Genomic DNA, 72,089 nt, shown 5'->3' with positions numbered 1-72,089 from the left:
GAAGATCCTGGATCCAACCCATAATGGGCCTTCTGAGCAAGCCCTCCAAATGTGCTGGATTTCTTTTCCATGTTTTTTCACCCTCACTCATGAACATATTGTGCTTAATACTAGATACCATTCTGGCTGATTGGTTGTTCAATTTAGATCTGGCTTCCCATTACCTGGTTGCACATTAACTGCCTTTACTTGATTGAACATCCAAAGAAATGCTTTGGTGTTGCTTTGTCAGCATTCCTCCCACCCATCACCCACTTTGCACTCATAATCTTGAAGTCATTTATGTCAGTTTCCCTTTTACTGTACATTGGGGTTGCTGCTATAGCAGAAAAATGTGGTTCCAAAGGAGTGCTTTAGTGTTGTTGCGTGATCAGATTTCCCCCACTGCTTTGCACTTATGTTCTTAAAGTCACTTGCCTCCGTTTCCTTTTTCTGGGCAATGAGGTTGCTGTTGTGGATTCAAAAGACTGCTTTTGTGTGTTGCTGTGTATGTCCCCCCTCCCCCAACTCTCTGCTTTGAAGACATGAACTGAAAAGTTTATTTGCCTCTGTTTCTCATTCCTGTGCAGTGGATTGTTGCTGTGGATAACTCTGACCACTTTGGCTGTGATTAAGATGCTGAACTGCAGACCGGAAGGTCAGCAGGACAGCAGTTCGGGACAAGAGTGGTGCGTGACGGACTGAGCTCCCATCTTCAGTCCCAGCTCCTGCCAACCTAGCAGTTCGAAAGCAAGAAATTGCAAGTAGATAAATAGACACCGCTTCGGTGGGAAAGGTAACAGCGTTCCGTGCACCTCGGTGTTCAGTCATGCTGGCCACATGACCACGGAAGCGTCTTCAGACAGCACTGGCTCTTTGGATTAGAAATGGAGATGAGCACCACACCCTAGAGTCGGACACGACTGGTTGGGGACACCTTTTGTTGTTGTTCAGTCGTGTCCGACTCTTCGTGACCCCATGGACCATAGCACGCCAGGCCTTCCTGTCCTGCACTCTCTCCCGGAGCGTGCTCAAGTTCATATTCATTGCATTGGTGATGCTATCTAGCCATCTCATCCTCTGCCGTCCCCTTCTCCTTTTGCCTTCAGTCTTTCCCAGCATCAGGGTCTTTTCCAGAGAGTTTTCTCTTCGCATTAGGTGGCCAAAATATTTCAGCTTCAGCTTCAGTATCTGTCCTTCCAATGAGCACTCAGGGTTGATTTCCTTTAGGATTGACAGATTTGACCTCATTGCAGTCCAGGGGACTCGTAAGAGTCTTCTCCAGCACCACAGTTCGAAAGCATCAATTCTTCGGCGCTCAGCCTTCCTTATAGTCCAGCTCTCACAGCCATACATTACTACTGGGAAAACCACAGCTTTGATTAGACGGACCTTTGTCGGCAAGGTGATGTCTCTGCTTCTTACTATGATGTCTAGGTTGGCCATAGCTGCATACTTACTTGGGAGTAAATGCAGCTGAACTCCAATGTTTTGAGTAAATATACATAGAATCAGTCGAATAGTTTCCACATATAGGGTCCTATATGTTTCCTTTTGAATTTAGAATTATACTGAATTGTCATCTTATTGGAGGCATACCATATTACTACAAATGTATAGGGCTAACATCCTGGCTCAAATCCAGTGTTGTGTGAGGGCATCTCTACACCTCCAGTTTATTGCACGTTCATGACCGACTACTCATTGAATTGTGTAAATCCATTACATGATGTCATAATTGTCCAGTCATTATCCCACCATTTCCGCCCACCTACCCCAAGTTTTCCTCAAACAGAAAAAATGTGGTATTTTCACAAATATGCGCAAATGGGGCGCCATGACCTCCCCGTGTATTTCTCCCCTAGCATGAAACAACCACTGTGTGTTGGCGGCTGTGGGCGGTTGTTTTGGGTTGTTGGGGGTGCAGTCATGATGGCGAAAACAGTGATGATGGGCTGTGGGATATGTCGCATTCTCACGCCTGTGCCATTTTGGGTCCTCACCATTTTTGGCCTGCAGCATTCTGAACAAGGCGGCAGAGAAGCAGGTTGGCAGAGCGGCATGCCGGCCTTCTGACCTGGGATGCCCCCTGATGTGCATTCCCAGTGAGTAAATGGCTGAGTAAGCGGCAAAGATTGTGAAAAACACTGAATGCGGAGGTGGGCGGGGGGGGGGGAGATCGTGGGGGGGGCTATCTGCATGTCAGTCCCCATCCACCAGTAACGTGCAAGGGGAGGGAAAGGGGCAGGAACCAGGGAGGAATTATTACTACACCCTGAGCACGTGTAATGCTTCTTTGCGGAAAGGTGGCGATGCCTCTGTGCGGCATCACCACCCCCATGAGAAGGAAAGAAACTAACAATAACACAACGGGGACAGCCTTCTAAAGAGAACGACCCAGTCCTGCAATGATACTGGAAGAGGAAAGAACCGGCATTGATGCAGAATTCTCCACCTGTGTGATGCAGCCCTGAGTGAGACTTCAGCATCCTTCTCCTTCCCCCCTGCAGCCCCCATACACTTCCCAAATCTGCTCTGGAGAGCCCCCCAACCTTCTAGAGTAGATCTGGAGGTGCACGAGGGCTGGGAACCCTTCCACCAGCAATATCATTACACTGGTGGAAGGACACTGTTGGATTCAAGCCTCTGTGAGTAAGGATGGATGGAACCACCACAAAAACCAGTGAATCTTGTCATGCATTTACAGTTGTGATTTCCCATTAAAAAGGTACAGGTGTTTATAAAAAGTAATAATAAAGAAAATAAATAAGACCTCCCCAAACTTTACAGTCCTCTGGCTTTGTAATCCCTTAATCTGATCCTTACAGTATAAACTGAGGTAATGTTGTCCTTTTGATCTGGCACTAGTTCAGATAAAAACAACAGCTGCAGAGTGTGTCTGTTTCTCCCATTCATAAGAGTTACCTTTGAAGCCTTGTTATGGCCACTTATATGATAACACTATATTTACATAAAAACAAGCTAGTTTACTTAGTGGAACAAAACACATCTCTTAAATAAATCCCCCTGTTAAATTTATTTGAAATAACAATGCAAAGAAAGTGAATGCTATTGAACTGTTCTGTCTTAAAATATATACAAGTATTCCAATAAAAATTACTTTCAGTTGAAAGCTCTGAATTTGAATATAACATTTAAGCTACCTTTACAGTGCACTTATATTCATGTCTACCTGACGCAATTTTATACTCACTTTCCTGGGAGTAAGCCCCATTTAACTCAATGGGACTTGCTCCTGAGTTGAGAGACATATGATTTGCCCTTTTGATCAGATGTTTTCTGCTTATCCTTGAAGTTAGCAAATGGGAAACTGAATGTATTTTTATTTCAATTATCTAATATATGCAAATTGGGACTGAACTGGGTTTCCTAACCACCCCCACCACCCCACCCCCAACCCCTTTATAGAAATATTGCCAATCCTGTTTTGCCCTGTCAAAAAAAGAGAGGCATTTAAAATTAAGGTTTAAAAAAATGTCTGGACTGCTCCCTTGAGTAACATGGGTGATTAGTCTCTCTGATTTCATCTCAGAAGAATTACGAATGCAAGGCAAAACTGAAAGAAGTTAGACTAAAGTGATTTAGCAGCTCTTTTACCTAGGGGAGGAGGGGCAGATGTAAAAAGATTTTGAAAAGTTCTGACAAGTCTTAGATTCAACAAGTGGTTAGTTAAAATAAGAGCTTCTAAAATATCTAGGATGACTTACACACTGCTTGACAATAGCCAGTAAAATATGTAATCCCTAAACTTGTTGTTCTATTTTAAAAAGCTAAATTATACTGAAAGGGGGCTAAAAGATTAGATATAGCATTGGGAGCAAAGACTTGCATATATGGCATGCTGTTTTGCTTGAATATTAGATGTCCTTGAATAGACAAGATATCTTAAGTAAACTTTCTGGTCAGGGGAGATCTGACAATCCCTCCTAGTTTTACACCAAGAAGTTAATTAGGGTTATCCTTGAGTCAATAAAGTCCTGAACAAAGTTACTAATGGATTTGCTTACAATCAATCACTTACCAATAATTTGGTAAGATCCTTTTAGGTTTTACATTCTCCAAGAGTGGCTATCCAGTTGATTCCATAAATACCCTCCATGTTTAAAAAAAGAAAAAGAAAAAGTGCAACTTTGGTGTACTTAAGAGACTACAAGCATGATGTATGTGTGCAAAAAAGAACAAAAAACAGAAAAAAAGCCAATTCCATACCATTGTTCATCCTTATTAGTGAGGGATATCTTGACGTCTAAGGCTGTAATCCTATTCATGCTTTTCTGGGAGTAAATCCTATGGACCTTAATGGGACTTGCTTTCATTTAGAGATGCAAATGATCATGGTGTGAGGTAGGGGTCTCCAACCTTTTTGGGCCAGTGGGCACATCTGGAATTTTGAGAGAGTATCATGGGCAACCTCACAAATGACTGCCATGGAGGGAGGCTTGCTCAGTCACAAAATAGCTACAGTGGCCAGTGTGGCCAGCCACAAAAGACCCACTTCCCAGAAGGCAAACTGGGGTGGCTAAAAGACAACTAACTTGCTCAAGAACCTACATACAAGGCAGAAGTGGGGCCTGAGCTCACACATGCAAGCAAGACACCCACCCATACTACATAGCCAATATTCTACTGATATTTGTGTGGTACTAGTGCCATCTACAATAATTTATATGCTTAGTGGTCCACCTGCAACTTAAGAACATAATAAACAAACAAACCCTCCTGCAATTTATCTGGATGGAGGTCTCTTGCCATCCATCTTCCCAGACGTCATCCCCACCCCTCTTCTTCCATCTTCCCCAGACGTCATCCCCACCCCTCTTCTTCCATCGTCCCCAGACGTCATCCCCACCCCACTTCTTCCATTGTCCCCAGATGTCATCCCCACCCCCCTTCTTCCATCGTCTGAGTCTTTCTTATTATGTATTTGCACTACTCCTCCTGTCCACCCATTCACTAATTTCAGTCATATGAAAATTTCACCCAAGCGACACCTGGCTAGTTCATGACCCATCTCATGATGTCTTCAGTCCACGCCCCAGATTCCCTTTTGGACACAATGTGGAGTTCATCAAATATATTCAGGATACATTTTATGGGTACACAAATGTAATTGTAGATATTTGGTATTGTAAAAAACAAATACAAACCTGAACCCACAACACCAAGTGGAGGAATCATATATATATAAGTAATAAATAGAAGTGATAGGACTGCAGACCTGGATGCATGAAGAATGCTAATACATTTGGTGGTTTCTTAACCTAAATTCAAAATTGATTTCTAAATTTGCTACACTCTTAGGGATGCACAAAACTCTAGTGATTGTCAGCTGAACTTAGCTACTTCTGCTTTAGGTTACTTGTGACATAGCAGGCTAGTGAGTTAACCCATTCCTAACGGTTCCAGTGGCTGAACATTTTAGAAATCCTGATTTTAAAATATATATTTTCTCAATATTTAAGAGAACTAATTGACAGTAAAATATCACAAATTTTCATACGTGTAAGCTCAGCATATATGACCATTATTAGACCAATAGTCATGCATGAAAGATAAGCCAAATTTGGGGGGGGGGCCCTTTGGGAGGATATTCTCTGAGGGACTTTGAGTACAACAAACCTGGAATAAATAGTTAATTTGTTAATAAATCTGCTAAGAATCAGTTTATGCGGGCTTACATCTAGTGAAGGAGGGAAGGATTCAGCTCACTTTGGATCCTAGTAACACATACATCACCACAACACATCTTCCTCCCCTTCAGAGATCAAAGCAGAAGGAATGGGAGTTGGAAATAGACTATGAGTAGAAACTGGAAATTAACTGTGCTTCAAGCCTAGGGCTCTCTCAAAGGACTCCTAGAGGTCATTTAATGGCATGCAAGATTTGCATTTTGTAGCATGCAATAACTGACTTCAGTGCTCCCTTCATATGCCGATTCTGGGCCAATTTGGTGAACCATGGAAAATAGCCTAACCATGCAATCTGATGCATGTTTACTGAGAAATAGGCTCCACTGTGCTCAAAGAGGCTTACTCCTAGGTAAGTGCACATAGGATTGCAGCCTATACATCACTTAAGACATAATAAAACATTCACACAAAAGGTCTACACTTTATTTTCAAGAATTCCATTTTGCTGGCTTCAGTGTTCTTAGTGTTTATGAAAGATATGAAGTGCCCCTTTTACTAGCGCCCGTTGTGTAAATAATGACAAAACTAAGACTCAGTCCTCTTAGAAAATATGGTAGCGGTTATAGTGTTTAGACAGAACTAATGGAGGCATAAGTGGCGACTACAACTTTTTCCAGAAGAAGAAACAAAACAAACGCTATTGCTTCAACAGAAACAGAGGCTTTAAAATACAAAAACAGAACAGAAGGTCCTATTTACAGAGCTATATCTAAACATTTGGGACAATTATATATTTTAAAACCGAATAGCAAACCAAATGTCTTGTTACATACTAAATTACCTACATGTTGCAGGCTGCCAGACTTAAAGCAATTATAGTTTTGTTTTTTTAAAAAAATTGCCTTCCCTCTAATTGGTTTAATGATTTTTCTGGTGAAGCGTAGGTTTATAAAGCACATATTGTACTGAAAAAGCAAAATAGAATAGGTATTGATGATATGGGTGTAATGCAAATACAAGTTTGTCTAATGCTGCAATCCTATGCATATTTTTCCTGGGAGTAAGTCTCACTGAATTCAGTGGAACTGACTTCTGAGTAGATGTGTATAGGATTAGAATGTTAGTGTACTATACCTAAGAGCTGATTTCATAAATAAACTTCAATACTGTAAAGCTAACTGTATATCAAAAAATACTGCAAAGACAACTGTATATCAAAAAATACTGTGGACATGAAATATTTTCCAGAGCTTTCAACACATTTTATTATGATGATAACATAACCTTCCTGGAACTGTTCCAGTTCAGAATGCAGCTAGGGGGTTGAATGTTTGAACACTCTCCACAAAGCCAATTTATCTGGGAAAACTATTTTACCCTAACCCTCTCCCTGACATTCTGTGAGAAAGGAGTGTTTTTAAAAACAGTTGGGCATTTAGTTAATAATTTTAGGCATTTATATGCTGCCCAATAATTAAGTTAAGAATGGCCTACTCAGCCATGAATCTCAGTAGATTACTCTGGGCCAGTCACTGACTCGTAAGCCTAACCTACTTCACAGGGTTGTTGTGCGGATAAAAAAAGGAGAGGAGGAGGATCATGCGTACCACCTTGGACTCCTTAGAGGAAAAGGGGGATATAAATGTAACAAATAAATAAACGCAAGTGAAAAATACATACAATAACATAGGTAAACAATAACACATATAAAAACAGTCAGAAAAAAAATAAAACAGGTCAGATTAAAAGGCTTAGCAAAATAAACAGGTTTCCACCAGGCACTGAAATATTGACAGGGTAGGTGCCAAGCAAGCCTCTCTGGGGAAGGCATGTTGCCTGAGAACACTATTCTGCCACTATTTAGGGCATGCCCTTATGAGCACCTTGGCTCAAAAGGTTACATTTTTGTCTGAAAATATGACCTAGTAAGGATCTAGCAAAGCAGAATGAAGTGCACCAAGTTCCTGCCAAAACCCTGTACTGTAACTGACGAGGAAGGGTCCATACTTCCCATACACTGGCCTGGGACCACCTGAAATGGTTAAATGCTGATTCTTCCTCTGGTTCCTAATCCATTCAAATCAACACTAATTCTTATCAGTTGGCTAGGAGAGCCCTGACTGAGATGTTATTATTTATTTATTTATTTATTTATTTCTATACCATCCCATAGCCGAAGCTCTCTGGGCAGTTCACAACAATTCATAAGAAATGCAAAAACATGATTATACAACAATACAGCATTATGATTAAAACATAGTCTAAAAATGTTGAGTGTCTTTTACAAGAAGTACTTTAAACTCCACCTAAAGTCTAGACCTAAAGCCTTTCATCTGTGAATCTGGAAGTCGCCATTCCAGGCCCACCCAAATCTTTTGTGAGTCCTTGTATTCAAAAGCTCTCAGAACCCCTGAATTCAGACAGTCCCTTCTTTTCCTAAGTAATTTTAGAAACAGTCCTGCTGACAGACACTGTGCCTACAGTGACTAGGAGCTTCTGGCAGGGTGCCTATTCTTGTACCTCCAAACCCTGGAAACTCCAGGTAGTTCCAGGAAGAAAAAAAACCCCTTGCTGTAACAAATGTAGCCTGACGTAGTCTCAAACCCCGGCTTTGATTGCTCTTTTTCTGCACTCCCACTTTCAGTGGATTCCATCTGGTAAAAGCCTTGCCTTCAAGTTTTGCAGTATAAAGAAGAAAACATTTGTTCAGGAACCTCTCTCTCTAAGATGCCAGTCTTTGGCCTGGCAAGATGGCTTAGGTTACATCACACAGAGGCCTAGGCATGATGCACCACAGGTTTCAAGCATCCTCCACACAGATAGACATGAAATCCCACTCTAATGGCTCTGTCTACAAGGAGGAGATTAGAAATATCTCCCAATTCTCACCTCTAGCTGTGTCTCCTGTTCCCCAGGGAGGTATAAAAACCCAATGTACATGTTGAACCTGAGTAACTATTTTAATAATGATTTTTAATACTTTGGCATGTAAACTGCTTAGAGATTTTGTTATATCAAGCAATATACAAGTATTATTACTAAATAAATAAACCAAGTATGTCCAGGCTAGTGATGGGAGAACTTACTTTGACTGAGTTCGTTATTTACTCATAAAATAATAAATTCTCCCTCAAAGTGAATTCTCATTCTGTGTAAACAAGCTTTTGCACGTACACAATATCAAAGTGCATCTTGGAAGCTGTAGTATGGAACTGTGTAATGCTTCCTTGGAGCCAGAGCTGCTAAGGAGACTGTAGGATGACTAAAAATGGGGGGGGGGGGTGCCGCCGAGTCCTCCTCCTTCTCGCAGAGCCAGAACGGCAGCAGTGAGGGAAGCAGCACTGGGTTAGGCAAGGAAAGGATTAATCCAACCAATGCATGCACAGAACTGCCAGACAGGGAAAGGACTAATCCAACCAACACAGCGCATGCACAGAAACTGCATTATTTAGATACAGCCTGCACATTCTCAGAAGCTCACGATCAATTCTGAACGTAATAGCAAATTCATAAACCGCCGGTCCAGGCTCATTAAAAAGGTGAGCATTGCAAACAGGCGAGGCTGGACCAGCAAGTGAACTAATCACGGAATTCGGTGGCATCACTAGTCCAGGCCCCCATGGGCATGGCTGAGTAGAGAAATCCAACACCCTCAGCACCCCACACCTATCCTGATCTACAGACTTCTTAAGTCCAATAGTGTAGAATGAAAAATGGTCTTGTTCTAAATGCCCAAGTGAGTATTATGGGAATCTAGATGATGTTTAGAATTATTCCACATTTAGGCTAGTGAAGGCTCAAGCTGTTTTGTTTTCTTTACATGCTATCGGTCTGTTTCACGTAAATTACTCTGTATCCCCAATCTAGTTTTCTAATAGGGGGGGGGGTAAATTGGAATCAGCTAGGATCGTGACTGTTTTCATAAGCCCAAGCATCTTTTTCTCCTTGCAACCTGCTTGCATATATTACCACAAGGGTGGGCAACCTGTAGCCCTTAGCCTAATCTCAAAAGCCCCCTGCACGCAATCAGTTCATGTGATCTGACATTAACCATTTGTCCTTTCCCTGGCAGCCTGCTGGGTAGGAAGGAAGGGAGAGAGGGAGAAAAGGAGGTGGCAAAAAGAGGGAGAAAGGGGGTGACCCACTTGCTTTTGGCTCTGGCCCCACCCACCCCCACACGCCCTCAACAGGTGACCCACAAGGAAATGCAGCCCTCGACAGAAAAAAGTTGCCCACCCCTGCATTACTACAAAGGCCAGTGTGCGGTAATGAAGGTAGCTCAAGAGCTCACCCTACGGAAACAGAGAAGTAAAACTATCTCCCCACTCCTCCTAAGGTTTTCTCCCACCCTTAGGACCTGAGCACCCAAGGGATGGTGTCAGCCTATCTAAGGAGTTAACTGAGTGAGAGCCTGATGTGGTCCAGCAAAAGTCTAACGTTTTCACATGCATTTATCATCTTATTATTCTGGAAGAGTTTGTGGGGGTTACTCCACGGAAACCTTTTTTGCCAGCATGATCCCTTTTTTATGTGAACCTATCCTGAGTATGTCGTAATAAATAAATCACCAAACCACATTTTGTTTAGCAGGTGGGAAGTTTAAATAACATAATTTAAACTAGCAAATCTAAGTCTAAAACCTACGGGCCCGCTATTCCCGATGTATATGAACACGTTGCCACTGACCTTGGGGAGAGAAGACTCACATCAAATGGTTTCCATTGTAAAAGTTCTTTATGTTCATTGTCTGACTTCTGAAGGTCCCATTGATCTCTTTTGTAGCCCTTATCATTGCACTCTCTGGCATTGTGACTTTAACAATGCTCCCCTCCAGATGGGAACTCTCCAAATCAGAAGCTAAAGTACTTTAGGAAATCCCTTTCTAGAGACAAAACATGTTTCCAAAGCAGGATTCTAAGCCCCTTTGTCCTGTTCCAAACAAAGTATTCCTGATTTGCAGCCATGGGGCAAAGACACCACAGTAACTACAACCCATGACATAAAAGTAAACCAAGCATACAGCAACACCAAAAAAGAAAAGAAAAACAAAACACAGGAGTGTGTTGCGATGCCTGCTACTGCCCTTTCATAAAGCATTTGGTCTTTCAAACTCAGCTACAAGCAGGGCAAGTTTTAGAAAACTCTGCTCACTGGAGTACTGATAAGGATTAAGGAGATGTTGTCAGGAGGAATAAATCTTGATGGGTGTAATCCAGCATGCAGCTCTGCATGTTTCAAGCCCATTGATTTATTGTGTTATATTTATTTCAATGGGACTTAAGCATGCACAATTGGTTTAGGAAGAGGTTTTTAAAATTGTTGTTATCACTGTGTATATTTATGACTGCAATCCCATGGACTGCAATTCCCAGTCAGGCTTGGGAATAAGTCTGACTGAACATAGTGGGATTTTCTTCTCAATAAATAAGCACAGGAACAGGCTGTAAACTGGAACCATTTTCTTTCAGTCTTTTCAGAGACTCCTTGAGAAAACAGCATTAACCTAGCACTGATGCTAAACAAGTATAGACTAAAAGGCTTGTCTTCACCAGGATTTTAATGCAAACTATTTTTCATCACACACTTACTTGCAACATCTGCACAGCACACAGTAGCACGACATGATAGCGCACTGTGGGGTATGCAGGGTGTGTGCAGCCGCCATTTTGAACATGCAACTCCCACTCGGGAGTGCAAACCCGGCGAGCATGGGTTATGCAAAGGTTAAACAACTCTTGCATAACTCACTGTCTGTTTTACATATGCAAAACAGTGGCACTGGGTTTGCCTATGCAATGTGGTACCCGTGGGCACCGTAGCTCATTGTGCGTAAATAACCCATGACAAGCTGCAGCATATCATCTGAACCCGCTCAGTGCTGCTGTGCTAAAAACCATCTTGGACTGAAGAGGTGCTAAAAGATACCAATTCAGTTTGACAGCACTGCAAAATATGTGGAGATAAACATTTTGCATTAACCCCAAGATTCACCTATCCTGACTGCTGTATGTGCAGGTTGAGTCAGTGGTGTCATAGTCCCTTGCGCAGCACAAATGGTTTAGCCATAGCAAGAATCTAGTGCTTCCTGAGGCTTGCATGTAGTGTGTGTGTGTGTGTGTGTGTGTAACATGTCATGGTAAGCCAGAACAAACTATGGCTTATGACTCTAGCTTGTTAGGAGATGAAAAAGCCAGAGATCTCAGTTCAGACATCACATTAAGCAAGCCACAGTCAGAGAGTCCTTGGCTTGCTTAGTCACTCCCACTGGTAGGAGGAGCCAAGTGGGAGGGATTGAGCAGCATGCATTAGCATGCACGCTTGTTCACAGTAAGTCAGAATTCAAAGAAATTCTGGCTTACCGTGATGTGAGAACCAGAATATGTGTGTGCAGTGTAGTAGTGAAGCCAGGCTCAATGCGCAGGGACTTTTTGATTAGCAAGGATGATGATGTCATCTGCCAATCCCCTCAGACATCCCTGTTCCCCTCTGACCTTAGATGCAATCCTCATAGTACTTGGGGTGAAAGGGACTTTCCAAGCAATGATATATTCTTGTGAACTATCCCTGTTATAATGCAAAGCATTTTGAGGTGGCTTGGAATAGGCAATTGGGGCACCCATTAGCTTTACAAAAGATCTGTTCCTCAAAGTGAAGAAAACTGCTAGAACTGTGTTGTTGTTTTTAAACTGTAAATTTTAAAACTGTAACTGTAAACAGGGGGGGGGGGAGAGTGGAAATGGTCCCAGGGCACACAGAGGTTTTCTAAAACCCTTTCTTCACGTTCAGTGGTCCTGCTGAAAATACCCATCAACTATTTAGATCATGATAGCAGGTTTGGAGAGAGTTCATATAGGAGAAAGGGGGTTTAAAAACCTGTCCACACATCATGGTTCTCATTGGCCAACCCAGCAGCTGCTATTTACAGTTATAGCCCATGCTAGTCCTACTTAGAGTAGATCCACTGAAATGAATGGGGCCTAAGTTAGACTAGCATTGGATACAACACACGTAGTTTGGGTCCTGGAAGCCAGAGGTCTAGGCTTCAGTGCCCTCCATAGCTCCTTGTCTCTTTCCAGGACTAGTGAAAGCAGAATAATATTATGCAAAATAATAAAATCAGACAAAACTTGTAGAAGTGCTTCTTTTGTCTAATGTTTGTATGTCATACAGTCCAATGTTCCCTGTAGTAGAATGTGGACAACCAAGCTCAGAATTTTGATTATTTTCAAAACGGAGTACATACAGCTTTGCAGGCTACCATCTTTAGCATAAAAAATTCTTCACGAGTGTTTGCTTTAATCATTCTCTCTGCCCTATGCCATTATTGTCACACACACACAAAACAGGTAGTGCTTTATCCTAGGAAGAAATTCATGCAACACAGTTCATCCAACTGTTTAAGACTTCTTTTTTTAAAGCAGCAAGGAAAAACAGTACCTGACGGTGGAAGAACAGAGACAAACAGGATTATGCAACCATCTGTTGCAACCAGCCACCAGATCATATCCTCCCTTTCTCAGTATATGTGTCAAATGCTGGTATGTACTGAATTTGTACCTAATAAGAGTACCTGATCCGCCAACTCCAGCAATTAGTAGTAGAATATCTACTTTCTTACTTTCACATCAGACTGCACACATCAGCTAGTATATTCTGAGTTTTGTAATTAAACCATCTGCAAAACTAGAATAAAATAACACACTGAAAAATGTACTGATTTCTGGTATCACAGTGTAGAAATATATACTGCATGTGTGCATGGTGGGTAAACAGATATTTTGGAAGTACAATTCCCAAAATCTTTCCACAGGGGATACCATTCTCTAGAATTCATGGAAGCAGGGGTTATTTTACACCCTTTGTTCCCTACTTCCTTATAAGGACGTCCTCGTTCACATAATGTGATGACACACATGTTTTACAGGCAGAGTAAATACAGTTCTGCAGGCGATAACATTAGTACCAAAATGGTTGGCATTGGTTCTCATTCATTGTCTCTGGCCTATGCGCCATCATTGTCACAAAAAGACACACATTTCACTTGTGTAAATACTGCAGGGTATGCCAAATGGAAGAATATTGCGAAACATAATAAACATTTAAGATTAGACCCATAATGCCCATTCTGTTTTTATTCTGAGTCTGAGCAGAGGATGAAACACTTTTTTTTGGCTTAAGATACCAAGAAAGCCTGTCTATTAGGTGTAGGTTGGCAATGACTTTTTAGTAAATACATGTGAATTTGCAAGAGATGAAGGAATTAAGGAGGAAGCATTCCAAGTGAGGAAGACAATAATTTGTGGAAAGGTTGTGGCTCAGTGGCAGAACACATGCTTTGCATGCAGAAGGTCCCAAGTTCAATCCCTGGCATCTCCAGGTAGGGCTAGGAAAGAATCCTGCCTGAAGCCCTAGAGAGCTGCTGCTAGTCAGTGTTGACAATACTGGGCTAGATAGACCTAGATGGTCTGACTCAGAATAAGGCAGCTTCCTATGACTTGGACATGAAGGAGATGGGGGCACTCTGGGCATTTTCACAAGTGATGCTGATCACTTGCCAACATTTGTGAATGTTGGCAACGCAGGATAGAAAGAGGAATTACAGGTGCAGGAATACAACGGCTGGTTTAGGCTGCAATCCCAAATACTAGTAAGTATAGGTGAGGGGTGGGGAAAGTGACGCCCTCCAAGTGTTCTTGGACTGCAGCTCCTATCTGCTCCAGCCAGCACAGCTAATGGTGAAGGGTGATGGGTGATGGGAGTTGCAACAGCATCTGGAGGGCCACATGTTCCTCATCCCTGTATTAGTTATTAAATCCCATAGATGGTGGTTAAAAAAAAACCCAAATGGAGCCTCTTTAGAAGTTGGAGTTGATTTCTGAATAAACACGCTTCAGATTCTGCTGCACTTCAACATCTGTGAAAACAGTCCATCTAGGAGCAGAGGAGAGAAAGGGGCTACACACTTGTGGTGACTTAACACTTGTTAATTTATCCCTTAACACCATTAACCTACTCTGTCACACCAATAAAAGCTCATGCATGCAATTGGGTGATGGGGGTCTCTGCACTGAAAGGGGCTGGTGGGTATTGATGCTGGCCCCACCCATGATGTCACCCAGCTCTCCACCCCCGCCCCACCCCCACATTCAATCATTTAGCATGGATGTCTGAAAGGAGAAACCTATGCACATACACCTGTGTGATCAGGGTTCTAGCATGTGTGGAAGTCTATGAGCATAGAAATCTGTACGTAATGTATGGATGTCTGGAGTGCAACATGGAACCCCCCCCCATTCAACACATGAAGCCCCTTCATGTGAGGGGAGTTCAGACAACCTCCACCACATGTTTGGCACATGTGGGAAGGGGTTCTACATGTGAGAGCCCCTTCCCACACATACCAAAAACACAGGACAACAGGGGAGGGCATTTAAGGAGTTCCTTGAACCCTAACCTCCCTGCAATTAACACATGAAGGAGACTAAAGTGAGTACTTAGTGTGGAAAATCTCTGAACTTTTAACCCCTCTCAATACCTGCTTATGGGTAAGGTGCAGATTTTAATCTATATTACTGATTGTACGGAAATAGGAAGTCATAGATAAAGTTGCAAAGTGCTTTCCCACAATAAAAAGTAAAATATATAAATCAACCATTCAATAATACATACAGTATTCCCATTAATAAACTAAGTTCAAGGGCTTGATAGGGAGGGAAGATATTAAGGAAGAACATGGAGAAAGAAGGGAATAGCCTGCCATGGAAGACTTAGAGAACACACCAGTCAGGAACCTAGACAAGAACTTTTTGGCAATAATTTCAGGGGGCAACTTGCAGCTGTGTTAAATCCACTGCAGCAAAACCAACAAAGAGTCTTGTGGCACCTTCAAGACCAACACATTTATTCTGGCATAAGCTTTCAAGTACTTATAGTCCACTTCATCAGAAGCACCGAGTATTGTGGATTTTCAGGTTTATATAAAGTACATGGGGAGAGGGGAAGGAAGAATTGTAGACAATAAGGTCAGAAGGAAAAGAAATGCAGGAAGTAATTGACAGTGACAATACATTATTAACAGTGGTCATTCACAGGTAGTTGTTGCTGATAACACAAACATCCTGGCACTAGGTAAGCCAATTAACACAGGTAGTGTGGTAAGAATCATTTGTCCCGATTCAAGCCTCTGGTGACAGAATTCAACCTGTTGATGAATTCTGTAACCTCCCTGACATTTCTTTGCTCCACAACAGCCACTTTAACGTCAGTGACACAGTGTCCTGGGAGGCTCAAGTGTTCTGCCAGTGGTTTCTGAATATTGCCATGTCAGATGTCAGATTTGTGTCCATGTATTCTTTTGCATAGAGACTGGCCAGTTTGCCCTAGGTAGAATGCAGAAGGGCATTGCTGCAATGTGCATATGTCACACTGGAAGATGAGCAAGTCAACGAGCCCCTAGTGTTGTGGGTGACATTATTACATCTTGCAATGACATTTCCAGAGTAGATTTGGGGAGAGAGCTGGCATCTGAGTTTGTTGCAGGGTTTGTATCCTTATTTCGCTTGTTGTTTCTAGTGAGTAGCTGTGTGTGTGGGGGGGTTGCCTATAACAAGCACAGCCCTACCACCCAAGGCCTGTGAGGTTCACAACCTAATGATCGAAGTAAGGCATTCCTTATTCCTACAGAAAATAATAAAATGGACACATTTTTCCACCACTACCACCACCTGTACCGTATATACATACATCTGCAAGTCTCTTTAACACTCCATGCATCCAACACCTTATGGAAGACTAAATTGTTAGTCTTTTAAGGTGCCACAAGACTCTCTGAAGAACTTTTATTGCCTCTCTTCTTACACAAGAACAAAGTCCGGACTCCACCCAGCTGCAATTACGTCCTGCGCCACCTAATGACTCCTCCGTGTAATGACACCACCCACACACAGCCTCATGGACCGAGGTGGGAGGAGAGGAATATGGTTCTGGAGGGTCGCAAAGGCTATGGAAAGATGGATACCGGCACACGGGGAGAGGGGCGACGTAGGCCACGGTGGCTCACACGGCACACACCAGCCCTACAGGTGACTCAACCCCGAGCGTCAATAATGATACAAACGTGACTAAATACCGTCTGCGCTGACGTCAGCAGGCAGCCCCGCCCTCCGCTCCCGCTGACCTCGGCTAGGCCCCTTTCGCGTGGCTCCTGGCTGGAAGCGGGGCCAATCGGGAAGGCCGGTGGGCGAGGCGTCTCGGCGCGGGGCGGAGCGAGCGTGGCGCGGCCTGGCTGCGGGCCTGTCACGCGGGGCGGGGCGAGGGACGAGGAAAGGGGCGTGTCTCGGTGTGCGGCGGGGAGGCGGCGCCGGGGGAGGGGGGCCGCTGGGCCGAGTGGGCGGGGTGCCGCGGCGGCGGCGGCTGCGCGCTGGCTGGTACGTCAGCGGCAGGATGGCTGTTGCTGCTGGGGTGCCCGTAGCAGCAGCAGGAGCAGCCTCCGGTGGCGGCTTGGCGGCCCCAGCGGTGGCAGTGGGGCGGGCGGCGGCGGCGTAAGATGGCGGCGCTGCAGGAAGGGGGCAGGTATGGCGTGTCCTGCGGCAGAGTCACCCAGGACAACATCACCGTGCTGCATGTCAAGCTGACCGAGACCGCCTTTCGAGCGCTGGAGAGCTACCAGGGGAGCAAGGTGAGGGCGCCCTGGACACCCTGGTCGCCTCCCTCGACACCGTGGTCGCCTCCCTGGCCCTCACGCCCCGAAGGGGGCGACGCGGCGCCCACGGCGGCGGGGGGACAAGGACCCACGGCGGATCCCCCACCACCGCCCTGGGGAGGGGGACGGGGCTGAGGGGCGTGGAGGGGTCTTCAGGGAGAAACGCTCTCGCACGCATTCGGGCTAGGACGGGGAGGCAGCGGGTCCCGCCCCGCACCTGACGGCGCTCTTGCGGGGAGCTGAGTAAGATCCTCTGGGTCAGGCTGAGGTGAACGATTCCCGCAGACAGATCTCTCCTTTCCCCCTCATACAGTCGCGCCATATGGTTAGCGCCTGTTTATGGGCATTCGTGTGCGTGCGTGTGTGTGTGACAATGATAACCCAAATTCTTGCTCCCCTCCTACTTCCTTCCCTTTCGATCGCCTAATAAAAAAAAGTTTTGTAGGGTCGAAAATGCCCCCCGGCCGCAACTACCCTGCCCCTCACGCAGACAGGGAGGAGGGTGCCGGTGGCTGATGCCGATCTTTTTAAAATGGCATTTACACAAGAAAGTCATTTTTCTCGATGTCGGTGCCAGCGAGTTCCGCTGGAGCTGGCCGTGACCGGAGCCAGCCGTTCCCAGATAAGGCAGATTCTGCTGAGCTGTCATTTATTTATGGGCTTAGTTCTTCTCCCTGCAGATCTCCCCCTCCTTCCCCTGGATTGTGTGTGGGGTAAAGAGAGGGTGGGTTGTGTGTATTTTAGGCCCAACTTCTCAGGCTTTTGTTTTTCCTGCAAGTGTGAGGTAACTGAGTTTTTAAGTGACAATGGCAACTATGACAGATTTATTGCACGTCTTTATAAAGTTGCCAGGAAAACTGTTTCTCACACCCATATGCACACACCGAACTTTATTTACATATAGTCACATCCCTTTCTTTTCTCTTTCCCTTTCCATCTCAACCAGCCGCCTTGTGAGAAACTGGCCATAGCAGCTGCGCAGATTTTCAGTATTTCAATTAACCCGATTTGGAAATATTTTAAATATCTGAGACTTCTTTTTAATTTCTTGGAAGTATATTAGGATCATATATGGGTGCTTTTGTTGGGAGGGGGTTCCCCCTAAAAGTGCAGTACAGAATGGTGGGGAGAGTTTTTAAATCTTAGGAGAGTAGGTCAGCAAAAGGGGACACATGATAGATTGCTGTGTCAGGCTTCTTTTGCAAAAGTAGAGGACGGGAGGATTGTTAGTCTGCTTTTCAATTATCCATTCTGTAGCTTTCCGATGGAAACTTGAGCCTTCTCTTGTGTTTGTTCAGGGCAGTTAAAAGTGGCCGTATGCTGCTCTGTGCCCCAGCAAGGAGGATTAAGCTCTAATTAGCTGGTGTCTTAACATGGAATTTCAAATTAAATGCTGCTTCTCTTTCTTTTTACCTAAGCTTCTTTTGTTACTGTGGTGTCTTTCTGTGAGTGTTGAGAGAAATCTTGAGGGATTTGTTGTTTGAGTGCAGAGATCCGCATGGAAGAAGAAAAGGTGCTGATCAAGCTTTCCTCTTTCTTTTCTTTTTAAATACTGTATGTCTTTTGTAGTGCCAGCAGGCGTTTCTCCAAAAGGTTTCCCTTGAAAGAGTTCTAGGAGCAATAGATAAGCTGGGAATATACTAAAACCAGACAGAATTTAAATAACAGGTTCTTGACAGACAGTAGACGCTCTTCTCAGATCTCAGTGTTGCTTTCCCTGTATGCAGAAAGATGACTCAGACATGGTTTTCCCAGAATTGACCTCCAAATTGTGCCTTTTCCTATGACTAATGGTTGTTTTTCATAATAAGTGGGTGAATCTAAAATAGAGAAAAACGAGTAAACCTCCCTCCGTGAGCTTGCCTCTTCTTCTGTTCTAGTATGCCTGGTCCAATTTTCCTTCTGTCCCCTTAGCCATTCTGGGGTTTGTACTGCATAATTATGTAGTACATCAGCTTTTTTCCTTGTTAAACCTGAGTGGAAATCATTACTTCTGCCAAATGATCCTTAGAAATCAACTTCGAATTAAAGCTTTCCACTGCGTGTTTGTGGAAGAACTGAAACTGCAGTTATTGCTATGGGATGGCTACTATGAGGCATGTTTTCTGGGATGGGGCAATTTCAGACTGTTGATTGCTGCTTTTAAATGTAGATTATTCCTTGTTTCCTCCCTTCCTCCACTTTTTTTTATAATTAACAGAGGTTTGAACTCTAATCAAGCAGTGTGCAGTTGAATATAGTTTTTTCACATACTCTTTTGCATTTAAAAGGACATTAATTTTTGAGGCATAATGTTTAAAGAAGAAAGTTGATCCCTCAAGTTTAAACTAAACATTGCCAAGGGGTTTTTGCTTTTGGTTTTTTTTATACCTCAGCTAGGTTAAGTGAAATGTAGTTATGGTAATTCTTTAATATTAACATTCTGGCTTATCTACAGTAAGCCTCTTTCGTCTTCTGTCTTGAAACTGTAACTTCAGCTGTTATTTAGAACTTTAAGAATCTAGTCATACTGCAGAAATATGGCCTATTTTGTATGGCTGAAAGTGGCAGAAGCATTTCTTTAGGTTGAAAATGGTTCTTTTTTAAATTCCATAAAGCCTTTTAAGTTTAATGTGGTGATCCTGCTTTGTGATTCAGAAGGAACCTTTGGGGTTGTAATTGTAGTATGTATAATTTTCAGAAAGAATCTATTTCATATGAAATGTACATTCTACATGAAACTGTAGAATTAAACTTAATTTTAAGCATTATTCTAGAGTCTCTTTTGTGAATGGAATTTGGTGTTTGTAATAAGTTATCTAACCTGAAAGCAGTGACACTGTTGCATGTTAGAACATGAGTACTTAAAGTTTGCGCTGACCTCAGCTAGACTGTTTTTGGAGGTAAATGCATCTCAGAGGAAGATAATTGCATTTGTCTAATAAAACTAAAAGTGATTGCCTTAAAAACAAAACTTTAATTGCAAGAATGATTTAGAATCTAAAATGTCACAGACTACATTACAGTTGCAATCCTGAGTGAAAATAATTAAGATTTTGCTGCAAAGCATTTACTTCTAATTGATTTAAAAATGTGCCTTAACTGGACAAGAAACTTCAAGTGACCATGCTAGTTGCTATTTTGTTTTCTCATAAGATGATATTGCTGTGTTCTTGCATACAAAGTGAGTTCTGCAAGATGCAACATACTAAAAACTTGTGTGGGAAAGGAAGTTGCTCACAATTTGGAAAGCTACTTACATAATCATAAAGTAGCTATCAAAAGCAACAGGCATGTGAGCACATGTCAGTTTTAGCACTCTTAAATGATCAAGTTTGTTTGGAAAAAGCAGAATGTTTAAAATCTTACATTTGTAATCTGCATCAACTTTTCCATTGGTTGTATTCCTAATTCAATAGCAAGGTATCGCCAGTAGTTCAAGAACTGAAGACATAGGAAGAATCAATATCCATGATTAATTTCTCTATATGGTAGGAATAAAAAGAACTAAAAGAAAAAAGAAACAGTGTAGCTGGACATGTATGAATAGACTCCTTCAAAATAAATGAAGGAAAGAGTTATAAGAAACCATAGGAACAGTAGAGCTTTACATAACATCATTGGTTGATGTAGTTGGAGGTTAAGTTTCAGTACCTATGAGCTTTAGTTAGAATATGGTATAGAGTATATTTGAAAAGATTTGAGATGTTGACAGCAAGGATAACCTTCAGTATACTTAATCGGTTTTGTGTAAACAATTTAAGAAATGGTGTCCTTCAAATGCTTATAATGTTAAACTAACTGTGAGTGCAAAGCATTTGCTGTGTAATGTATGCATCATTTATAGATGCTGTCAAAACATTTAACTAAGCTGAAATGTCATATGTGCAATAAAACTGATTATGATACAAACTCATCTTGTACCTTTTATATCAAGTCATACTAGCAACCTGTCTGTTATTTGGCTTTAAGCCTTTCCTTCTCTAAATTAAAGAAGTAATTGGCTTTTTCTTTAATTTGAATAGTAAATTCAGGATAGTTTGGATGGGGTGCCTCTGTGGACAAAATTGCTGTATATCTGCTTCCACACTGGCACTGACGCTATTCTAAATGCGATCACTCTCTTGATGGTTGGCCTCACAACTTACACTGCAGGAATCTGTTGAGTGTCAAGGCCGGCTTTTGATGTGCCCATAAATAACCAGCAGAAACTTAGGGGTCAGGGGTGTTCATAGGTCTTCTTCTGATACTTCTAGTAGTAGTCTGATTTGTGTTCTAGTCCCTCTTCCCTCTTGCTATAACATGTTCAGAAACTGAATACCTTGACACTGGTTTCCTCTTGGCCATCTTGTTGAGCTGAGCCTGGGAGACATGGTGTTGTAATGGCTCTGGTTCTTCCTGGAGGGTAGGTTTCAGAAGGTGGTGCTGGGGGACTTGCGGTTCATCTTATGGCCTTGGGCGCATACAGTGCACCAAGGTTTTGTTTTGTCCTTCATGCTGTTTAATGTCTCTATGAAACTGCTGAAGAAGATATCTAGAGGTTTGGACTATAGGGTCATCAGTATGTGGATGATACCCAGCTGTGCCTCTTTTCCATCTACAAGCCACAGGGAGGCTGTGGAACAAGTGCATGGAGGCAATTTGGGGATGAATGTGAACAAGCTGATAATTCAAACAAGGCAGAGGTATTATGGGTGAGGAAGCTGATCAATCTGGATGAAGGCGTGTGACTGGTCTTGGTTTGGATTGCGCTTTCCCCGAAGGACCACAGTCACATCTTGGGGATTTTACTGGATTTGCCAGCAGTACCTGTGGAGGCTCATGTCACATCTGTGGCTCAGAGATCCTTTTACCAGTTTAGAGTTGCAGCTTGCCTATCATCCTGTGTAGAGAGATTGGACTTTGCCTCTGATATCCATGCATGGGTCACATACGGACAATGCTACTGGTGCTGTACTTGAGGCTTCCCTTGAAGATGGTTTGGAAAATTTAACTGGTGCAGAGAGATTGTTGCCAGGATCTTGGTAGGGGCCAGGAGGCCAAAACATGTGACACAGGTTCTATACCAATTTCACTTGTTACTGACACATTTCTGGGCCCAGTTTAAAGTGCTGGTGACCTTTAAAGGTCTACATTATTTGGGACCAGCTTATCCGAAGGACCGCTTGCACCCACATGAACCTGCCTGGGCGTTAAGATCTGCTTAAAAGGCTGTTTGTAGGTCTGCTTGTGAGGTCAGTTTGGTTGGTAGACATGAGAAACGGCCTGTTCTGTAGTAGTTCCCAGTTTGTGGAAAACCTTCCCCACTGAGCTCTGCGTGGCTCGGACATCGCAAGCTTTTAAGCAGATTTTAAAATCTTATTTCAGATGATCTTCTCTTAAATGAGATCTCCTAATGTTGCTGGCTTAAAATGACTGAGCTGTTCTTAAAATGTTTTACTGTTTATTAGAATCTGCCCTGGTGTTTTATTAATGTTTGAATTAACTGGTGTATGTTTTTAAAATAATTTATGTTTCTGTCTTATAATGCCTGGATTTTTTCCCCTTCTAATGTATTTTATATTTCATAATTATGTAAGCAGCTTTGTAAGGCCTGCGCCCTAAAAGGCATTTTATAAATAAATAAAAGGCTGCTGAATTTCCGGTTTTGATATCAAGCCATCCTGGTTGTAGAATGAAATTTGGGCAACCTGACACTGATATTCATACTGTCATGTAGATGCTTTGGGGTCAGACAACTGGTAGTTTAATACCAAAACTTCTCATCTAATATTTCTTAACAGTGATCCTTTTAAGGCAGGGGTGGGCAGCTTCCAGAGGTTGTGGAGCAGCATTGTTCCTCCCTTTTGGAAGTCCAAGGCGAATACTTTTGGCGTGGGGTCATTTGTGACCCAAATGACCACCCTTGATGTCAGGGAGTGGCGAAGTAGCCATTCCCTAACGTCAGGGACACTGTGCCCTGTCCACCTGGGGATTGACTATGCTGTGTAGGGGCGTTCCCCTGCTAGGGAAAAGCTCACTCACAGCAAAGCTGCCAAAACTGAAGCAGCTCATAGACGCTTGCTCCAGCTACCAGATGGGTTGGTGCTTCTTCACCTGTGCTATGCCATCCCCAATGGGAAATGCCACAGCATGGGCAAACCTGCCCTTGCCCAGATGGCAGCTGGAGCCTGCTTTGCTTATGTTACATTCACCCCAGTGCGGAAAAGTATAGTGCTGGTTAAGCCGGGGACATTTTGCTGCTTTGTTTATACTGTGTCCTCCGTAATGGGGGAAGGTGCAGTAGCTTCACCTGCACTGACCCAGGTAGCGGTTGGAACACTCCAGCTACTGCCTCAGCTGAGGAACACTTTGCCTGGTCTACATCCATCCCAATAATGGAAAGCGTAGTGCTGGCTAAGCTGGGGTTGCTTTGCTCCTTGCCCTGAGCTGCCTCCTCCCCAATGGGGGAAGGTGCAACTTGGGTAAAGCATCCAATGCAGGCAATAACTGGAGTGATCCAGCTGCTGCCTTGACTGGGGGATGCTTCACTTACACTGTTTCCTCCCCAGTGTGTGGGAAGGCACAGCACCGGCAAAGCCATCCCGACCCAGGTGGTAACTGAATGCTCCTCCCAGCACTAGCCAACTCCTTACCGCCCGCATCCTCTTGGGGATTCCTCCAGGGGATGGGACTTGGAGGCCAAGCCCTGCCCCCTGGATGAATCCAAGGAGGTTCCGCGGGCCAGATGGAGAACTTCTCTGAGCCAGATTAGGCCACAAGTTTATTGACACTTTCTAAGAACTCTACAAGGCTAGTGAGACAGGACATACCTTTGTGGAAGCCATGTTTATTTTTTTAAAGCAGGGGGTGTCTTTCTATATGCTTGATAATTTTATCTTTAATAACATTTTCCACTAATTTACCTAGAACAGATAGTAATTTAATTGGCCTGTAACTTTCTGGATCCCCCTGGATCCCTTTTTAAAATTTTTCATTACATTGGACATTCTCCAGTCCTCTGGTACAAAAGCTGATCTTAGGGGTATGTTATATATTTCCATTGGGAGATCAGCAATTTCACATTTGAGTTACGAACTCTAGGATGGATACCATCTGGACCCAGTGATTTGTTAGCTTTGCATTTGTCAATAAGGTTGAGAACTTCACCTCTTGTCACCACTATTTGCCTCAGCTCTTCAGACTCCCTTCCAGAAAATGTCAGTTCAGGCACAGGTATCTGCCCTACAACTTCTGCAGCGAAGACAGATGAAAAGACTTTGTTCAGCTTCTCTGCAATCTCCATATTCTTCATTAGTGCTCCTGTAATTGTGTTGTCATCCAACAGTCCAGCTGTCTCCCTAGCTGGTTTTCTGCTTATGTATTTAAATCATTCTTTATTGTTGGCCTTGATGTTATGAGTATTATGGTCCTAAAAATACTTATTTGCATCTCTTATTCTCTGCTCGCATTTCCTTTGTGCAAGTTTGTTTCTTTTTGTTCTCATTTGGGCAAGAAGTCCTTTTAAGTGAACAAACTTGTCAGCTCTCCTTCTCCTCTGGGACAGCCACAAGGAGAAGATTGGAAGCTTTTTCTTCCGTTTTTGACTAACTGCTGTTTAGTGTTATGTTTGAACCCAAATAAACTTGATTAGTCTTAACTAGGGATGGACAAATCAATGTATTTCCAGTCTGTATCAGTTTCATATGTATTTAATCATAAATCTATTTCATACCATTTCTGCATCACTCTACAAATTAAAACACACACACCCCATCACATTTATTTTTGTATGCAATTTTACTTAACGAGCATTTTAGTATGCAGCTTTCCCTGATAATTTGCATTTTGAATGCAACGTTTGAGCTGAGAATTTTATCACGAAATTCAGAGAAGTATACCATCTAAAGGATAACAATGTTCCAATCTACATATAAGTCCAGGAATTGCATATTAGGTTGATTCACTTAAAAATGTTGACTAGACAAAATTCTCACCCATCCCTAGTCTTAACTATGAAACAAGCCAATTGCACACCATTATTTATGAAGTTGGCTTGTTCAATAAACCATAGTTAAAACATTAATGGCAGTTTAGGGTTTAGAAATAATGCTAGACTGCAGTTAATCAAAAAGCACAGTTTCTAATGTTATCCTTGTGGGCGTGCCAGCTGGGAGCACATGATGCAGAGGCTTGTGCAACCTAATGCCAAATGATGGTTTAGCATTATGTCTGAAATAGGCCACTGAATAATGAAGCACTTGTAATCCGTTTCTCACCTGTGTCAGTGTCACAGTGGTGCATTCCAGAAATTTTAGTTAATTTCTGGAATGCTCTATTTGTGTGTGAAGAAATTCAACTTGTAATCTAGGAGTTGAAGAGGGAAGAAATGCAAGTATGTACATGGAACTTGCTCTTTTTAAAGTGACCATTCTATAGCTGACTTTTGTAGCAAATTGAATCACAAAAGTAGAACCTAAAATACTTGCTCTTCTACAAGTTAACCTCTGTGGTTGGCAGTGTGCTCTCAAGATACATCAATGGATTCACTGAGGTGCTATAGAGTTAAAAAGGAATCCCAGAGCTGATAAATTAGCTTCATGTAGCATTGTCAGAATCAAATCCAGATGGATGTTTCTTTGTTTTTAATACATTACATTAAAATTTGAAGCACCAGTAAGATATGTTTATATGAAATATTTTGCACAGTGCTTGGGCTGTAGAATGTAGAAATGCTTTGGTTCAATACCTCTGCTTTTTATGGCCTGAAACTGTGTTTTGCAACAGTGAAGGTGTAATTTTTCTAGTACAGGGCACCAAATAAGATCTTTAACAATTAAGTGTCACTGTTTTGTCACTTTCTGCATTTAGTGCAAAGCATGTTTTAGTATCCTTACAATAAAGCCATTCATTTTATTGTATTTGGATAATTTCCAAGGATCTCATTCACAGTTGTAGGTTTTTCTTGTACCAAATAAATTTAAATAGCAAACAGCTTTTTGTTTGTATATCTTAAATAAGCCTGCTAAAAAGTAACAAACAATTTACTCAATATTTTAGATGTTATTCATAGTCTTTTTTCTTCTTCCCTGAATTAGTGGTAAGGGATATGTGTCCTACATCATCTCTAGTAGGGCCTGTTTTAGTTCAGAATAAATCAGATAAAAATTCTGCTTTTCTTTTTGTGGTATCTGATTCTTTCCCAGTTAAACCAACCAAATCAAATTACATTTGTTTTACACCAGTTTAGCTAAGTATGTTTTCAGAAATTGGGCTTAATATGTATTAAATGGGTTGTTTGGGGTTTTTAATTTTTTCATACAATACTTACCAGCATACTTCTAAGTGAACAACATATTTTAAATAATTGTCCAAGTAGTTTTGATTCTGATTTTTTAATGAAAGCTTACTTTCTTTTAAATTTAGAATCTGATTCTTTCTCGACCTTCTATACAATTTCAAGGACTCCAAGGGGTGAGTATTTACTTTTTAAAAATAGCTATCTAGATGTTAACGAAAGCAGATGGTAGATACAGTGCCTTGCTTCATACCATTTAAATTATTTTATGTAGTGAGCAGCCATGTGTGCACGCCATGCATTCGAATCCCCTCTCTCAAATTGCACTCCCGTGTTTAGATCAATAAATGAATATATAGGGCAGGATTTTCTCCATGGTGGCACTGCATGTCCGCCTCTAGAGAGGCTGTGAAGTTTTCATTTTGAGAAGGCTATGAACATATTGTTTCCAGTCTTGCTGCTTATTGACTGCTTTGGTAATTTTAACTGACTCTGAGTATAGTTTTATTGGTTATTTGTAAGCTGCTTTGAAAATGTTGGTGCAGAATGGCGTTAGAAATCTTAAAATAAATGCGACCAAGTTGTCTGGAGGGTTTGCATGGCCCTTGCTTTTTGATCTTGCTTTGCTGAGAAATCTTGTGGGATCTGTTGATTTCCCCACCCCCACCACAGCTTGCACTGAACAGAAGTAATATATTTAAATATGAGATAACTATGCCCTTGGTACTCATAAAGGAGTGCTATGACATCAACATCAGCTGTAGCAGGGATTGGCCAGAGGACCCCACGAAGGCCACTGTGGTAATTGGACGGAGAATGAATAATTTTTGGATTAGGAAGCCTAGGGCACTTCACTAAATTCCATAAAAATGTAGTTCTGGCTTTGAAAAATGAGCAAAATATGTTTTGTGTTGCCTCTCCCACCCCAACCTCAGCTTTTTTCTTCTGTGATATGTAGCACCTCCATAAAATGACTTTCTAGGTAACTAAAGAATAGCACTCACAGCTAAATTGCCATAAAATATGTAGACATGTTGAGGGAGAAACAGGGAAAGTATGTATCTGTGCCTAACTTATATTTGGAAAAAGAAAATGTGGCTTTTCCACTAACTTCTTCACTGTAATGGATTTTCTTCAGCCTTTTTGGAAATCTAGAAAGATAGATTTGGAAGAGAAGATGAATAGATGCTTTCACTTAGTAGGATATAGAAGCTTTCAGTGTTATGCCAATGATTGCTAGAGTAAAAATGGGAGTTCTAAAACAAAAGCTTTTGTAAGTGAGTTTGCTCTTAATGATATTGAACATTAGATTTCAAATGTATTTTAATGTATATTCCCAAAACAAATCTGGGTCAGGTCAGTGCTTGGATGAGAAACCACTTGGGAACCTTGGGCTTTATGGATGAAAGGCAATAAATAAGAGTGTTGCCTGAATTTATATAGTCAATATTTTTAGTATTCCAAACCACCACCGTTGCTGTAAAATTTAGGGTCTGTTGGTCTGCTTTGGATTAAGATGGCTGGACTTCCCTAGTTAAGTGATGGGATGAAGGAAAATAAATATAAAGATAAGATGTGGGGAAGATTTAACGAGCAAGCTTGTTAAAGTTACTCCAGTGTAATATAAGTTCTAGACTGAGGTGATTTCTCAGTTGGTGATTCAGATGGCCTCCTCTGATCTCTGGGGCTGGCTGCTACAATTGGAATAATATAGGTTTTAAGTTAAATCCTACTACAGAGAGTTCAGATGTTACAACACAAGCTGCTTCATGTGATTACTTATAATAGTAATGAGCGCTGAGAAAATAAGGTAATATAGAATGGTGTTCCACATTGGTAATTCCCAGAAGTTCTGTACAAAAGCCTGTGAACGTCATGAATACGTATTGCAAATAATAACAAATAAAGTAGCTGCCATCTGGCTTTTTTGTTAGCCACTTGTTCCAGCACAGTTGGCAAGTATTTTCCTTCATTGTTGCTTTTTATCTTATTTTTTGCAATGAGCCTGAAGTTGTAGGCATGAACTTTCTGTCTCTGTTAGTGCCTCCTAGTTACTGTTTAACCACAACTGCACATCAGTCAGTCATCTGAACTGAGCAGGCCACATTACCTATGTGCCTTCCTCAGAACTGACAGATTTACTGATAATATGTTTACAAAGATGATGCCAACTGCTATTTTATTGCCTAATCATCAATGTTTTATTAGTTTAAAGACCAATAAAGTTTGATCTACTCAAAGACTTAAATTTCAGTGCGTGGCTTTTTACAAATACTCGAGTCAAACTGCAATCATTCTTGCCCAATAACCTGTCAAGGACTGGATTGCCCTGTAGATCCCCAAATATCAGAAGTCTAAGCACAGCTGGGATTAAAAAAAACTGGGGTTAGGTATTTAAGAAAGGTAACTAGATGCAGTCCCAGTGATAGTTTTTACTATAATCCAGTGACATGGATTATTCTCAACAGTAGAACCTATACAAATATGAAAACAATTTTCACATACTCTGTCCATCAGTTATACTTAAAATGGCAGTGCTGCTCCTAAGATCCTTGGCAATACATAGAAACTCCCAAAATTAAAACTTCTGTGAAAATTACATGTTCCATGTTAAGGGGTGGTCCACTGCAATACGGTAATCTGAGACGTGTGAATTTTCCTGTAATGTGCTGACTAGCAAACTATTTGAGTTTTGTTGCCACTTCAGCCCCAGTCATCCAGTGCGTTGTGCCTAGTAGAAAAGTAAGGAATGGTGCCTTTCTATTGCCAAAGGATATATTTCTGAATTACTTCACTGACCTAAAACTTGTTTGGAGAGCACGTCCACAAAATGCTCCTTCCCCTCTCTTTGTTTTTATGAGTGTGTGTGTGTGTGTGAGAGAGAGAGAGAGAATGAACGAACATTGGTACATCTAGGTCAGCGGTATCTGCGCTGATCAGCAGTGGCTCTGCAGGCTCTCAGCCAGGAGCATTTTGTAGCCCTACATGGAAATACCTGGGCTGTTCTGCATGTAAAACATAGGCTTTACCACTGAGCTGCAGCTTTTCCCCATGTAAACACATGAGTTTACATCAGGGGTAGGCAACCTGGTGCTCTCCAGATGTTTTTGATTACAACTCCCATCAGCCTCAGCCAGCAGTACCAATGTTCTGGGATTATGGGACCTGCAGTCCAAACATCTGGAGGGCACCAGGTTGCCTACCCCTCGCTTATATCCTAAAATAAGTTAATTTACAGCCTAATCCTATATGTATCTACTCAGAAGCAAGTCCCATCGAGTACAGTGTTCTTACTATCAGATAGGTGGGTATAGGATTGCAGCCTTAAGGAAGTTAATTGACGTTTTCCACCCCTTCCTCCCCCTGCACCCTCTCTGATAGGAGCATAGGAACCTGCGTTATACTGAGTCAGACCATTGGTCCATCTAGCCCAGTATTGTCAACACTGACTGGCAGCAGTTCTCTGGGGTTACAGGCAGGATTTTTTCCTGCCCTATCTAGAGATGCTGGGGATTGAATCTGAGACCTTCTGCGTACAAAGCATGAGTTCTGCCACTGATCTGTGGCCCCTCCCATTGTTTGAGGGGAGGGGCTGACACTGGAGAGGCTTTAGGGAGGGTACAGTTGGCTGCAGGGGAAATGAGGGGATTGGAAACTTTATTTCCATGAACAAAACCATTGAGATTAAAGCTGTGGATATTAAAAAGGGGCAAGACACCAGTGCTGTCACCTCAACCCATTAGCAGCATAGTTATGCCACATCTCCTAAAATGCCATCCTAAATTAAAAAACGCCTCCAGATGATGCCTAGCTCTGCGTTTGAGCAAGTTGCCAAGGGCAAGGGGGCAGGTGCATAGACCGCTTCTCTACATCCTTGGTCTTTGTTGCCGGAGTAGCAATGTCTTGGTGTGTGAAGAAAAATGGGGACTGACAGTCTCTCCTATCCGCTAGATCCAAAACAGGCTCATTTTGTTGCTATCCATAGAAAACCCTCCTTAAATGTGCACAGCATATTGATCCTCCCTGAGTGCTCAAGAAAGTGGTGGCTAGCCAGCTCGTGGATGAATCTGATTTTCTTGACCCATTTCAATTGGGATATAGGCATGGTTTTTGGACAGAAACTACCTTGCTCTCCTTGTGAATGGCATTTACAGAGAGAGAGAGAGAGAGAGAGAGAGAGAGAGATGGGGAAGTGGAACACTCTTGATTCTCTTGGACCTCTTGGCAGCTTTTGATACTTTTTACCATTGTATCCTTCTGGATAGGCCATCCAAGTTGGGTATTTGAAGGTACCACTTTGTTGTGGTTCAGTTTCCATTTGGGTGGCTGACTGCAGAGGGTGGTGCTAGGGTAGCATTCCTCAGTCCTGTGGCAGCTTTGTTTCAGGGTCACCCAGGGAGGGCCATGGCTCAGTAGGAGAGCACAAGGTTTGCATGCAGAAGGTCCCAGGTTCAATCCCCAGCATCTCCAGGTAGGACTGCAAAAATTCCTGCCTGAAATCCTGGAGAGCCGCTGCCGGTCAGTGTCGACAATACTGGGCCAAATGGACCAATGGTCCAACTCAGTATAAAGCAGCTTCCTATGTTCCTATGCTGATTAACATTTACATGAAACACTTGGAGAGGGATGAGGAAGTTTTTGTTGTTAACTAGGACTAAGCAATTTGATCATATTATGCCAGTACTTTATCAGCTGTGGTGGCTTTCAGTCTGTCTCTGGGCCCAATTCAAAGTGCTGGTTTTTACCTTTAAAGCTGTTAACAACGTGGGCCTAGGATTCCTGACAGATCGTTGTCTCCCACATATCCCCAGCTGAACCCTGATATCCTCCTCAGAGGCCATGCTCTGTGTCCTTGAAGTGAAATGAGGCAGGTGACTACCAGGGAGGGAGCCTTCACGATGGTGGCACCCTGGTTATGGAATGCCTCCCCCCACCCCGCAAGAGACTTGTCTGGTGCCTTCTTTTGATCATTTTTGAGCAAGGTGAATGCATTTTATTCTCACAGGCCTTTTGACAATCTTTGATTTTAGATATTTGAACCACTGTTTATGTGCTGTGTATTTGAGTTACCTGCTTTTATTCTTCTCTCTGCTAGAAATTTTTATGCTGCAAACTACTGTCTTAAGATATTTTTAATGTGTATTGAAAGCCACCCAGAAAACTGTGTTATTGGGCGGACTGATACAAATATAGTTTGTATATATTGTACAAATATATTTCTATAGATTACTTATTGGGTCTCCAGTATGGTGCCTATGGGTGCCAATGTGCCCATAGACACCTCTCTTGGCACCCACCAGGATCCCTGCCCCCCATTTTTACTTTATTTCTTAATGTATTTATTTTTAATTGCACTTCTTTTAAAAACGTGGAGCTTGGCATGCTGCAAAGTGAAGTACTGGCCTCTAGCACCATCTTTATTTGGATTCAAAAGAGTGGCTTTGTGGTTTGGAGCTCAGACCTCACCTCTTCTTTGCACTTAGGTTATTGGGCAAGTTACTTGTCTTTTAGTCTCACCAGTTTGCCTTCTGGGAGGTGAGTCTTTTGTGGCTGGCTTCCCTCTCTGGCAGTCATTTTATGAATGGGCAAGTTTCCCCTGTGGCACTGTTTTGTGAGAGCTCCCATGGCAGTCTCTCAAAATTCAAAATGTGCCCACTGACCCAGAAAGGTTGGGAGGGGGGACCCCTGAATTATCGTAATACTAAATTATATTAATTTGAGTGTTATTTTACACAGAAAATTTGTTTCCTCTTCTGGTTGCAGCTACAACAAGGTTCACTCCAAGGCTCCCCTTACCTCCAGGGGCAGTTTTTGTGGAGACAGAAAGGGCTGTAGTGAGAAAGAAATGAAAAGCCTTTATGCACACATGAAATGTAATGTATGGCCTTTTGGAACCCATCTTTGGGTGTACATCTTAAAAATACAAAGTGTGAATGTGACAAATATGAGTTTGTAAGCGCAAGTTATATGTGGGTTCAGAAGTTATGGAACCATGATTGACTACCTTTCCCTCTTCAGTTTATACCTAGTGGCAAACCTGGGTTTGCTTCTGTGTAGTGTATGAAATTACAGTAACTATAGCTGTTCTGTGCATTTTCTCAGTCCTACTCCATAATATTTTATAATTATACATCTTACAGAAGGAAAATCAGATTTAGCTCCCTGACCACTAATGCACTGATATATATATTTAAATTTAAACATATTAGTACAATTAGTTATTTATACAGTTATTCATGAAATATTTTATACCACCTTTTGGCCCTAACAAAGGCCAAATTTTTAATTATCTTTAAAAGAGAAAAGTACAATCTTAATATCAAATGGAATTAAGGCCAACCCCTCCCCAACTTGGATAAATTTACTGTGCAAATTGTCTACTCAGAAGTAAGCACCATTGAGTTCAGTGGTGCTTACTCCCAGGTAAGTGGCTGTAGGATTGAAGCCTAAGTAGAACATAGCTCAACACATTACAACTGCAACAACATCTTAAGTTCTACTGGAGGAAAAAATAGGGTTGGACTTGTGGGGGGAAAGAACACATGAAGAGAAAATACTTGCAGTTAAGAGTATGGCATAAGGGCCCAAAGCAGGGAACCACAAGCACAGCAGAAGACTATGTGGCCACTGTTGTGTTTGCATTCCCATGGAATAGATAGAAGCTGAGGTTCAGAACCCTCCACCCACCCAATAGCAGATGTGCATTGTGAGGGGTTCTGAGTTAGGCCTTTTTGCCTGTTACCCAAAAGAAGGGGAACAACTAGAATGAATCTAGTGCCTACCTTTTCCCTGCTCTTGCCTTGAATCACAGCCAGAGGGGCAGGATTGTGCATATTCTCAGAAAGATGTACTTAGACGCACAAGACTGGCTGTTAGGTATGGCTGTCTTCTGTCTTACCCTGTTGTAACCTGTTGTACAGGATTCCCATATGTGGAAGAAACTTGTGTATAGATCAGTTTGCTGGACATGGACAAAACCTTTGAAACAGATTCCTTTTGGTTAATTTATTTAGACATTTTCTTGTGTCGCTTTCCAGTTCTAAAATACTTGCTCCATTACCATGTGTTGTTGTACAATGGGGCCACATGACAGAGCTTTCCCTCTTCTTTTTGTATACATTAGCTATACTCGCATAGTATAGTACTTCATAATCTCTGCTAGAATACAGCATCGGTTGCAAGCAATGGAACAGCGCAGCTGCGTTATGCTGCCCCCATTATGCTTTTGTACAAAAGCTATTCATAGAAGTTGCTAGGTCCTGAGTGATTTGGAAGCTAACTTTAGCAGCATGTTTGCTTGTGAGTCCACTTTTTAAATGTTTGTTTAAAACTCCTGGAATTTTTGCACTTGAAAGCAAGTATCAGTGCTGGTATTTGTGCAATTCTCACTTCTTGGAAAGACAATAGCTCTTACCATTTATCTTATCACTTACATTGTAGCAACAGCTACAGAACAAGAGGGAAGCAGATGCAATTAAAAGTCCTTGTCACTTAACGTCTTCTCTTGAAGATACTTAACTACTTGGTCTATATTCCACAAAATACTGTATCGGTGGAATATCTTTTAAAATGAAATTGTGCGGTTGACAACTATGCTAATCAAGATTTGGACTTTAGCTGTCCATATCTTAGACTAACTGTCTTTTCAGATTTTGTAAACAAGAAAATCATTGCAACTTTATTTTTGTACTTGAGTAGATGTACAATAGGTCAAATCCAGAATGGAATCCTGGCTCCAGATGAAGTATTCTGGGCCTGTAGATAATATTGAGTGGCTAGCTGCCTAGTATCCCTACTGCTGCGCTCCACAGACCATAACTTTGAAATGCTAGTTATTTCCCTTTGTCAGACTAAGGGAGGGCTGGAAGTATGTTGCAAAAATATTTTTTGATTGAGTTGGGCTTTAAATGTAAATGAATTATGTACAGATGCATGTGGGGCTACCATGTCTTTTTTGGAAATCTCCAGAGTACAGCAAGAACTGTTTAAATTAGTAGTTCCAGTTTGTTCTATGCCTGACCAGAAAAAGGAAGTCAAATTATGAATTTGCTAGTACCTTTGGGTCCAAAAAGACAGTTTGTTGAATTTAAATATGAAGAGCTGGGATTCAAATTCAGTTCTTTCTTGGACTCAGTGGGTGTCCCTTTGGCAAGTTGTCATCTTTCAGTCGCAGTTCTATCTGTTATATGGGAATAATAGTCCTACATTACAGGTTTGATGTGATTATGGAAAATTACTGGCTTGATCATTAATAAGTAATCATGTGTGAGACTGGTTTTAATTGCTTTTTCAGCTTGTCAAGATTCCCAAAACTGATCTCCCAAATGAAGTGCATACCTTTAATTTCTATTTGTCAAATGTTGGCAAAGATAATCCTCAGGGAAGCTTTGACTGCGTCCAGCAAACTGTTTCAAGGTAATGTTTTTTTCAGAGGGGAACTAAAATAGTTGGATTTTTTATTGCTGCTATGATCTTAAGAGTTTTTCAGGGAACAGTTAAAGAAGAATCCCAATCCTTAAAAAAAATACATATTTAACCACTACTTTTAAATATGCCATGATCTCCTCCAATTACAATTCTCTTAATTAGACTTCATTGTGTTTGTCTGGCATATGATGCTCTCTGCACTTCTGATCTCTGATATGAGATGGCCTTGTAGGCCCCTTCCAACCCTACTATTCTATGATTCTAGGTGCCATTCCCCTATCGAACCTGTGCAAATTATCCTGTCCAGTTGACATTATGGAATGGTGGCTGATTTTGTAGCAGGAGTACATATGTCACCCTTAAAGATGTTCCACAAAGCTCACACATCTAATAAAGAGCAGGCAGGAAGAATTGTTTACCTTGATTACTTAGCCTGCTAAAAATGGAGAATACACCAAGGATGCTACTGATGAATCATCCCTTTGCTATAGAATGGAATGAAAGGCATGTTAATATGTACTCTTGGCACAAATGTATTAAATGTATATTAAAGAAGTTAAGTATGTAGTATGAAAAAAATGCTGTAGCCACTTAAACAGTTGTTGCTTCAACTTTACACCAGACTATTTCATTTGATGCACAGAGGGGATTGAGAAGGTAGTTAGTATATGTACACAATATCTGAATTATTGCCATTTTGTAAGTTTTTTTTTATCCTGAAGCACCATAAACTTTATTGTTATCCCATGGGATATGAATGACTCTAAGTCTATACTTATAGGGATACTCAGAGGGAACAAGCTCTGTTGAACGCAATAGGATCAATTTCTGAGTAAGAATGTCTAGGTCTAGACATATAGAAACATCAAATTATTCTTTAACCCAAAGCAAAAATAGTTCTACATCTTACTCAGATTCTTCCTTGTGGTGGGTAGCTCGGTAAAAACATCGGCTCAGTGTACATCATTTGTGAAAAGAGTGGATTCCATGCTAGGATCATTAAGAAAAGGACTGAAATTGCTGCGATTATAATCCCATTATATAAATCTGTGGTGTAGCCACCTTTGGAATTTTGTCTTGCAGTTCTTTTTGCCCCGTCTCAGAAAGTATATTGTAGAACTAGAAAAGAGCAACCAAAGAGGAAAGGTTAAGCCAGCCTTGCCCAACCTGGTGCCCTCCAGATGCTATGAGCCAACTCCCATCAGCCTAGCCAGCATGGCCAAGTTGCAGTCTCAAATACCTAGAGGCACCAGTAGAGGAAAGCTGGGCTAAACTATCTGGGTTTTTTTAGTTTAGGGGGAAAAGATGTGGGGGGAGGGAATGAGATTTTTCTCTCATAATACTAGAAATTGGTCTTATCTAAACGAATTGGCAGTAGATTCAGAGCTAACCCAAAAAAAAGTACTTCACATAATACACGATTGTTTTATGGGATTCACTGCCAAAAGTTGTAACGATAGCCATTTTAAAAGAAAAATTCACAGAGGACAGTCTGTCAATGACCCAGTTTGCACATTGGCAACAACCCAGTAAACAACTTAGGGACTGAGGCATTCCTGGTTGTTTATCACAGTGGAAAGCGCACACGTACATGTGTGTCGGGGGGACCAGTACACACACTTGCTCCTGCTGCATCTCCAACAACCCATGGTTTGTTAACCATGGGTTGTTGGAGATGCAGCAGGAGCAAGTGTGTGTACTGGTCCCCAATGCACGTGCGCTCTTTCCACTGCGATAAACAACCAGGAATACCTCAGTCCCTGGGTTGTTTACTTGACATCCAAACCTGGAAGTCTGAATTGTTGGGGGATGAATACCCAGAGTTTGAGCTCATATGCCTCTCAATACCAGTTACCTAGGGATCAACAGTGGGAGAAGGCTACTGCTTTCATTATCTGCTTATGGGCTTTCTGGTGGCATTGAGTTGGCCACTATGTGAAACAGAATGCTAGATGAGATAGACGTTTGGTCTGATCCAGCAGGGCTACTCTTATGTTCTTCACCAGCCTTATGTTGCTTTTGCTTTAAGAAACAAAATCAGGTCACTTTCCTGCTGCCATCTATATACCTATATAAGGTAAATGTTGCTGGATTTTGATTGTGGTATAATACAAGCAAAACAGATGAATGGAATCTTTGCAGCTCATAACCTGGCTTTAAATGGCAAGAAGGAAATTTAATAATATAATTTAACACAGTTAGTTTTGTTATATTCATAGTATATATTTTTAATAGTTTTCTTCCGTTATTGCTTAGTACTGGATCCTCACAGCTCAGTTGCCTGGGATTTATACAGGACAAAATTACAGTATGTGCAACAAATGATTCCTACCAAATGACTCGAGAACGTATGACCCAGGCAGAAGAGGAGTCACGCAATCGAAGTACAAAGGTCATAAAGCCTGGTGGACCATATGTAGGTATGACTGTCTTTTTTTCCTGTTATGTAATAGCCTGAAGCTAACCGTTATAACAGTTCACATGATTTCCACAGATTCTGCCACACAAGTCCTAAAGCTTTATTTTCCAATAATGCCTAAATGCCTATTGCAAGGGTTGTGTGTATATTTGGTCTGTCTGTCTAGTTTGCCAACACCATCTTAGTGTCACTTTGTCCCATGGCTGATGACCACCTTCTCCACTATAATTTCAAGCACATCACATGTGAAGTTCTCCGACCTGAACATCTCAGGTGATGGGTCTTTCTTGTGTGTCTGTATGTACTGTGGCCTAAGAGTCTTGATTTCTGTGACATGATGGAAATAGGCTCAGACTCAGATTTTTTCATCTTCCAAAAACAGTGACAACAGAGATTAATTTATGAGTGGGATTTTACAAAGTGGTGTTAATTGTAATTGTCCATGTGCCATGATCTTGGAGGCATCATTACTAATAGTTTGGGCTGCATTTTGAGCATTGTGATCTACTAAATCTAGATTTACTGTTGCATAAAAGCAAATATCCAGCAGGATGTGTACACCATAGGAAGCTGAAACATATGATTTCTGCACCTTGCAACGTTGTCCAGTTGTGCTATTTAGAATGGAGCCTTCCATCAGTGCTACTGCTGTCACTTCTGATTACCTGGCACCAGTCTGTTATTAACAATTCATATGCATTGTTTGTGTGGGTGCTACTCCACATAGCTGTAATAAAATGGAGTCTGTAGTTTTGTTTACCTTGTATATTTAACTCTCCTACACCATTTGTTTTGATATCAGTCTGCTGTTGGGGTCCAGTGGACCCCTATAAAGTCCTAGCTGGAAATAAAGATATGATTGATTTCAAAACAACTTCAGTATAACGTAAAAAATAGACTCTATTGGTATTGCAATCCAAAAATGTAGTTGTAACAGGTGAAGGAGTAGAGGAATGATTGACAGCAAGGGAGAGCCTATGGAATGATGGGGTGGTGTTAATTGAGAAAGTCGTTTAGAAGTGGGAGATCACAGAGACCGTCAGAGGCTAGGGGAGAGTCATTTGGCTTGGGTTAGAGAAAGGAGAATTAGGGGCCAGAATTCGGGTTAAAAATACTGAGCGAGAAGACAGGTGAGTGAGCAGGATCAGAGAGAGAACATGATAAGTAAAATGCTGCTGGTAAGAATAGATGTAGCCAATTGGATTCGGCTTTCCATGTATGCTTGTTACAAAAAATTAACATGGATTGAATGCGAGCAAGGCTTACTGAGAGCTTTACCATGCTCCTAGGTCTCATTCTGGTGATGTGAGTTTTTAAAATATGCTTGAAAAGGATCAGTTGCATTGGTATGGTAAATCAGGAACTAGATGGGTGATGGTGCTTTCAAACAGTCCCATCATCTCCTTGTGTGATCCAAGCTGAAAGAAAAAGTGGCTAAAATAGCGTCCACCTCAAGATTTCATCTAGGATCTGCATGTCTCTAATCTTTTACAGTGTAGTCCCATGCATGCCTGCTCTGTAGTAAACTTCATTGAATTCAGTGAGACATTCATGCATAAGTGTCTATAGGATTGCAGCTTTAGTGTCTATGTGTTGACCTATTTTAATGCACCCAGATGATTGGCACCAAAACTTGGTTTCTTCTCAAATAACATGGTAAACATTTGTGCCACAGGGATGATGGTCTGTGTGGTGGTGATGTGATTCTTGAAATGGGTATCATGTCAGGATCATCTGAATTCTGCTGAATGCTCTAGCCACAATTTGAGCAATATTTTCTAATATGTTTTAAGCTCATTGCAATAGAAACAGGTTTCAGTTGTCATGTTACCTTACAAATTTTAAGGTGCTGTCCCTTAGTACATTAGTTTTCATGCTGGAGGAAATATTTTTAAACCAGCTTAGATGGCAAGCAAATTCAGTGTGCAGTGCAGGGAGAAAAACTAGTTGAGGCAGTATTTTGCCAGCTTTTATTTTTTTACACACTTTAAAATGCTTCGTGGTGGCAAACAGGCGTTAACACAATCTAATAAATACAATAACATAAAAATAATTAAATGATAATATCCACAGATACTTTTTTAAAAACCCAGAAAAATCTCGACTAAAATTGCATCTAGTGACAACAGCAGCTCTGCCAGTACCAACTGTAGCCGTCACATTTAGTGCACAGTTGTTAAAACTAGAAGTAATATCTACACTGGTGTCCGTTAATATCCATAATAGGATATTGCCATAATAGGCAATTATAGGATTGCTGATCACAGCAATTGTAATAGGTGGATTGATGTTAATTGTGGTGGCTCCATAGTGATTTAGTGAAGGAGAACAGAGGGGAATGCCATATTTAATCTTTACCATGTGAGCGGGGAGAGTGTTGATGTTCTTCATTTGTCAGGTAATGCACCGATTAAGGGCAAGGACCCTGAACAACCATGGACATAATGAGAAAGGTCGTATGACGCAACAACCCACCATGGCTTAATTTACCCATGGGGGCTGTTGCATCCAACCCCTGCCGCCTGGGTTTGCACAACACAACAAGCCATGGCAAGCTAGGCACCCATGGGTGCCATGCAGAAATGGCACTCAGGGGCACCCAGCAAGATGCAACAGCCCCCACAGGTAAATGAAACCATGGTGGGCTGTCGTGTCATGCAAATGAGATCAAATTGTGATAGAGGAGAGTTAAGTAGGTAGCTAGAAATAGGAGACTGGGGACATGAGGGATAGGAAGTGAAAGGTCTTCTAGGCTCTATGTTTGAAGAAATACAATGGTAAGGACCCAGTTTCATAGGATAGCAGGAATTAACTGCACTTTGATTTGGAAATGGGATTTATTTTTTCCATATTCCACTAACATGGCTGCTCTAATGCTTTGTAGCCATGAACTCCAGCTCACTCCATGCTGTTGGCTAGCTCCAAATTATCTTTTACTTCCTTGATTTTAGAAACTTTGCTTCAGGCCCAATTCAGAGTGCTGATCATTGGCTTTGAAGCCTTAAGTGGCTTAGGATCAGGTTGTTTGAAGGACCGCTTACACCCATACAAGCCTGCTCGCTGTCAAGATTTGCCTCTGAGGCCCTGCTCCTGGACCCACTGGTAATGCTGGCAGACACAAGAGATTGAGCCCTACTCTCTATGGAATTCCCTCGCACTGACAATTCACTGAGCTCCCTTGTGTGTTTTTAAACAGGGCTTAAAGACCTAGTTGTTGAAATCTTTTTTTAGCTGATTGATTTGATACTGGCCCATGCTTTTAAGTGTGTGTAGGGGGTGGGGGTGGGGGTGTCACTTCTAAAACAAATTCTTGCTGCTTTTTTATTATTTTGTTCGATGGTATTATTGAATTGTGGAAATTGATACTGATTTTATATCTTTGCTTACTTGTTTTATTATCATTTTACTATATAAACTATGTTAAGGTGGTGTCTTGAGTACATAAAATAAAAATAATAAATTTGATAGGGACTGATAGAAGCCAAACTTTTCACCCAGAACTGTCATAAACTGAGAGTATAGTATACCTTTCACGTTTCTGAAATAACCTGTGGTGATTTTCATCACTGAATATGATTTGACCAGGCTGCCCACTATCACCAAGTTGTTTTGATAATTGTATTAAAGTACATGCTGTTGTGATTAAACAAAATAGAGTTATGTAAATAGTTATTTAGATCTGTTCACAGAAATTATAATGCTTAATATTGACTAATTCTGCCCATTGCAAATATACTGCAGGGGGTTACTTTAGGTAATGAATATATAGGTAATGAAACAAAATCTTACTATTATTGGTATTAATATCAGTTATATACTCTCTAAACTGGTAGTAAATATTTTTTAATCCCTAGTATGGCATAAATTCGAGTTAAATATATTTTTCCTCCTCTGAAGTTCAGTTTGGAAGCAAGTTTTGGTTGACTCATTTTTGTCTGAGGTGGAGAGAGATTAAAACGATCTTGTTTAACTTGCATGCAGGTAAAAGAGTACAGATTCGGAAAGCGCCACAAAGTATTCCAGATGCAGTGCCTGAGAGGAAAAGGTCCACTCCCATCAACCCTGCAAGTACAATTCGCAAGACCCATGTAAACAACAGTATTTCTCAGCGGCCATATAGGGACAGAGTGATTCATTTATTGGCACTGAAGACCTACAAGAAACCGGAGCTCCTTGCTCGCTTATTAAAAGATGGCGTTAGTCAGAAAGATAGGAATTCCCTTGCATCTATTCTTCAACAGGTGAGGATATTTCTTTTACACTCCTTACACCTTCCTTATGCTTACAACAGTTATGGTGGGCTGGTTTAGATGGTTGTTATCTAAGCTTAATAAACCAAGACAGGACCTAACCTCCTGGGTGCACATGCAGTGCCCATGCTGTCACTCTCAGAAGATGCCTCAGTCCCCTGCACTACAGCCTCTGCCCTATTCAGCAGGGTCCCCTGCCCCCTATGTAGTGTTTTGGGGAAGGCTGAAGGAGCTGCCCAGGGGAGGAGGGAGAAAGGAAGTCCACTTCTGATCAGCCCTGTTGAAGTGTTTTTCTTCTTCTTCTTGGTGTTAAAAAAAGAAAAGAAAATAGGAGAATGTTCATGCTTCAAATTTCAAACAAAGGGCACTCTATAAAACTGTCTCCCTCCCACCCACCCAATTAATTGAGGTTGCTGAAAAATATCTTACTAGGAAGTGCTTATGATGGGGTCTGAAACAGTGGAATTGACCGGACTAAGAAAACAGAAACTAAGACTGCACTGCTTTTACCCTTCTCTTTGCAGTAGAAAGAAAGATGTTCAGTCTAAGCGTTATAACCTACCAATTCTTTACTTAATGAAGAGCTGATTTCTCTTTTTAAACTGTTCAGATACTGTAATTCTGCTTCCTTTGTGAAAAGGAGTATCCATGGAAAGATGGATAGACCAGGTGATGGTGGGCTGCATTCCATTAGCCCAGCCCACTAATATAACAGTGAAATGGAGAGGGAGGGATTCCCCCCATAGCTCCCCTGAGGATACTCAACATTTGCTCCGGAGCATTGTGGGATCCTCCGGAACAAATTTTGGGGAGGCATAGGAGACTACAGGGAGGAGAAGAGGAGAGAAAAGTCCTGTTGTGCAAGGAGCAGTCCACTCATGTGACATTGGGCTTCACCCAGTCAGCGTAAACCCAACTTGCACTACTGTCATTACTGTTTGATGCATGATATCAAATCACAGGTTGAGTGTTAGTTTTGTTTTGCTCCATATGTTTCCTTGGGACAGTAACTGGTAATGCTTCTTATATTTGTATTCGTGGATTTTTTGCAATTAGGTGACAGTTGGCTATAAAATTCTCAGTCTGTTCTACATTGCATTTGTCACATTGACTCCAGGCAATGTTTTTCACATTGTCAGTGAACAGTTTTGGACTGATTACTGCTTCACTATGCCTATTTTCTCTTTGTTCTTCCAGTGAGCTATAAATTATTTATGCTTCAGACTACATTTCTCATGATAGCTAAATAAATTTTGTGGCTGCGTTCTCATGCAATTCAAAATGATGGTTTAGTGCATGGATGGGGAAACTCAGGCCCGGGGGCCAAATCCAGCCCTCTTGGTGTCCCAATCTTGGTGCCCCCTTTTACTGGTGCTACCTGCTTTCCCTGATCATTTGGTGGGTTTCCAGCTTTTTCATGGCTTTTCCCCATTCTGAAAGGTTGAAATGCCTCTCCTAAGGCTTAGTTACTAGCGGTAAGACCTTGAAGCAAAAATACGCTGGTATCTTTGCTATTTTGGCCCCACCCACCACTAGAATACGGCCCCCAAGACCTTCTCTGAAATTGAATTCAACCCACAGCCTGAAAGAGGTTCCCCACTCTCAGTTTAGTGCTCTGTAGATGAGCCTCCACAAGCCGAAACAAATCATAAGGCTCACACACTCAGGAGAATCTCTGCTGTGTTTAGTTTCACTTCTAAAGAATCTTGGCTTGGTGTTGTGTTTGAACCAGGAAACCTGGTACAAAACAAACATTGTTTAGTTAAACAAGCCAGCTTTTGAGCCCATCCTTTGAAGTTGGCTTATTGAGAAATTGACTAGAAATGGAAAGTCCTTCTCCTGGCTGTGCAAAAGGATGAAAGGGGAGGGGGGAATGGAGCACGCAAGCCCACTGCTTTGCTTGGGCTCATTGAGGCTCATCCACATAACGCTAAATCATAGTTTGGAGTGCATTCAAACCAGGTCTAAGCCTTGAAATATCTTTTAATACTAGAAGATATTTCTGCATTCTTGCTATTTTGATCTGTCTCTCAATATCTTCTCTGCCCTCCATTTGTTCCGGCGCTGCTCTTTGTAAATTTATCACAGTACAAATGTGCACAGAGGAGTAGAGAAGCAGAGAGGATAAGAGAACAAGCAATAGATCAAAACACCTCACTTGTGAGTACTCAGCTCAGTGTGCTATGTAAAATGGCAACCTTGTTTACCCTTAAAGGTGACCTAGAAATAATTTCAAATAAAAATAAATTCACAAACAGATATATACTCCCAGGTAAGTTCGGGGGCGTGGTCATGGATTGAAAGAACTGAGCAGAAGGAGGAAATGTATTTGTAGTGTCCTGTTAACACTTGTGCTAGAGGAAGACAAAGGAAGACTTTTCATGGTTCAGAACCATAATGTATTTAGGAGTTGGGGCGACGTTACAGCAAGTCTGACTTTAGAGTTGCAGGATCTACTTTGTTTTCTACTAGAACCCTGAAATCAACCAACTGGATGCAAAGCAGTGGCTCTGGAGAGTGGACACTGAGGAATAAGGTGCTTTTGAACACATGCTCAGCCCAAGGATTGACTTGCAGTACCAGAACTTGAGCTCCCATATGAACCCTTTCACATACAAATCTACTTTTGTTTCCCCCAACTTTTCTTACTTTCAGCAGCTTAATTTAAGAGGTGAACAAAGTTTGTTTGTTGTCACTATTTTGAAACCATTTGGGGCTGGAAACCCTTGCTGATCTACTGCAAATCACCTGTAGATCTATTTATTTATTTACAGTATTTGTATACTGCTCCAGATCAAAGACCTCAGAGCAGTGAACAGCAGACAAGGTAAAGAATAAAAACACCATGTTAAAAAAAATAAATAACCGAGTTCTGATAAAACCAAATTTAATAAACCGTGGCTGATCACTCAAGGAAGGCTTCCTGAAATAACAATGTTTTCAGGAGGCGCTGAAAGCAACACAACATCTGCGCCTGCCCTGACCTCTAAAGGCAGGGAATTCCATAGGAAGGGGGCCACAACACTGAAGACTCTTTTCCTGATTGAGTCCAATCCAGCCATGGGAAAATGACCTCAGTGACCAGGCAGGCTGGTAAGGGAGAAGACGCTGTCTCTGTTTTCCTGGTCCCAAGTTGCTTGGGGCTTTGTACACTAGTACTAAAACCTTAAACCTGGCCTGGTAGCAAATACACAGATCTGCCAATAAATCCAACCTGGCCCAGTAGTGAATAGGCAGATCTACCAATAAATCCTGATCTACCTTCTGCCTATCCCTGCATTATAGTATAAGAGACATGGGTCACAAGCAAGATACAGGCTGTAGCTTATCATTCTTTGCTCAGTACCCTTCCACCTGGAAGGAAACAGCCCATCTGTGAGTAGAAGGGGCTCTCTGCTAGTATTTTTCATGATATATACTTAAAAATGGCAGGAAAGTTAATCTCAGATAATGATTTTTCCATGACAAAATCCAGAAGTAGTACCCTATCTGGGGACACTGCCAGGCATGAAGTACAGACTAAAGCAGCTCTTCTAGTTTGTTTGGGCATGTAGCACAGTGGAAACTACTGGTGTAGAATTCTATAAATCTATATGAACTCCTCAAACAAATGGCTTGGAAAGTCTGATCAGGGCACATTCAAGTTAGCTGCTTGTTTTTTTAAGGCTCTTTGAAAGTGAAAGCACAAACATGAAAGATGATTAGAAATTTATCTTAATTATTTAGTTGCTATGTTTAGAAAGCAGATTGGTAACGTGCGATAACAGTTGCAAAGTACACCATGTGAAGGTTCTGAATACTGAATCTCCAAGATGAATCCAGCCCTTATAAGCGTGGGCAAGGTAGCACAGGTGCACGTGCACCCATGCACTGGCCCATATGTCATGATCAGCATATAAAGGGGGCAGCCCTTCACAAGGGTGTGGTATCCCCAAAGTCTCAACTGGGCCTCAAGTACTTCTCAGACTAAGAGGGGTCAGACAGACTGTGTCATTCCTACCCCAAGTTATACTTTCGTAAGCTTCCACCTGTTGAAACTGAAAAACCCTTCAAGATGTCTGCCTCCACTTGGGTCAGTTGCCTCGCTGGCACACAAACTTTCAGCTCATTTTACACTCTGGGTTAAAGAGACACCCAGTATGCTTAATTAGTTCCCTCTACCTAATACAGGAGAAGTAACAAGGAAATAAATTTTCTAATGGTAGCACAATAAGCCAAACAAACACATGGGATTTTGTATTAAAAACAAACAAGTAAAATTTATTAAACACAAAAGAGTTATATATACTATTAATAATACATCTATACTTGGTCCTAACCTACCTACTCTACCCCTTCTAAATCCTGGTTCCAAAACTCCACTAACTAGATGTAGATTCTTCAGTCCCTAAGGCTCTATCTGACTGACAGCTCTGTCCTTTTAAAACTTCAGGATCCACACACACACACAAGCCCCTCCTACCTTTCAACCACTCCCAGACATTCCCTTAACCCTAACGTACCTGGGTTATACAATGCAAGTGTATACATTAATATAACAAGCATATGTTACACAGACCAACACACCATCTCAGATTCAGCTATTCGAAGACTCGTGGGGCCCAAGCTTCTCATTTACAGCCCTGACCACACTAAGTACAGGAAGCCTGTAGTATCCCCTTGTCATGCCTCACATACACAAAGTACCTATGCATTTGGTGACTTAAAGTATACAAGTTATTTTGGCTTGATTGTGCTTAACAGAGGCACCAAGGTAGTGACCTGGTTTGCACATCACAACAACCCAGGTTTATGCAATCCCTGGTTTGTTACGAAGGAAGCGCTTTGTTGGGCTCTGTGTCTGGGCTGTCCCTTCCCCAACAGCCCACAATTCTGGGTTCAGACATCACAGATGACAGCCCAAGGACAGAGCATCCCTGGGTTCTTTAGCTTAGTGGGAGTGGGCAAGCAGGAGCAAGCACACTCACTCACTTCCGCTCATTCACAACTACCCAGGGTTTTAAAGAAACCTTGGGTAGCCATAACATGCAAACTGGGACAGTGTCTCATTATAGTCATAATTAAAACAAGTACTCTGAAAATTGAGTATCACTGCCTTTCATTTTTATCTTTCTCAGTTGCATTTCATATTTTCAAACCTACTGCTAATACATTAAATTCTTCATTTTTCTAGTAATCTAACCATAAAGGCACAAAACACTATCGCCACTAGCGGAATTTGAGACAGTAGTAGTAAAGGAAAACATGGAAATCAAAGGAATAACCTCAATCCTGTATGGGCTTATCTCTGATTTGCAATTTTGAAATACAGAAGGGAACAAAGAAATATGGGGAAAGGATATGGACAGGCAAACTGAGCAAACAAATGAGTAAAATTATGGAGACAGGGTCCAGTGAAATCTATTTCTACAAAAAGAAAAGAAAACACAATTAGCGTTTTATACAGGTGGTACTTAACACCACAAAAACTAAGCCAAATATACAGATTAACCACCCCTAAGTGTTGGCAGAACTATAATATGACCAGTACATTTTTTCATATGTGGTGGCCGGGTGTCGTTATATAACAATTTTGGCAGGAGGTGTTTATAGAAGCTGGTAAAATAACAGGGCACATGATTGCTCTGTCTCCAGCTATGGGGCTGCTATTGAAATATGACAAAGATGACAACAAACTACAGAACAAAGAACTACTCACTTTCTTATGGGCAGCAGCCTGGATGGAAATTGCAGCCAGATGGAAAGGAACACACAATACCACATGGACCTTAGAGTTTGGTCAATCACTCTTATGGAAAAGCTGACCCAAGTCAAAAGAGCAACTAGGAACGTTAACTATAAACAAGACTTCCATGCAACTTGGCATCAATTGATAACGTATATGATTAGGCACAAGGAAACATGAAAACCACCAAAGACTCATGGTCAATTATGGAAAGATTTGTTAGGATAATAGGGTATGAATAGAGTAGGATAAATGAATAGAGTATAGGCAAGGCAATCTCTGTATTGTAAAGTAGGATATTGATGATAGATGATAGTCAAGGTATTCCCAAGTTGTCTTATTGTTTGTTAATGTTTTATTTGTTAAAACATCAATAAAATTAATTATAAAAAAATTAAAAACCAGATTTGTATTATTTGAGGAAACTGCACTTTTAGTGCTCTTTTAAAATAATTTAGTATAAGGTTCCATCCCAAGATCAGACTAATTTAAAATTAGCAATTTAAGATTATGTGACTTAGATTACTTTAATTAAAGCCCCTTGAGTGACCACAGAGGAAAGAAAGCTCTTCCATGATTATTTTATGGTGCTGTGTGCAGAAAAAGCTTCATTAGAGATGGAGAACACTTGCTTTGCTAATTGCCAGTCTTCAAAGTGGGATGATAAAGAAATTCCACATTTGTAAAAATGCAGGCTCTTTCTGAAGAAACTATGCAAGATAACTGAGTACCTTTCAGAAAGTTTGCTGAGTGGAACATCTGAAGCTAGCCCCTACTGCTACACCATTGCTTTTTTCCTAGTGCAGCAGTTCTCTCTGTCAGAGAGACAACTTTGTTTCTTCAGAAACTTCTGTGCCAACAACAACAAACAAAGCTCCAGCTTCATGTATAATTCTCCCCTGCGCATGCAGATCTTTTCTTTGGATCTGGGCCATAGTTTAAGCACCTAGGATAGAGAAATAACCTTTCACTAGGTTGGGATTGAAAAGTGATTGCTGGAAATAATTGGACAATTTGAGATTTAGCTACCTTCTTAAACATTTGCCAGTTCCAATTTGGAAAGGTCAAGGGGGAAAAAAAGAATCTGTGATTGTATGTGAACACACGCACAGGTAATAATCAAAACTATTTTTAGCGTGGTGTGTACACTAAGCAGCAGCTCTTGGGATTAATCTGCTTGTGGGGTTTATACCCCCTATATCAATCCTACATAGTCCCTATTTTTTCCAGAATCTCTGTGGTCCATCAGAGTCTGTTACATTTTCAAAACAAAGAGTACACACCCAGGATCTCTTTTGACTGTTAAGGCATAACTGATCCTGAATGTACGCTCTTGCTTTAAAATTGAAGCAGTGCCTTGCTTGATCACATCAAGGTCCAGCATTCTTTGCAAGAATCTCAGCAGCAAAACCTAGGCGGTTCTTCCAGAAACTAGCCAGTGATCCACCAGTGGATCTGGATCTGCCGTCTGTCCAACAAGGCTCTACACTTCTAGGGATTCAGATACAGAGAGAGAGAGAGAGATGTCATTTATATCGTTAGCACGACTGGTTTGGTTTTTAAAAGCAACTTTGACTGTCAGTGCAGCTTAATACTTTTACCCTTCTGTTGATACAGCTTAAGCATTTCCTAGAAGCACAAGAATTGCATACTGTCATATTGGTAATTTCTTTAATTGGTTAGTTCAATCTACCTATATGGATGTCTTGAAAACAGCAACTGAGGCAGGATCCAACTTTCTAATTTAAGATAGAATAAGCTGTACACTGTAAATTACACCTGTGCTGTTAAGACAGCAGCAGTTACTACTCTAGTTTCCAAGGTCAGTTAAAAGTATTGGGGCGGGGGGGAGGAGGCGGGATGTTACTTTTTAAAGCCCTAAATAATCTAGATATGGCATACCTTGGTGTCATTTACTGTATCAATCCCCCACCCACCATAAGATTGTCCAATAAGGTATCGTTAGAATTGATGGCCAAATGGGTCAGGTTCTTTTCAGTGGTGGCAGCTACAGAACTCCCTCCAAAGTGAAGTCTGCCAATTCTAATGCTTTGAAGTTTGTAGTGCTCTGTAAATACTCTTATTCTTTGAATATCTTGTGCCTAACTAAGTATCTTACAGGTATTCATATATTTCTTATTCTTGCTTTGTTAACCATCCCAAGTGCTCTTGATTAGTGGAGTTTAATGTTTAAAGTTGGACATAAGCATGAATAAAGACTGAGATTGAGAAATATGCTATACTTTACTGTGTTAGATTTCAGGTACTGGCAATTTGCTGATAACATATACTACTTGTATGTTTTATCTCTATCTTTAGGTAGCCAATTTGAATCCAAAGGACAACTCATATACACTGAAAGAATATGTTTATAAGGAAGTTCAGAAAGACTGGCCTGGATACAATGAAATAGATAGACAGTCACTGGAGTTAATACTTTCTCGGTAAGTTCAGTCTCTTCCTCATAATATGGAGGCTAAAAAGAGAAAAACCATTTACTTCCAAGAAATAATAAGATCTGCTAGAGCACCTTTAGCCTGATTTTCCTTGTAACCTGGAATGTGGGTGATCTTTACAGAAAACTAAATTCATCTCAGAATGCCACCAGCGCCAGTCACTTGGAATCTCCTCTGAGTACTATTAAAGATGCGGCATCTGCTTCTCCTTCTCAGGTATTCCTTTTCTCAGTTTTTATATTCTGTATTATGCAATAAGATATGGCAAACGTTAATGTAAATATGGAAGCTTCAGTTCACTATTGGGGAAGGAACGTGTGTCAGTGGCAGTTACGTAGAGTGGAAAATTTTCCGGTGCTTTATTTTTCTGCAGAAAATTTTCTGTTTCATAAGTTCATTAGTAAAAATGAATTTATGCCAAGTGCAGTTACAATATTATGCAAACTTGGCAGTTTCAAAGTTGTAATAAATGTTTTTCAGGTGATTATCCTTAGCAAGTATGTGAGAGAATACATATATGTCTCAGAGTGAAATGGAGCTAATAAATAGTGACAGCAAAATTGAAGGTGCCCCAACAACCTTAGTGGAAGAGAGTTGAACTCTATTGAAATAGATGAGTGGTTGTCAGCATATCATGCACATTTCTTTGGGTTGCTAAAATTCATTAGTGTGTCAACAGTTTATAGTACCTCTGTGTTTTACTTAAATTTAAACAATGTAAGGGAAGTACATTCTATTTAAGTGTTTACAAGTATTCCAATAAAAAAATCCGTATAACATTTAAATCACATTAAAGAAGTAATCCTATGGCCGCTAGACAGTGGCTAGACAACCATAGGATATCTTGTTTTCCGGGAACCAAGCTCAGAGCCCATGCTCCGAAGTCGGTTCCTGAAGAACCAACCTCCCCTCACTTCCATGCTGCCTCGGAGGCAGCGCGGAACAGTCCCGTCCATGCTCGCAAGAGGAGCGCGGAGTGGCCATAAAGGGGCATGTCTGGGGGGCATTCCGGAGTAGGGAGGGTGGAAATGCCTGTACAACACATCCAATATATCATACAGCAGCTTCCTTTCCCGCTCAGCCCTTCCACGGCTAGACAGCCGCAATCAGCTGTCTAGCCGAAAATGTAGGGCAGGAGGAGCGTGGAGGGAACAATCCCCTCCGTGCTTCTTCTGCCCTGTATTGGAAAGGCGGTCACCTCCGAGTTCAGAGGTGGCCGCCTATCTGGATAGGATTGTGCCCTAAGTGTGCTTTAATTTTTTCCCCTTAAATATTTCAGGTCAAAAACTTAGGGAGTATTGGGACAAAAAATTTACACACCCTCATTCATAATCCTAATTGTCAAGGCTCCAAAGTCTCTAGATACTCAAATGTCAAATACGATTGTTGTTTTTCAGAATTATTCAATTCCATAATAGCTTGATATTTCCAATTCTCACTTTCCTCTCATGTGTTATGAGGCAACGAATAAGTTAGGGATAGGATAAAATTAGTTAAAGCAAGAAAAGTGACTGTGAATATAAAGCTCCTTTCCGCCATGCCTGTGAAGCACCTCGACTCGTCCCATCCTCTTTAGTGTCAGGGAAGTGCTTTCCATGCCGAGTTATTGGCACATTGATACTGCAGAGAATGAGAGAGTGTGGCTCCCATGGCACGCCATCCTCTGCGTTCACACCAAAGCTTCTGGATGAAGTGTGTATGTAGTTTTTCTACTTTGAGCCCATCCATAAATATTGAGTTTTTACCTTGGGTTGATGACCTCATAAATAGTTATTGCATTATAATTATCCTAGGTTAAAAAAAATGTACGTTTAATTTAAAAAACAAAGTATATCCTTCTTTTTATTTGAATTTTTTCTTACTCTGAAATGGGTATGACCAATAAAGCCATGTCAGTACAGCAGCATGGTAGAAGTTTGACTCTTCCCCCTTCCCACATGAATCTGAGGAACCTCCGTCATATTCTCTTGTAATCTATACTGAAGTGAAAAGCATTGTTTTCATAAATGTATTTATGCTGGAAGCTTTTATAGCAACAGTTTCAGGTGGATAACAGTATTGTATATCTAGAGGAGTTCTATTTCTTTGTGCTTGCTTTTGAATATGCTGACCCCTCTCTGTTCTGTACACGCACCCTGAATTTAAATCTAATTTAATTCTGTGGTGTGGAACCTTGTAAGAGTTCTGGCAAGAGTCCCTGCATTGTACTGAAACAGTCCATGTGCTCACTGATATGAGTCAGACCTGGGACACAACCCACTTGACTACTTGAGCTCACAAGCACCTGGCATTAGTGGTATTTCCAGTCTGGCAACCCCACAGCACCAAAACCATATTTTAAACTTTCCAGGTTCAAAATATGGTTTGCAGTTTCCTTGGGGAACTGCTTATTTGGCAAGATAACATACAGCCTTGGGTGTGTTTGCACATGCTGTTGGGCATGCATTCAGCCTCTATTTTCAAAAAACCCTGCTATAGGGTGACACTGATGTAGTTTTCCAAAGCAATATTGAAATTATCCTCCTATTCCATGTGTCCCAGACTGGCCCCAGCATGCAGCAACGTGAAGCAGGCAGTTTCAGAGAGAAATTAAAGGGTTGTATCCAGTGCTAGCCCTACTTAGACTAGACCCATTGAAATGAATGGGACTTCATTCATTTCAGTGGGTCTACACCAAGTAGAACTAACATTGGATACAACCCAAAGGAAACAGAATGCATCATTGGCCATGCTGGCTGGGGCTGATGGAAGTTGTAGTCCAAAACATCTGGAGGGCACAAGGTTGACAGTTGGCCTTAGTTGGGAGGGGGTGGCATTTCATGCTCTGCTCAGGCAGCAAAATGTCTTGGGACAGTACTGTTTTATGAACACCAGAAATTAGGGCAAGAATACTGTGCTGCATGGTTCAAGAAGTTTAATACACCTCCAAGCAATAGTATTAAGGTTTTCCCCCAACCTGAGTGCTATTATGCATATTGCATTGGCATCTAAATGTTCACAATATGAATTATTTTGGTTTCGTTTGGGAAGAATTAAGTGTCGAATAGGGAAGTGCTATGGCATTGTAAATTCGAAGCTTGAAATAGTGCACATGTTGCAGTGCAGTAAATATTTATTGAGTGTATTATCAATATAATACTTTCTCATTGTATATGAGAATATATTGATAATATATTATATATTATTAATATAATGACTTTCTAATTATCACTTGATAAATGGTATATTTTTAATAATGGGAAAAATAAGTCATATATACGTCTAACTTTATTGCAGAAACGGCTTTTGGATTCTGACTTTATTGATCCTTTAATGAATAAAAAACCAAGGATATCTCATCTTACTAATAGAGTTCAGCCAACGCTAAATGGCCACTTGACTGCTTCTGGTGAAAAAAATGCTGAAGCTTCTCAACCACCACCTCCGCCTGCAGTTGCCGCAACACCAGCTGCACCACCACTTCCTCCAACTTGCCTTCCTGTTTCAAATCCTCCTCAGACTGTACATTCTAACTCCAATTCCCCGAGTACTCCTGAGGGCCGGGGCACTCAAAACCTGCCTGTTGACGCTTTGAGTCAGAATGGCAGCATTTATGAGGACCAGCATCAAAAATATACTTCTAGGACTCCACTGGAAATCCCAGCACCTGCTGAAGATCTGTCAATATGCCCAAAGTCTACAGATGAGAAACATTCAGTGTTGCACAAAAAATCCAAGAAGAAGTCAAAGAAGCATAAGGAGAAGGACCAAATCAAAGAACATAACATTGGGAATGCCTTGGAGAAGGAGAGAGACTGTGAAAGCAAAGAAATTACCAAGCTGAAGAATTCCAGTCAGAAATCGAGTGAAGGTATTGTTATTGTTTCTTGCTTTGAATGGCCAAGGCAACTAGGCTGGATTGTTACATTGCCTCTAGTCTGTAGGCATCCCTTATTACCAGGGCACAATAGGACCAACCCACAAGCAAATGGCTCCCATGCTGCAGTGGTAATATAGGAATCTTTCCTGTCGCCTTATGTTTGCCTGAATTTGAGAGTGGCTGCCAAAAACAAATTCCTTTGCAGAGCTACTTGAATGAAAGTCACATGCGTGAGACTTGACCGTGCTTCTGAGTAATTTCTCTAGTCAGCTGAACTATTTTTTGTAAGTTCTTATAAGGTTTGTTTTCATCTTATTTAGCTTACATAAAGAGCTTCAGTGTTGGATAGTTTATAGCAGGGATGGCCAACTTGTGGCCCTCTGGATGTTTTAGCCTATAACTCCCATAAGCTCTAGCCAGTTTAGCTAATGGTGAGGGATGATGGGATGTGTAGGCCAAAACATCAGGATGCCGCAAGTTGCCACCTCTGGACTATGGAATGAAATAACTGCATCAAAAGGTGGTGAGAATCAGCCATGACCTACCCTGTCACTCGACAACCCTTCTTCATTACATTGGCCTTTTAGCCTTGAGTGAATGGAATAGGAATATTACTGAAACTATTGGCAGTAAGTAAATCCAGTGTGTGGGGTCCCAATTTTTGCTGGCCTTGGTGGCAGTCCAAAACTTTGTCAACAGAATCCTGTGTCTCTCTTCCCCCCTTCCATACATTGAATTATATGGAATATAACACTGCGGGACCACAGTTTTGTAGAGTTTGAGAACCACTTCTAATTATTCTCCAGAGAGCCAGAACTTGACTGACACAAGCATGTTATTATTTTTGTACTTTGCTGAATGTTATCAACCTATAGTTCCAGTACTATTTAGGAAGCCTTTGGCTGTCAGTTAACTATTTATAGCTTCATTAATACACTTAAAACAAAGGGTGCACCAGAAATTGTTTTAGGATGGATTCAGTTTTTTATTTTGTACCAGCAAGAATTAGTAAGGGAAAAACCTTTGGATCCATTTTTGTTAAACAATATGAACTCTCAGTAAAGTATTACATCAAATTACATCATATTGCCTAAGTTAAAAACATTTCTTCTTATTATAAAGGAGATAATTGCTAAATATTTTTAGATTTTAATAGCTTAACAGGAAATTGTATTTTCTAAACATTTCTTGCTAAAGCTTTCAGTCTATAAACACCAGGTTTTTTTACCTAGCTCAGAATAGGCCATTGACCTGACAGGTACACCAGCTTGGTGAGCTTCTAGATGGTAAAGGAGCTACCTCATCACAAAATCAGAACATAGTTGCACATTTTTCTAAAACATTACTTCATTGTTAACATCAACTTTCCCATAAATTTGGCTTCAAGTCTTAACCCCTAAAAAAAACAAAGGTTTAAACATCTATCTTTCAGGCTAGATAAGATTAATTCTAAATCATAACTTTGAGAAAGCAACTCATTCAAAATTTATGAATTAAACATAAGTAAGAAACATTTCTAGACTTCTGTATTTATTAGTAATTCTTATATACCGTTTAATATAATCAAATCTATAAAATCTATATCAAGCTTTTGAATGTTTATACCTTTACATAAACGTTTGACCTTGAATAATACAGTCCCTAATCTCTTCATTACTCAAACAATGTTTTGACCTAAGTACTAGGGATTTAACAGTCCTCCTTGGCCATCTTGCCAATTAGTTTTCATAAGTTACCCAGAATTCACTGTGAACCCGCTTGTGTCTTTGTGTGTCTTCCCTTTAATAGACTCTCTGTTCTTATGCACATCTCTAAATTCTTAATTATGTATTATTAAGCATTTCCAGTTGCTTTTCACTTGGCATTTCATAAAAAGACACATTGCTTTGAGGGTTGTGGGTTAGCAATTTTTCCGTAGCTTTTCTAGTAATTCCAATAAAAGCTAAACCAACTGTTCTCTTAAAATCCATAACAATCATAATTAGTTTGCAGCAATGTGGGTGACTGAGTGTTCAGTGCACACTACTGACATACATTCATTTACTAAGCTGCTAGAAACAATTCTGTATACCAGTCAGTTAATTTCCCAACTGTTAAATTTGACACTATCACAAAGTACAGAACTTAAATGCAATTTTCTTAGCTTCTGCTTATAGTTGTAATGACAACTTTTCAGTAGCTTGACCATCTGTCTTCTGTCTTCCCTAATTCGGAAAGGACGTGAAGCTCTGATGGCTAGAAAAACCAAGACAACAAAACTTGTAACTGCTGTTAAAAAATAAACCAAAGTTATTGAATATCAAGAAGTGTGGTTTAATTATCTCTCTTAGACTGCTAAAAGGGCCTATGACATACTTCCTAGAGCCAAATTTAGTTGTGACCTATTTTAAAACTCTTTGGAGCAAACTGAAAAGTTAATTTACAGCTTTGTGAACAAATCCCTGCTTAAGTACTCTGCTGACTGGATACAATAGGTTTCCAGTTTACTGAGGCTCATGACATGGTTGTCTTTGTCGGGCTTGGGACAGCTTGCATTTTCTTTGTTTAGTAGTATAGGTTGATAATATAGATTCCTTGTTCTTTTAGTAGACAGTTACAGAAATCTAGCTTATTTTTTTAATTGTGTTTTTATATAGTTCCTTAAGAATACAAGATAATTAAAACAATATTTTCTTTTTCTAATGTGAGCTTAGAATATATATTAATATCCACTAAATCAACACCTTGCATATATTTATGTGCATCACAGCAAAGATGTAAACAATACATACATCCTTTACATGTAAGTGGGAGTGCCTTCTCTTCATACAGCGGATACTTTAGATCCAGCACATTATTTTTTAACCTTGCCATCCTGAGAACTCATGGGAGTCAACCGAAGCATTACTGCCTATCTTATTTTATGGATTCTCATTCTTCTATATGATTGTTCTCTGGTCAATTCCATGATAATCTTTGCATGTCCATAACTTTGTGTGGCCAGTGAAGGGAAGAATTAACAGAACTAAAAGCACTTGGCATTCCTCTCCATTGTCCATTATTGCACTCTAGTGAAAGCTGGATGTTGATGTAAAACTCCCACCTCCTATTGTCTGCCGACATCTGCCACAGAAATTCTTGAATTGCTGTGCAGATGCCACAACTTGTCTTGAAATAATAGAAGGCTGACCTTGGGTTAATACTAGACTGCTTTTATTGTATGAAGTTGCTTCTGCACTACGTTTCTGCCATTGGCAGTTTAGAATTTGTCATACAGCTTCTACTATAAACTTTCAGCAGTCGTGTGCTTTGCTCTTAATTGTCTCTTAAAACTCATCCATTGAAAAGGGTATTCTATGTATCCACTTTGGCTTGGGAACAAAGTATAAAAATTTGTATTCCTTTATAGGTGTTAAAGAGACTTGCACTGCCTCCACAGATCCTTTGTCAACAAGTGAACTACCGGACTACTTTGTGTAAGTAGGATAATGTTGGACAAAGGTGGTGGGACAACGAGAAACAATGCAATACTACTTAAAAGTGATAAAGCATTTGAACTGTGAAAGCCCACAAGTTTAAAAAATGGGAAAGCTGCATGAATATGTTGCACTGTTATTTAAGTTCAAGTAAACTTACATTTTAACAGCCTTATCAAGCTCTGCTTTTTACCCACATATACATGCCACCTCCGAAAGTGCTTGAGAATAAAATTCATGTTCTTCACACTTTACCTCTGACCTTTTCGTAAGGATAAAGTAATCAAAGTATCCAAGTTCTTTGGATGGCTGGTCTGGCAGAAAAAGCTGAATACTGATACTGCCGTTTTACTCCTGGTACAGGGATTGTACCATCCCTCCTTCCAAAAAATTTCATCCTTTACAAGAGTAACTTTCTCAGGTGAAATAATAGCCTCAGTCCAATTTGTTCCCAGAGTTTTTCATCCAAATGACTCTCAGCTGCCCACATAGGGAAATGCTCAAGAAGCAAGTGACAACAGTGATGCTGAAGGAGTCCTCAGCCACCGATGATTCAGAGCTTCTTGCTTTCTTTGTGAAGTTGCTAATCTCCTATGCAGTCTGTTCCTGTTCTATGTATGAATCATGGCTGCAGCAACCACTGTAGAAGTGGCTAGCAGCAAAAGTTCAAATTAATTTGTTCATGGCATTTGTATACTGCATTTGTATACTGCTTTTCATACACTCTGAGGAGCTTACAAAGCAAAAAATGAATAAAAAACAGGAATAGAGTACAGTCTAAAACAACTCCTTAAGAACTTTGCAGTTCAACTCTTGAATTTGTATAAGTTTATGTTGCAAATTGCCTCGCATTTTCTCTGATTTCTGCCATTAGTCGTAGACTTGTTTGCATTGTTCAGTAATATTTGGCACCCATTTGTTTCTCTGGCAGAGGCTGCTTCTCAATACCCTTTCTCTTCTTTATTCTTACTGCTGTTTAATTTGATTGACTGTGGCAATCCATGTGACTTTGTTGACAACGACAAAGTTGTACCTCTTTGCCTGCTTATGGTTCAGATGCCAAACAAAATCATAATCGGAGTAAATGGCAGGGAATGCAAATGAGAGGGTGGAGGACAATGAGAATGAGAAAATATCAGAGAAGATGTTGCAGCCAGGGGAACAAAAGGGCACCAGGCACCCTGAGAGTTTAGCAAGGGGAATATTCCTGTAGCATTGCAAGCTAGTCCTGTTTTGAAAAGGCCATTCCTACATAGAGTAAGCAAGGCTTTGGTTATAACCGCAAAAATAAAAATAGCAAAACTATCCATGTAAACGAGAACTCTTTTCCACTTTTCTCCGACCTCCAGAATTGGTGTATGTCACTTCAAAATCATTGATTTTTTCTCCCCTAAATGTTCTAGTAGATGTTTGTTAATATCTATTGAAGCATTTAGCAAAAGGTTCCAATAGGTATTAAGGAGTGGAAGTATTTCATAGATGAGATGGTTAGCGAGGGCTGCGTTTAAAAAAAAATCCTTGTATTACTTCAAACGACCATGCTTCAGGTACTAGTAATAGAGCTTGCCAATGTGCATATATAGACTCTCTGTGTAATATGTCCAATTTGCTGCAGGTACAAATCTAACTATTTATAGATGTTATTTAATCTAATTGCTAGAGAAACCTTTTAGTGCACTGTATAAATCCTGCAAAAAAAAAAAAACTACTTTAAAATGGCTGGTTACTGGTTTTCAGTATGTTGTTTGGAATGGCTTCTTCAAAAATGGAAAACCGAATGAAACTCTTATCTAGTCTGTCTGTGATAGAGTACTACAAGTAAATCTTTTTTACAACCACAAACAAAAACCAGGCATTTTGATACATGCAATAAACCTAGTGATCGACCCTTGATGGAAAGAACAGTCTATGCTTTTGAACGTTTTGAATTGAAATGCTGACAAAGCCTTACCAGTAGTAGTTTTAATGTGTTGCCATACAACACAGCAGCAATAATGCCACTCTAGCCATGTCCACATGACCCTTGTCCCTAGAATCACGCTGCCTGCACATGTCTAGCATATCAGCTGTAACTCGCGCAGAGCCCTGTTTTGTTCTTCTTGGGCAATGTACGCTCCCTCTACTGTTCAGAAAAATCTGAGAAAATGGTGTCTTGACTTCTATAATCTCACTTGAGGGCATGGCTAGCCATTTTTCTTCTGAAGGTACTGTTAATAGCAATACAGGGGACAGATAAAGTATGTGGAAGTATGTTATCTAATATTGTCAGACTCCCACTTTAGTTGGATTTATCAGTTGCTGCCATCTCAACTGAAAAACGTCATCCTTGTAATGCTTAACAGTATTATATGTGTGGAGGGAAATGTGTTTATTGACAGAAAATGGACATGTCGGTGGCTCAGAGGTTTTGCCCAGTAGAATTTGTTATAGGAAAAGACATGAACTTACAGAGGTGTTCTGGGTGGTCCTTTGGGTACAAGGGGAGACCTTCAGATAGCTGAGAGTGATGGAGTTGGATAAGCAAAGGTCACAGGTAGGAGTGTGTCAGATGTGAAAGCAGAGAGATGGAGGGAGCAAGAGCATGGAGGGTTTTGAAGGTAAGGATGAGCAAGGTGTGCAGGATCTAGGAGCAGTCAGGAAGCCAGTTTAGGGATTGGGGGGGGGGGGTCATTGCATATTCAGAGCAAGAAGAAAGGTGACATTTTGGGCAGCACAGTCCTGGACAGAGTGAGGAGACAAAAGAAGACCATAGAGGAGAAGATTTATGATATTGTTCATTCAAGCTGCTATAACCCAGCAGAGCAGGAGGCTAGAGGAGGTGTAGCAATACACAGTGAGCAGGTGGATTGCATACAAAACCTTTCCACTAAACTAGGGGTGTACGAACCCCAGTCACCCGAGTCCGCGGGCGGGGGTGGGGGGAGGCGATCCGTTCCTCCTCCCAGAATCCTCCCTGGCTGGCTCCACTCTGTGGAGAGTCTGCAGGGTCACTGGCCGGGTCCGTCCACTGCCGGACTTCCGTCCGCTGCTGGTCTGCGGACGTAAATGGCATCCAGCGTAGCAGACACTATTTGCGTCCCTGCTCTTTGCCGTGATAGGCTACGTAAAGATTTACGTAGCCTATCACGGCAAACAGCAGGGACGGAAATGGCGTCCGCTACGCCGGATGCCATTTGCATCCACAGACCAGCAGTGGACAGCAGTGGAGTGAGCAGACAGACCCGGACCTGGCCGACGGCAGGTAGGATCCAGCTGGTGCGAACTTCGAGGGGTGGTCCGTTCCACCACGGCTCCAGGGGGCCGGATTCTTTAGAATCTGGCCTCATTGGAGTCTGTGGCAGAATTCTCCACCATCCCTACACTAAACCATCTTTATCAGAGAGGACGAGGAGGAAGGGACTTATCATTTTCCTGACACAACTGGAGCAGATCTAAGCATTAATTAAAGCTTTAACTATTTCTTGACCCTTAGCAACTTGGGCTTTTTATTAACTTCTTTAATCCAACATTCAGAAGTCATGGTGGTTTACTTAAGTCTAAGAAATACCATTTCTAATCAAATATTCACACAAGGAATGTTTAAAAAAACAATCATATTTGTTTTTAATATTATTGGCTTCTGCATAAAATCCTCTGACATGTTAGCTTTCTGAAGTGGTGTTCATTTTATAAACTGACAGATAAGCAGGATATGTGCAGAAAGGAGAATTCTGACTGCCTAGGGGTGGGGATTAAAGAATATGCATAAATTGGATAAGGTTTTGTAGTGATTTACTTTCCCTCCATCTTTTAAAAAGTGAAGATACCGTGAACTGAGAATTCTGTTTTCTTAATATGTTTTTTTAAAAAACAGAAAATATATAGCAATTGTCTCGTATGAGCAACGGCAAAGTTATAAGGATGACTTCAATGCAGAATATGATGAATACAGAACCTTGCATGCGAGGGTGGAGAGCATTACTAGGAGGTTTATGAAACTAGATGCACAGCGTAAACTGCTTTCTCCAGGATCCAAAGAATATCAGGTAAACTTATTTTTCACCTTCCATGGAGGCCATTATGACTCTCTTCATGAAGGTCTGGCTCATGATTTGGGGTAATATTTCTGGAATTATATCAGTACTCCATAGTCCGGTGACATTTGAAGTTTCTACTCCTTACTAAAGAATCCAAGAATTTTTGACTGCATCATGTGTGCACCAGATCGAATTTTGAGTTTACCAGAATTATGATCACCGTTGCCCTGCAGACTTGGCAGAACCTGGTAGTGGTGATATAAGCCTGCAAGGTCTAAGCTTACATTCCGTGGCCAGGCATAAACCACTACTGGATTATTTTAGGAAGGGCTATTTATATATAAATCATGAACTGATCTTTTTTCTGACAATCTTTTTATGCAATATGCAGAAAACTGAGTGGTAGTGCTGAGTGCTTATTCATATCCCCTGGTTCCAAACAGCGTAGCAATTAGAGGAACAGGCTCAGCTCAGTCTTGAACCTTCAGATTGCTTTAAACTGAATTAAGTAATACTTATTGCTGTGTCAGACCAGTGATTTAGTGACACTAAAGGATTGTGTAGGAAGGGGAAAGACATTCAAGATGGGGTAGAATCAACAGGAGATTTGTATATACATGGCTGTTCTGTCCTACTCTCTAATCCTGAAGATGAGTTTAGCACAAATGTAAGGGCAAGATTCTTGTTTTGTCTAAAGTGTCTAGTCCAAAAACTCTTTGTTGCAGAAAAGCAGTGGCTCTTTGTGGCTAACTCTTCATGGCTGAGTGATTATTTTTCCCAGCTATTGATGGCACCACAGAAAAAGGCAGGGGTTTCAAGGAACGGGGAGGGGAAACTTTTGGTAGAATGGAAGGAAAATTTGGGATATGTAGCCTGGATTTTTTCACTGTATCTGTGTTTGGTGCGTGTGTCTTCAGTTAATCCTCAAAGTAATAGGTAATAAGTAGCTGTAGCAGCTAGCCATCAGATTATCATTGTTTTAACTCTCACACTTGTAGATCCTTCATGAGGAAGTCTTACAGGAATATCGGAAGATCAAACAGGTTTGCATAGCTTATACCTAGTTATTGTGTGCCATATACGTATAAAACTGTGTACCATACTGACTGGATAGAATTATAGAGCTGGAAGTTACCATCATAAAGGCCTAATTCATGTACTTGGGTAGGCTTCTCTGTATAAAACCCTAGTACTTGTTTGACCTGTTTTTAAATCTCCAGTGAAGAAGTTTCAAAAACATCTTTTGGCAATGTGTTTCATGACATGTGCATGTTTAAATATTGGGAAATAGTTCCTATACTTAAACTTAACCATGTTGAATCATTGCCTCTTGCCCTACCAGTAATGAGGGTGGTTTCTCACTGCATTGAGCTTGTTTTTTTCAATCTGGACCAACTCTTCCATTTGCCTGTTTTTAATATGTTTGCAGCAAATATTTTGTTTTTGCTTCTGGCTTCTTGTTAGAATGCTGGCTCTGTGCATTGTCTCTGAGCTTCAGTGCAGATGGACGGTTTGGATTTTTCTCCCTTCTGCAAAGAGACTGCAAAAGTGTACAGAAGGTTGACTGAGCCATTGAAGCATTCATTTTGCATCTCTCCCTGAAGAAGAATTGCAGAGCCCAAAACACGTTGGGATCATGAACAATTCATTGGCTCCATCGGTCTTCTGTGCACGTTTTAACCATCCTCGTTGTGTCAGTGCTCTCAATCTCAGTTGCAGTGTTTGGATCACCACCACCACCACATCACATAATGGAGCTCTGTGCTCATGGCTGAACTGCTCTGTACTATTTCATACATCTATTTCACCTTGTACATATTCCATTTGGGAAAACAGGATGTATGTCCAGGTTTTAAAAGTCTGTGGCCACGTGAATTAGCAAGAAGCTCCATTTGAGCTGGATACATTTTTGTCCTGCCTTCAGTAGCATTCCACTTTCAGAACAATTTTTGGCAAGTTGAGAACTCCTCAAGTTCTCTTGCCAGCAGAATCTTCTGCCATAGCAGCAGCCAAGGCTTGGTATTGATCCCAAGAATTCAGAATTATAAATGGTTGTCTGAAAATGTGAAAATGTTAGAAATGTGACTTTGAGGCTATAGTTAGACATATGGCTCTCCATATCTGCTCTCCCTGATAATGGTACTTAAAATTGAAGGAGTAATTCCTAGTGTTCTACTGAGCATCAGTCTGCCTTATATTGCTTACATTACTTTCTAATCCTGGGCAAATTACTTAGTAAATGGTGTGGAGCTGTGGCAGGACTGGAGAGTGATGTGGCTATCGCTAGGACAAGTACAATATTTTTCAGGGCCAATTTAAACCATCTGCTAAGGACTAGAGGTGGAAACACAGGCAAAAAGGGCTTGGAGAAGCATGGGCACAGAAGTATGTTAGGTCCTTCCACTGATTTAAGTGGAAATTGAGAGAAGCAGATGAGAGTGCTATAAACCCAACTGCCCCCTTGAGGCCTAACTAACTAATCTTGTAACTAGTTCAGGTGTGAGGGTGTGAAGTTCTGGTAAAAGGGTGTGGAGAGCTCCACACTTCCAAATTTGTACTACATGGAATGAAAACCTGAACAAAATAGCTCCAGCTAAGTTGGAAATATGACCAAATAGAATGTTAACAAATGTTTTCCATGGGTGAAATCCAGAGGTAACCATGTTTAAATCGCATGGAAGTCAGAGACCTGAGAATTAGACAGGGGGAGTGTGCTCATACTGGTTCTGCTGGATGTTTCAGCAGTGCTCAATACCAGCCAGTATGGTATTTTTGTGGGCCACATATCCAGGATGGGCTTGGGGACACTGTTGCTGGTGGTTCTGGTCCTTTCTGGACGATATGTTTCAGAAACTGGGTGCTGGGGTAATTACCATATCTGTCTGCTTTTACTTCGTTTCATTTGTTGTTTTTAATTCTGTGGCTGATTGCTTTTTAATATTGTTTCTTTGATTTTATATTGTTAGTTGCCTTGGGCATATTCAGCTACAAAGGCAGGATATACATCTGCTAAAATAAAAACATATAAATATATTTATCATAAACTTATTTTATCTTTGTTTGCTGTTGCAGTCTAGTCCCAACTACCATGAAGAGAAGTACAGATGTGAATATCTTCACAACAAGTTGGCTCACATTAAAAGACTTATAGGTGAATTCGACCAACAGCAAGCGGAGTCATGGCACTAGGGCTCTGGACCAGAAGATGTGAATAAACTAAAGATTATTTATTTAAAATTCCATACGACTTGCTCTAAGGTTTAAAAATAAGTGAAACTTCTCTAATGCAGACATTTCAGCATTAGCAGACTGAGTTGCTATTTTTGTTGATGGTGAGGATGTTGCTTCCCTGCATAGTTGAAGCTGCTTTTTTTCCAGTCCCCTTTCCTTAACACTTGTTTATCCATGGAAATCATTTTACCATTGGGTACTGGGGATCCAGTCTCTGTAGTTCTGAGGTTATGCACATTTTTTTAAAAAGAAAAATTGTAGCAAAAGAAGAAGCTTTTGGATGAATACAAGCCTGTTTTCAGACTTTTTCTTGTTAATTAAAAACTATTTGCCTTAAATGGTAGAAAGTTTAAAAATTTGCACAAAATAAAACAAAAAGTGAAACATTGTTTTTGGAGGGTTATGAGGTGGTATATAACTTCTATATACACACCTATCTATCAACAGTAACTTATTTCTGTGATTTCAACCCCCACTGCAATGGTTGCCTTACGGTGTTTGCTTGTGTATCTGAATTGTACTTAATCCATCTCTCCATAAATACACTACTTCCCACAGCATAAAACGGGGAGTATTTTGTGGCCTAATATGTCTGAAGTGTGTGTGTGTGTGTGTGTGTATGTATAAATAAGTGTGTGTGTGTGTTGAGAGAGAGGCTGCGTGCATACACAGTTGGGGAGAAATCTGCTATATAGGCCAAATGTTCAGGTTAAAACAACTGACAAAGTGTTAGTGCAGTTTTTTTTCCTATAAAACTGCTACATCTGTTCTGGAAGACAAATATTTCCATTTCAACAATTTGTCAGCTTTCTTATCAGAGAAAAATTGATACTTTACAAAAATTAATTCTATAGTTTTGGGGCAAAATTATAAAATTAAACATGTAGGTGACCTATTTATATACTGCTATAAAAGTATTTTTGAAGAGAAATATGCAATGAAGCTATTGCCTACATGAAATGTATATTTAAAGATTTTTTCCTGATTGTCAGGAATATAACAAAGATGTATTTAACTATAAAATACTGTGATCATCAAACAGCACAAACTTTCATTTCATGCAGTTAATTGGTTTAATTTAATTAAACCATCACTTTATCATGTGGGAACATAAGTTATTTGGTCACAAAATTGACTTATACTTGTCTTTTCTTTTTGTCTTAATATATTTTCTTTCGAAGTGCTGCCAATTGAAAAGGGAAGCATTATGTTTACAAGTCAATTTTTTTTTTGAATGTTTGCCAAAATTTTGGTAGTATCTTTAATAAACTTGTCTCCAGCATCAATTCAACTGTCGTGTATTGCTCTACAATAGAACATGTACTTGCCGTAAGTGTTACTCTGAGAATGGCTCAGATTCTGGAATGGGTCAGCAATTCTATTTGTATTTACCGCAAAATCCACAGGGCAGGAGGTGAGGGGGCAGCTTTTTATTTTTCCCTCCTGCTGACTGCAACGGGAGGGAATTTCTTATGTCAGCCCTCAGGGGAAACAAAAGGGCTCAGGATGTGGCATCTCTGCACCCACCCACGCACAGCCAACAGAACACCAACATCAGCAGGGGTTTCTGTGAGCGGACAGGGAACTTCTGGTGGCATGTGTTGTCCTGCTGGTGTACCTCCACCTCTGCTGGCGGGGCAGCACTTTGCGCTGCTTCCTGAGGCTCCCCTTCTGGCTTTGGTTAGTATTGCATCCCAGTTCTCTGATAAGTTTCTTTGGAAAGGACGTAACATGAGAGCAATCTCTTTGTAGCCCATGGTTAACATAAGAACATAAGAAGAGCTGTATTTTATCAGACCAAAGGCTTGGGTAGTCTGGCATTCTGTTCCCACAGTGACTAACCAGATGCCTCTGGGAAGTCCACAATCAGGACATAAGTACAATAGCATCCTCCTACTCATGTTCCCCAGCAACTGGTATACATTACCTCCAGTATCATATGCCTCTCATACTGGAGGTAATGTATAGCCATTATGACTAGTAATCACTGATAGACTTACTCTCTATGAATTTGTCTAATCCCCTTTTAAAGCCATCCAAGTTGGTGGCCGTTGCTACATCTTGTGGTAACTACATCTTGGTTGCTGCCCAGAAGAGCATTTCTGTAAAGCCAAGATCTTGTTAACATAATGTATCTCACACCACTAATTTATAATAAAATGCAAAATGTTCTGTTTTGAGGATCAATGCCACTGAAAGCTATACATTGCTTTCAAAAGGGCATTACTATACCTAGAAGGATACCCATGATCACAAGAAAGGAGGATATAGGTTTAAAGCCAGTATCTCTTCTTCCTAGGCAGTACTTCTTTTGTGTATCAGCTTAAAAATCTTAATGCATTGATGCAGAGCTGAATCATACTGCATCACAGTTGACAGTGTTTGCTTTGTTAAATGTACTTACATCAAGAGCCGAACAGTAATCTCAACATTGACATTTCTTTGCTCCGTGTGTTACCAGAGTTACAGTTTTCTTTGACTAGTTAGCATTTGTCATTTCATCATTTATGAGCCTTGCTGGAGTGTTAAATCTCATCTAATACAAGTGGGTAGACATCAGCTTGAGGAACAGAGAAACCTTGGTTTGTTACCAACTCAGCTCTGGACTTGTTCCAGGTGGCCTTGGGCAAATCACTCTCTGACTGGGTTTATACAACATGACAACCCGCCAAGGGGAGCCAACCATGGTTGGTTGTTGTGTTGTCCAAACCCAGAGCATTTTCCACGCAGTGGCTTATTTTTTGGCAACAAGCTATGGCTTGTTGTAAGGTTATTCTTGCCGATGATGGGTTGTTATGTCCAAACCCAGGAGACAAGTTTAATCGTGGGTTGTGGCAATCGGTTACAGAGCCACTCAGCAAGAGCGCCAAAAAAGCCCTTGCCTCACTTTTCACAATCTCAGCAGTGACTGACCTTCCACCGATGCTGAAATGGCACTTTGGAAAGACCATCATTCGTTCTACAGCGCTTTTTTTCCCCCACTGCTTTTGGAGTCATAATTGGGGTGGGAGGTCAGTCAGTGCATTCTTCTGGCTGTCCGATATATGTAGTCTTGCCTGGTCATTTTCCTTGTCTGTTTTAGCTGTCAAAGGGAGGGGAGCAGGTAACCTACAAGGAAATTAACAAGATAAGGTTGCCTATTGGCTAACTTTTGCACAGTTGTGAATAACCATGGGAGAAATAATACTAAGAGAAAGGAGGAACCCAGCACTGCAAATCAGAAGCACCAGAAGTGGGGGGAGGGGGGAGTCAAAAGAAGTAGGTGCACCAAAAGGAGGGGCAATATCCCTTGACATTGTGATCCTCTGGCTTTTAAGTGTTGGACTGACACCTCACAGTGTCCCCACCTTTGCAACACTTCCCAACTCTCCAGCTACTCCGGAAAGGGGGGATATTAAAAAAAAAACCACTTAGTGCTGCAGTTACTGTGGCTCCCTTACAGTTTAAACAATCCCTGAGGAGACCGCTACATGGAATGGAGTGAATTAGGCCCCATGGGGGGGGGGGTGTAAGTACCGCTGGTGCTGGCACCCCATTTGCTCCATCCCATTCCACCGCCCCCTAAGGGTTTTCTAAAAAACTGCCAGGAATATTTGCACATTTTGGGGTACTGGAAAGTAAATGGAAGGGAAATGTACACCGATGTAATGGCTGGGCATAAATGGAAGGGAAATCTGCACACCTGCTTTACCTGTAGGTGTGCAAATTTCCCCTTCATTTCCTTCCCTGCCATTAAGTTTGTGCAAATTTCCCTTCCATTTTACTTCCCTGCCATTAAGTTTGTGCAAATTTCCCTTCCATTTTACTTCCCAACCATTAAATTTGCTTACATTTTTGCATTTTTTAAATAATGGTCAAGGAACTGCAGCGACTGCAGCAGTAAGTTTTCCAAAAAGGGTTCGCAAAAAAGTGGGCACGGGGAGTTCATGTCTCCCCTTTCTGGAGTAGCTGAAGAGTCAGGGAAGTGTTGAAAACATGGGGGATACTTATCAGTCCAGCTCTTAAAAGTGAGAGGATCACATCGCTGAGGGGGAGATACTCCCCACCCAGCTTTTTTGTGCACTTACTCCCTTGGCCACTTTTCCCCACTTTTGGTGCTTCTGAATTGTGCTACCAGGTCCTTCCTTTCCCTTAGTATTATTTTCCCCCCCAGTCCTTCACAACTGTACGCAAATAAGCTGATAGGCAACCTCACCTTGTATGTTACCTACTCTGCCTGGCCACTTCCCTTTGACAGCTGAAACAGACAAGGAAAGTGACCAGGCACGACTATACCTATTGGACAGCTGTAAGTGGGCTCTTGCTCAAGACCAATAAAATAACAAAAAAAAATATGACCCCAATTCTGCATTTTTGAGGCACCAAAAAATTAAAAAGCTGGGGAATGAAAAGGTGTAGTAATTGGAGCAACTGCAATTGTGCATTTTTGAGAGACTGAACAATATTTTGTTAAAAAGCCAGGGAACAAAAAAGGGGTAGTGATTGGAGTTGGGAGGGGGAGACGAAACAGATTTTGCTGCAAAGACCCATAGAATATGTGAAGGAGCCAGCTGGAGGACCAAGGGGGAGAACAAACCACGGCAAGCCCGATAGTTGGGCGTACTGGGGGTTGTTCCACAAACAAACAACCCACAGCGGCATAATCGTAGGGTGACTTAGTGTGATGCGTGAACCCGCCCTCTGTGTGTTTTCGTTCTTAGTTGTTTAAAGGGAATTATCATAACGATACAAGAATAAGATATGCAAAATAGTAACTACCTATGCAGTTGCATAAACTTCCTGCTTTTACGAGTTTGTTTACAAGCAGCTTGTAATTATTATACTACATGTCTTGAAGCCTGGCAACTACTTTATATGTTCCGTCCTTTGACAGTTAAGATACTGTAGCTAATAGACTTGACTTATGAACCACAAAGTCCCCAATTCAAATATCAGTGCAGCCATGAACTCACTAGATAAACTTAGATACAAAACTATAGTGCAGTTGGAGGGTTGAGGATAATACTACTGACCTACTTCATAGGATGGTTGTAAAGATTACTGGGACTGTTACATGAAGTGCTCTGAACACTCTAATAAGAATGACCTGCTTTGGACATATTGTTGAATCACAGGTGGTCATTGCGTGCAAGCCTGGCACTATGGGTTAACTGTGGGCTGTTAACTATGAACAACCCACAAAGGGAAGCCATGGCTAATGAACTAAGGGTTATTTAAACCATGGGGTCTCTGTGGATCACATGTGTTCTCTGCACCTGTGTGGAGCCTCATTTGGGAAACATAGCTGAAGAATTTTTGGCAGGAACCCTTCCCCACTGTACCAGTGCACATATCCCTAGTGAGTTCCTGCCTATTCCCTCATTTCTCTTTCAACAGCCATTACCGTAGCTTCATAGGCATGGATGGTGTTAGGAGTTGGCCTGCCTGGAACCTATGGAACCTAGATCTGAGCTGTGTCCCGGATCTTTAGAGCTGCCCCAATTGCCATCATCTGCCTTAATACAAGTCTGCTTTTTACCTTTTAAGCTCAGTAGCCTTGCAGTTACTATGAGACCTTAGAACTCACTCCCTTAGCAGATTAAAAGGGAATGTAGCATAAAGGAACCAGCCTTTTAATTGGAGGGGAGACTGACACCTTTCCTTCCACCGTCTGCTCATTATTTTCATTAAGTCCAGAGTCCAAAACTGCTTAAGAACACCATGATCACCCAACTTTCTTGAAGCGTGCCTGACTCTGCAGAGACTGGCCTAGCCAATTGCTACTGGGCAATTGCACTTGTGCCCTGGGCCACTGTAGGCAGTGAGGCCCTGACAAGACAAAGAGCAGGCACGTTGGCTACTTACATATCTAATGGAGTGCCAGAGGCCTTCTTCATTGGTTGCTTCCTCCAAGCTGGCCTAGGTCCCTTACCCTGGGGGAAAACAGAAGTGGGTTTGAATGAGCAACAATATCTGAACTAGGGGCAAGGTAATGTATGTGGTTCGGCTTGTCAGCTTGCTTGAGTGTGTCGAGCTCCTTGGCTCTGCAGTCATCTTTCTGGAGTGCACCTGCTTTCTGCATGATCCATATGGCCAGATTCTGGAAGGTGCATGGTCCGCCTTGGCATCAGGGGTTTGCATGAGGCTAGAGAAAGGTGAATAGATTTGGGAGAAGGAGAGGGACTTCTTGGTGTTTTGTGTTCAAAAGCCACTATACCTTGTGGAACCTTAAAGACTCACAAATTTACAGTGGCATAATAAGCTTTCATGGACTGGAGTCCACTGTACAGGAAGTTATTTTGAAAAATGTTGCTTTTCATGCAAATAGAGAAAAATAGCACTTGCTAAAATAAAGGTACAGGAACCCTGATGATCTCTGTTGCATCTGATCCCACTGGATTAGCTGGCTTTTTGCCCACATGTGCTTCCCATCCTGCTGCCTGCCTTGAATCTTTCTGCCTGAGTTTTTTTCTGAAATCAAATGTCCTCTCCCCCGGCCATATATCTCTTTTTACAAATATGAGTGTCCTTAGGAGATAGGGTCCTCTAAAGTTGTGTGCATGCAAACGCATGCACACGCGCATGCACACACACACACATTTTCAAGCCTGAGACAGCTGCCTCGGACAGCTGATTTGGGACATCATGAAAAAGCAAATTATTCATTACTGAATTTATTGTTGTATTTTCACTGCCAAGGAAAGGGAGAGGTGCTTGTAGGATTTCCTGCCTCAGGGGCCAAAACAACTTGACTGGCTTTGAGGTCTACTATGCACCTTGACTGGGGGGGTGGGGTGCCATTTGCTGCTCTGCCTCAGGCAGCAAAATGTTTTGGGACCAGCCCTGGACATGGCTATAGAGAACTGTGGGGTGGGAAAAAGTAGCTGAGATGGTATAGGAAATTATGTGGGGTAGGAAACACGTGGGGTACAGAGAGATCTGTGGTTGGGGAAACATGTTCAGGATTACATCAAATTTACTGTGTAATCTTAAACATTACTCAGAAGTAAGCCATAGTGAGTTCAATGGGCTTTACTCCCAGATAACAGTATGTAAGATTGGAGTCTTACTCCTTAGTAAATGTGCTCAGAGATGCAACCTGCCTTATCTACACTGAAGATAGTTCCAGTAACTGGATATAGAGAAAAACCTGAGAACTGATAACTTTGGTGATTTAAAAAACAAGCAACCAAAAACAAAGGTAGCCATGCTGGTCCATGAGAAATAAAAACCCCAAATCCACAGTTGGGCAATACCTTTAGTAGGAATTTTGGTTGGTCCTACTAAAGGTTTCCAAGAGCTGTATGATGATGAGGTTGCTAGAAACGTAATATTGCAACATTTGGTGAAGATTTTAGGATTTCAAGAATTTAAAACCCAAGAATTGTTTGGGGACTAGCAGCAGCAAAGCAATGTCCTCCAGTTCTGAGGTCTCTGTCCAGTGCTGTTGTGCTTGTGGGTTAAGGGGGGGTGGGAAGAGTGAAGATTTCCTCAGAAGTACTTCCCAGTATGTTTAATGGGGTTTACTCCCTGGTAATTGGGTAAGTTTGCAGCCTAAGAGCATGGGTTATTATCCTCTACAATACATTCCTACACTCTCCCTTGCCAGTGTGCCATGTTCAGTTTGCAATTAATTGGTAAATGCTTAAGGTTGCATACAGCTTCTTGCTGGTCCCAGTCACTCT

General features: G+C 41.2%; 1 protein-coding gene across 2 annotated transcripts; it reads left to right on the top strand.

Moving 5' to 3' along the window:
- The first annotated feature begins 17,044 nt into the window (after nt 1-17,044).
- Nucleotides 17,045-65,711, top strand: ELL2 (elongation factor for RNA polymerase II 2). Of its 2 annotated transcripts, XM_084833699.1 has the most exons (13): nt 17,045-17,307; nt 26,716-26,763; nt 31,399-31,569; nt 34,881-35,002; nt 37,271-37,434; nt 41,415-41,674; nt 49,728-49,852; nt 49,987-50,080; nt 53,141-53,714; nt 57,112-57,178; nt 61,032-61,203; nt 62,193-62,237; nt 64,267-65,711. In XM_084833699.1, exons 5-13 carry the CDS (start codon nt 37,350-37,352, stop codon nt 64,381-64,383), a joined length of 1,539 nt encoding a protein of 512 aa, XP_084689825.1. In that variant the 5' UTR covers nt 17,045-17,307; nt 26,716-26,763; nt 31,399-31,569; nt 34,881-35,002; nt 37,271-37,349; the 3' UTR covers nt 64,384-65,711. The 2 variants fall into 2 exon arrangements, with proteins under 2 accessions (XP_084689825.1, XP_084689824.1); XM_084833698.1 differs by lacking the exon at nt 31,399-31,569.
- Nucleotides 65,712-72,089: the final 6,378 nt, after the last annotated feature.

This window comes from Heloderma suspectum, chromosome 2, assembly GCF_057233095.1.
Source record: "Heloderma suspectum isolate Gila_16-S chromosome 2, 16-S_ref, whole genome shotgun sequence".
NCBI lineage: Eukaryota > Metazoa > Chordata > Lepidosauria > Squamata > Helodermatidae > Heloderma > Heloderma suspectum.
The sequence above is the reverse complement of the archived record's forward strand: the minus strand, read 5'-3'. Positions and strand labels throughout refer to the sequence as shown.

Excerpts from the sequence above, each read along its gene's own strand:
- ELL2 (XM_084833698.1), top strand. The coding sequence starts at position 17,176 with ATGGCGGCGCTGCAGGAAGGGGGCAGGTATGGCGTGTCCTGCGGCAGA. Across the intron at positions 50,081-53,140 it reads CATCTGCTTCTCCTTCTCAG|AAACGGCTTTTGGATTCTGA; the intron begins GTATTCCTTTTC and ends ACTTTATTGCAG. Across the intron at positions 57,179-61,031 it reads GAACTACCGGACTACTTTGT|AAAATATATAGCAATTGTCT; the intron begins GTAAGTAGGATA and ends TTTAAAAAACAG.